The sequence below is a fragment of the Leuciscus leuciscus genome (assembly GCF_965113295.1).
Source record: "Leuciscus leuciscus genome assembly, chromosome: 15".
Lineage (NCBI taxonomy): Eukaryota > Metazoa > Chordata > Actinopteri > Cypriniformes > Leuciscidae > Leuciscus > Leuciscus leuciscus.
Window position 1 is genome coordinate 12,890,944 of NC_138739.1, and position 72,089 is coordinate 12,963,032.

The 72,089-nt window shown below is 37.7% G+C and overlaps 2 protein-coding genes and 3 long non-coding RNA genes across 5 annotated transcripts in view; 2 read left to right on the top strand and 3 right to left on the bottom strand.

Annotated features, from left to right (window-relative positions):
- The first annotated feature begins 206 nt into the window (after nt 1-206).
- Nucleotides 207-4,973, top strand: LOC309476418. Its single transcript, XR_014198125.1, has 3 exons — nt 207-1,100; nt 2,006-2,073; nt 3,399-4,973. It is a non-coding gene; the product is annotated as an uncharacterized lncRNA (long non-coding RNA).
- Nucleotides 4,974-17,392: 12,419 nt separating this feature from the next.
- Nucleotides 17,393-31,772, bottom strand: LOC309476156 (uncharacterized protein). Its single transcript, XM_082139382.1, has 5 exons — nt 31,654-31,772; nt 28,309-28,638; nt 27,463-27,804; nt 18,852-18,991; nt 17,393-17,567 (listed from the first exon to the last, which is right to left on the bottom strand). Exons 1-5 carry the CDS (start codon nt 31,703-31,705, stop codon nt 17,529-17,531), a joined length of 903 nt encoding a protein of 300 aa, XP_081995508.1. The 5' UTR covers nt 31,706-31,772; the 3' UTR covers nt 17,393-17,528.
- A 13,006-nt stretch (nt 31,773-44,778) lies between these two features.
- On the bottom strand, nt 44,779-48,571 carry LOC309476426. The gene is made up of 3 exons (XR_014198133.1): nt 47,820-48,571; nt 46,555-47,083; nt 44,779-46,308 (listed from the first exon to the last, which is right to left on the bottom strand). It is a non-coding gene; the product is annotated as an uncharacterized lncRNA (long non-coding RNA).
- Nucleotides 48,572-57,849: 9,278 nt separating this feature from the next.
- The window catches only part of LOC309476094 (cell adhesion molecule CEACAM1-like), a 161,225-nt gene continuing 146,985 nt past the window's right edge, over nt 57,850-72,089 (bottom strand). Inside the window, exons 4-5 of the mRNA XM_082139273.1 lie at nt 65,213-65,349; nt 57,850-64,312 (exon numbers count right to left, since the gene is read on the bottom strand). Of these exons, the coding sequence (XP_081995399.1) occupies nt 64,301-64,312; nt 65,213-65,349 (149 nt within the window). The 3' untranslated portion in view covers nt 57,850-64,300. The remainder of the gene's footprint in view (nt 64,313-65,212; nt 65,350-72,089) is intronic.
- Nucleotides 71,615-72,089, top strand: part of LOC309476447 — an 8,373-nt gene continuing 7,898 nt past the window's right edge. Inside the window, exon 1 of the long non-coding RNA XR_014198159.1 lies at nt 71,615-71,759. This is a non-coding gene — a long non-coding RNA (uncharacterized lncRNA). The remainder of the gene's footprint in view (nt 71,760-72,089) is intronic.

Consider the following 72,089-nt stretch of genomic DNA (forward strand, 5'->3'; position numbering starts at 1 on the left):
CCACTGTCTTTTTTCCAGTTAATGATCATTTTGATTAAGGCAACCTGTGTTCCATAATACAGACATATACAGTGATATTTAACACGTCAAGCTTCTGGTGTCAGTCATGGTCTGTTCGAATGCTTTTGCACTTTTTAAATTTGCTTTTAATGTTCAGTGTTTGAAGGGTGAGAACCATAACATCTAATTGTATCCAGTTTTTGAAAATGCTTATTGCTTTCATAGAGTGAAGCTTTCGCTGATTTATGGCAGTTACTACAATAATTCATGCAAAGCCTCATGGGGCATTGAAAAAAGGTGGATATTCTTATTCAAATTGGGTGTCCAATCCTGTTTACTGTCCTGCAAAGCATAGCTCCAAAACCCTTGGAAGTTTCTCATAAGTCTGAAGGCCTTTGTTAGCTGGTTCAGGAGTGTTTAATAGGGTTGCAGCCGAACTCTGCAGGACAGTGGACCTCCAGGAACAGGTTTAGGCATCCCGTAATCGTTTTATTGTTTGAGATCACAGACACTTTCACTTTCATCACAATGTTCAGTGGTCTCTGATCAAACTGAATTCTGAGATTTCCATTTATTTTTCAGCTCGTCTGCCTGTTCCTGTCATCAGCAGAGACTGTTCATCATCATCATCATCATGTTCATTGGTGTGTTCATCAGTGTTGAATGTGAGTGATGTGACTCTCTCCTGGTACAAAGGAATCAGTGTATTGTCCAGCATCAGTGTGTGTGATCTCAGCATCAGTATCTCTCTACCTCTGGAGGTGGAATATCAGGATAAAAACACCTACAGCTGTGTGCTGAACAATCCCATCAGCAACCAGACCACACATCTGGACATCAACACACTCTGTCACACATGTGCAGGTACCACAGCACTGATGATATATGTGTGTATTTACTGACCTGATCTCTGTCTTCTGTTGTAGATCAGACTGATGCGTTCACTTCTTACTTTATTATTCTAGAACGGGACGGTCAGTCTACTTCACAGACAGTCTCAGTGTCTCTGATAGTGTTGATCTCTGCTGGATCTCTGATGATTGTTGCTGTAGTCGTGATCTTCTGCATCTGCAGGAGACACAGAAAAACAGACCCAAAAGGCAAGTGTTTCCAACTGCTTTTAAACAAGTATTAAATCTACCCTCCGGCCTGTTTCACAGACAGGGTTTAGATTACGCAAGGATTAGGCCTTAGTTTCATCTTGAGACGAAACAATGGCACTGACATATTTTAAGATATGACAGTGCAAGTTGCTTTCAGTTAAAACATCTCAAACATGCATTTTAGTCTGAAAATAGACGTAAGCCTTGTCTGTGAAACTATCAACTGATAACCCTAATGATCATAAGGTGAACACCCTCTAGTTCCTTTTCATTGAAAGGAACCAAAATAATATGTTATTGAGTTATGATTATAATGACACTGTACAGCACACGTTACTCGTCTCACTCGCACCAAAAGTGCATCACAACACACTGGAAGTACAAACAGAAATGCCATCTCAATTACTCCAAATAACACTTTATTAGAAGTCGTCTGCTTCAGAGATAAAATGTGCTATTAATTATGTATGTTGATGTGTTGAATTCAAATATGACAGTGACAACAAGAGATTGGCTACTGTTTCCAAGATATTTAAGTTTTTACGTTTTACGTCTATGTATATCGTGTAGATACCTGTCGCCTGTCCTGTTTATGTAACACTTTAAAAATCAGCTAAAGGGTTACATAAAAAAAAAAAATAATACATAAACATATATATATATATATATATATATATATATATATATATATTGTTCAGCAAAGTTTTGATTGCATCATCCATGACTTTTAGAAATAACATGCATTTCATTCATATTATGTATGATGCAATACCAGCTTCAGATTGCATTATTCATTGCTTTGCCTAAAAAGCAACAGTCCAAACCAACTCATAGATCCAGTTAAAGAATTAAGAATGTCTTTCCAAATGTAATGAATGATATAATTGTTGTTGTTCAAACAGTTCAGACTTGTGAAGATGAGATCATTTACACAGAGCCAACGTTCCACGAACGAAAAGCACAGAAATCGGTAAGATCATACTAGTTTATGTTCGGGGTCTCCATCACTTCAGCAGATTTAAACACTGACTCAAATCACATATTACAATACACAGGATATTATGAAATATTTCCACTGATGTCATTTTCCTGTGAACATACTTCATGTAACTGTCACGGTGTTTGAGAAGAAGATAAAGTAAGAATGTTTAATGGAATCAGGGTTCCATTCATAACTTCCATTCATAACAAAACTGAAATAATAGTGTATGGTTTATCTGTCAATCACTGGCCGACAGCTGATCTGTTTCACTGACATCCTGAGCACAAGCTCCATTCTTTAGCGCTGTTAGCAGCTAAACACAAAAACAACAGAAACTCTTCTAATTCTCGAACGTAGCTGAACATTAAACACTCAAATATTTTCATTTACTAACAAACACATGAAATACAAGTTCATTTGAACATTTACTCTCCAGCTCGAGCATCTAATCACTGATGCTGTGAACATTGACCACATTACTTGCACTTCTGTGAAATCATTTGTGTGAAAGCAGGAAGTCACACGCGTCAAGGCCAAATAAATGTGTCACAGATCTGTTGTGAGAGGGTTGCAGACAGCAGGGCAAAACTAATAATAAAAAAAAAACTAACCAATTGTGCAAAATATTGGACTATAAATAGACTCATCAACCTCTAAAAGGTAAGGATGTTTTCCATACCTTTGTTGTTGATGTCAAAAGGCAGTGGCCAATCTAACTCTGGCAGAGTGTCACAAACAGCCGCAGTCTGGGCTAAATCAAGCACAGATATTGCCTCTTCTAAATTGTTTCTCATAAATTTTTATGAAAACTACATAAAATTACAGCAAGGTTAGACCCATGTTTAGATTTCACTGTATTCGGTGAATTATTTCTATTGATTTCAGTCAGTCAGTCAGTCAGCTGTATCCGTCTAAATGTGCTAATGGATGTTCATTCAAAGAGAGGAGTGGATCTGCCGCATTAGAATGAAATTCAATCATGTATCTTCCAAATACCCTGAATTCTCTAGAACACCTTTGTTTTTCTTTTCATTAATTCATGAAACACTTCACTTGGCTAGAGGTAATATAATGCTGGGTCCCAGGTTGCTTTAAATAGCACTTGTGTTGTTATATTTAGCTTGCATTATTAGTAATGTAACATGCATCATAATATAAACGTGCAGTTCATGCTAATATTACTATGTCAACAATTGATTTGAATAAAACTCCCTTACCCAGAAAGATACACAATTTTGCTATGTGACGTCATTATTTGATGTCCAGTGTAAAAACCACCGATATTGATGATGTTTTTTTTGTTTTTTTTACAGAATGTTAAAGAAGAGGATCACACAGAGTACGCACCTGTCGCCATGAGAAGATAAGATCCAGCTTTTTAACCTTATCTGAGTCTATGGGGACTGAGAATCACCACATGTAGCACACATTAAAATCTATTGATGACATTATATTCAAACTTCAGATTTTTATTCTCAGCAGGCATTTAACAATTTTGGACTGGTTTAACTTTGAGTATTATATGGAAATCCCAGCAGACACACAGCAGGATCATTCTGAGGGGTTTGAAGAGAGATATTCAGAGATGGATTCATGAAGGGCTAAAGAATTATTCTCCTAACTTTACCAATCATCAAAATTGTAGGAATCAATTAAGCATTTTCAAGTTCGACTCGCAAAGCCTCAAAATTCAACTGTGTATTTATATCTCCATTTTCTCTTTCTCTTTCTCTTTCTCTTTCTCTTTCTCTCTCTTTACACCACAGAAATGTGGTTTGATCTGATGGGTGGACAAATATCACTTGGCAGCATTACTGTAAGTTAGTAGCCTATTGTTTCAAACAGGAAGCTTCAAAGCACGTATTGATTTCTCTAAACACCACACTTTCTTTGCAGTCACGTGACTGCTTCACTTTGCATGTAAGGATGTGTGACGACGGGTTATGGACGTTCAAGATTAATTTAAAACGCACGCACGCACGATGGCGCTGTTTTAGACACTCCTGATGCTTCCCGATACTTTCATCGCTTTAAAAGGCTTTGTTTCTCCATTCCTAATCGGAAGTGTGTGGTTGTTGTCAGTTTGTGCCTGTCAATAAAATGTGGTTGAAGGGCATTTTTTTTCCCCATTACTGTTTAGATGAAACTAGTTTGACTTCTGCTTTACAAAAAAAAAAAAACAGTTTTACTACATAACGTAGGCCTACTGAATAGCCTACATCAATGCTGTTTGTTTGACTGAATGACTAAACATAACATTCATTCCAAGGCAAAAAACTAAACAGTAATTACAGATTTTGTAACAGCACATTTTGTCAAAATTGTGTTGTTGCTATAACTGTTCTCAGACAGGTGGGTTTAGCGATGTTATTATTGTTACAGAGTTTTGTCTTTGTGTGTAAGGTTCTGCCATCATGTGACTGATATTAAATTGACTCAATATTAAAAGGTTATCTCACCTAAAAATGAAAATGGTCAAAGTCACTCACCCTCATGTCGTTCTAATCCACACCTGTAAGACGTATTATTAGAGAGCAACAGATAATCAACTCTATCAATATCCTTGACTGAAATTTACACCTTTCTTTTTTTCAGTTCATTTTATGATATTGATTTAATTGATCTGGTGGGTATTTTAAGGAAATGCATCAGAGCACTGTGAACTCAACAGGAAGCAATGTTCACAGGAAAACGGACTAATGTGTTAATAACATTCTTGTGAACAGCACCTTTTGTGATATTCAGTGGTTCGGAACAAATAATCAAACTGCCAAAGTCACGTGATTTCAGTGAACGAGGCTTCGTTACGTCAGAGCTTTGAATGGTTCGCCGCTAGGGGGCGATGATCTCTGTGAACCCATGAGTGTCTCGATATAATTTTTATATATTTGTTGGCATTTGATTACACAATTTTATAATAAAAATTAAGAGTTGTAGTTCATGATCTCTTGTTTTTATTAACCAAGCTATCCATAAAACAAGCAAAACAAGCCCTTCAATTTATTTATTTTTTATTTTTTTATGGTCTGGATGTCTGGATTCATAATGTAACATGAAAACAAACAGCAGAAGAACATCATGGATCTCACTTTCACTCATCAGACAAACAGTTTCTCCACTCACACATTTTGCACCATAGACTCAAATAATAGCATTTCATGTTTTATTCAAAATATTGCTTTGGCTTTCAAAAATACAGTTTTATATAATAATGTGGTATTTACTTAGTCAAGAATAACATTATTGACAAAAATGATGCATTGCTAAACCATATACTGCAACTGACATGCAATCATATTTCCCCTTATATTTAGCCTACAACTGAAATGGTTCCTACTATATAAGAGTCATTTCTGAGTGGTGTGATATAATAGTTTTACTGTATTAAGAATCACTAATAACAGCTGGTGAAAGTTTAGTGCATCAGTGATGAAATCATTTATAACTCAATGATTCAATAGTTTAGTCCATGATTATTTCTGATAACACACACACAACATATTTTAGAGAGACACAGATTCCATCCGCTATAAGTCAATCATGTATTAATATTATGTATTAATATTATTTACCACATACAGTAAAGATAGAAAGACCCACATAAACTACTTAAAAGGCACTTTTCCCCCTAGGCTAAGGTAAAGATAAGGAAAACAAAGGAAAATGTCTAATATTCAGCCCAGAATGCAAACAATATCAAACAATAAGTGTTAGGAAAACTACAATATTTGCCTTTACTTCTATCTGATTTGTGGTAAAATTACTTCTTTAAACATTTACCTGACACAAATAAAAATATCACGAGACATGGTGACATGAGGTTATTTACATATTAATTGACACCAGATGAAAGACAAAACCAAAAATAGGAACAAGGGAACAAGATATCTGCCATAAGAAAGAACCAATGAATACTATAAGTTGACAAGCTGAAGTTACTTATAAAGTAGGCTACATAGCTTAATTAAGTAAAGTGATATTTTTCTACAAGACAAACACAAAATACTTTTTTTTTTTTTTAAACTGAAAAGAGACACAAGATGGAAAAACAGACAAATAACATGACGTCTCCTCACACAACAACAAATAAAATGAAAAAATAAAATTAGCATCTCATAAAATGCTACAGATGTTTTGTTCTACATTGTAACACTCCTGCTGACAAACATCACATCTATAGTCAATAGTAAAAACTTGTAATGCAGTATCATATATGGGTCCAGTTACAGACATTGAATAGAATAAATGCTCCCAGTAAAGTGTTTCACCATAAGTCGATGAATTTCTAAGCTTATTAATGCAGGTTTTGGTTCCAGAGCCGCTGCTGGACATGCTCTGCTAATGCTATTCAGAGATGGTCAACCATTGTTTTCTGATCAAAAGTGCATAACCAAGGGTTAGAGTTAGTGGTTAAAATAGAAACATTAATAATATAAGGGTTGAAGACATTTCCAGTTACAACAACAATTCCAGTAAAAACACTTACAGTATCAAAAATGCAGATTGTTAAGAGCACTTGTGGTGATACAATCAATGTATTTTCTTACTTTGAATTTTTGTCTTGTTTTCCACAACTAACATCTAAAAGATTTGTAAGGGTCCTGTTCTGTGTCGAGCATGTTTCATTTGTTCTAGTTTTTCCGCTTGTTTGATTACAGTGTTTGTTGCCTTGGTTACTGGTTTGAGTCACACCTGTTTCTCTGATTATCTCCCTGTGTCCTTATATGGAGTGTTTATTTACACTAAGTGGAAACAGCCCGCCTTACTGGCGGAGAGTATTTACACTAACTCTGCCCACCACTGTCTGGTTGGGCCAGAGAAAAGCCCAAAAACGGCTGTAACCTGTCAGAAGCAGTGGCGTAGTAAGGCACGTTGTAAATACTTTTTGATCCGATCGACCCAAGTTTGAATCTGCCTTTAGCCGAACTTGTTCTACTTCCATTTCCAATCACATATCAGATCGGAAAGGTGTTTGTTTTCAATGGGGCTGTTTACACTTGGCCACTTCATGCGTTTTCTCAGATCGGATGGCAAAACGATTCCATTTACACCTGGTCACATAAATGTGTTTTTGCGAAACGGATTTAAATCCGATCTTCAATTCCCGCGCTATATGCAGATTTAATGGAGTGCACGTCACCGAAAGCAACAGATATGAGCTGCATTTTATTGATCATCAGCTAAAATTTGAAAATCAAAGACCGCAATAAGAGAGAGCGGCAACATCTCTGGTAAGATCATTTCATTTCTCTACTTTTAATGATGATGACTGTGTGTTAAGCGTCTGCGACTTACTTTCACTTTGATTTGCGATAGTTTGCACATTGGCTTAATGAATTGATGCTCAGCTTCTCATCTGCGGTGATGCGTGTTCCAGTAGCGTCATCATATCTGGCTATAACATGACATATAGCCTATAACACGCTCTCACACGTTTATTTATTTATTTTTTGTATTTTTGGGAGGAGTAAAATTTACATATGTGGTTTCAACAACCAGATGCATTTACACTTGTCCAGTTTCGTCTGGAATGTGACCCAGACCACCTCCTGAAGTGGTTTGAGCGATCGGATTCAAATCCGTCTCGAATGCGTTTCGGAGGGCATTTACACCTGGCCTTTTCACGATCGGATAGCTATCCGATCTGAGAAAACGCATGAAGTGGCCAGGTGAAAATATGTGTAAAAAAGTTTAATTCCTACTGGTTATTTTATAATAAAGTGTTTATCTGGTAGGTATACGGAGGGCTTTATTGTCCCAATAAGGCGGCATTTATTTAATAAATAGGCTATAATCATTTACACTCAGTATGTTATTATTGCATACTGTTTTATAATGCATTACAATACAGAGGAGCAAACAGTATCTAACTCCTAAAAAATCTAAATTAAGTGTGTTAATAATCAGGGTATCTTCCGTCCATTTCATGTCCTATTTGAAATGAAATAAGCAGAAACGAGAAACGGCGCCTTTATTCGTTTTTTCCAAAAAACGAAAAAACGAGATTTCGGCTTGATTTTTCGTTTTTTTAGTTCACGGGCAAAAAACGAATAAATGACTTCAAAATTCGTTTTGCACATGTGGACGGTCATGAGGCGCCCCTGTCAGCCGATTGGTCAAGAAAATCTGAGCATGTGACGTCATCGGTAGTTCCCCAGGTTTATTCAACAAAATAATAGTCCTATATCTGCGTACCGCATATTAAACTGTTCAGGGCAGGTCCTGGGCTTACTTATGTGCAACTTAACGCGTTTCAGAGAAATATTTATATATCAGAAATATTAAATATTAATCTGCACCCAGACGGTTTTATTAGCTGAGCGGAGTTAAATCTGTGTGGTGAAGCACATACGCAGCAGTCATAACTCTTCTTTTAGACAATACGCTCAGTTTTGGACAAGGGGTGGTTATTGCAAATACTGTAATGCAAAACTGCTGATGGTGGTGGGTACCGCGATGATGGTAAATAAAATTGTACTGTAACTGTAGCTAATCATAGCCTGTTCTTTGGCAGTTGGGTCTGTTCGAGGTCGGATCACGTTCTCACCACAAACGAACCGCTCCAGAGTTCGTTTGAAAGCGTACCGCTTTTGGTGCGCACCCGAGTGCGATTGCTGCATTCACACCTGCCCAAGCGAACCGCACCAAGGGGGAAAACGAACTCTAGTGCGATTCAACAGAACTAAATGAGGCAGGTGTGAAAGAAGTAAGAACCCTTAGACTTTCTAGTTCTTTCTTTCTTTATTTATAAAGCACTATTCCAACAACAATAAGTTGTACCAAAGTGCTGAACAGCAATTCTAAAATAGAAATACTAAACACTAAAATCACACATCACACTAAAATCCACAAAGTAAAACATAGATGCACAAGAGCTCATCCCTCTACACCTAAAGAGGACATATGAAATAAGTGAATTTTCAAAAGGCTTTTAAAAGAGCCTATAGTCGGAGCAGACCATATAAAGTGGTAGCATATTCCATAGCTTAGGGGCGACTACAGCAAAGGCCCTATCACCCCGTTGCTTGTATTTTGTGCGTGGTACAGACAGCAAAATTCCTTTCTCAGCAGATCTTAAAGATCTAGAGGGCTTATGGACCTCAAGAAGTTCTGAAAGATATGATGGAGCTAGTCCATTTAAGCTCTTATAGGCATAGACTAGCATTTTAAAATCAACTCTATCTCGAATGGTCAACCAGCCCAGGGAGGCCAAAACAGGAGAGATATGATCATATTTACGGGTCCCTGTCAAAAGTCTGGCTGCAGCATTTTGTACTGCTTGCAGCCGACGTAAAGATGCTTGGGAGACACCAGTGTATAATGAATTACAATAATCCAGTCTTGAAAACACAAAAGCATGGATCAACACCTCTAAATCTTTTTTAGTTAAGAACGGCTTCACCTTTGCCACGAGTCTTAAATGAAAGAAAGCAGATTTCACCACTGAGTTTATCTGTTTTTCAAACTTTAAGGAGGAATCCAACATTACCCCAAGATCTTTTACCACTGGTGTACAATAGGGGTACAGTTCTCCTAAAATAGGAAGTTCACTCAAGGCAGGACCTCCAAACCAGACAAGCTCAGTTTTGCTTTCATTTAAGTGTAAAAAGTTATTTGACAACCAAGTTTTTACCTCCTGTAAGCATACTTTAAGGGAATCCAATGATGATTTAAGGTTTTTACTCATAGGCAAATAAATTTGCGTATCATCTGCAAAAAAGTGAAAGGAAATACCATACTTGCGAAAAATAGACCCTAGTGGTAGCATATATAGGGCAAATAACATTGGCATAGTTGTTGGAAATACTGTTAACCCTATGGTTTTTTTCTTGATATTTTGTGACTTTCTCATTGATCATGACGAACATGCAAAGTTTCAACATGCTGATGTGTTTTGACATAGCCTATACAAACAAAATTACTATAGTAGCCTAGGCTACGTTCCTGATGTTCACGGGCCAATTTGACCCAAACATTTTAACACTCTAATGCAACTGTAGGCTACTGAGCCCAAGAGGGCCCACGTCACTCCTCTGTTCATCTCTCTGCACTGGCTACCTCTCGCTGCTCGCATCAAGTTCAAGGCTCTGACGCTTGCTTACAGATCCATCACAGGCTCAGCTCCCTCCTACTTTCACTCACTCCTACGAGTCTACATCCCTACCAGACACCTACGATCGGTCAACGAGCGACGTCTCGTGGTTCCATCACAGAAAGCCACAAAATCACTTTCCAGAACATTCTCATTCACAGTTCCATGCTGGTGGAACGCTCTCCCCACCCTCATCTGGAATGCAGAATCCCTGACAACATTCAAAAGACAGCTGAAAACCAATCTCTTCCGTGAGCACTTAACCTTATATATATATAAAAAAAAAATTAAAAAAAAAATGCTACTCTGAATAATACCTGAACTTTGTATTTTGAGCACTTCTTGCGTTGTTGTTGTTTTTGCCTCTTTATGATGACTCGCTGAATTTTGTCCTAATTTGTAAGTCGCTTTGGATAAAGGCGTCTGCTAAATGACTAAATGTAAATGTAAATGTAAATGTACTGACCCAAAATAATAAAATTGCTTGGTTATATTTTGTTATTTTGTTTGTTTTTTTACAACCTTATGAAGCTAAAATTAGCTTTTCCACACTTATTTTAATACAGAAAAATATTTTGTCAGCCACAGATGGTAAAAATGAGCCATCATTTATTTTTTCAATCTACCTGAAATAATATTAAACCTTTGTTTGTTGGTATTTTGTGACTTTTTTTCATTTATCATCATGATCATGCATGCAAAGTTTCTACATGCTGATGTGTGTTGACATACAAACAAAATTACTATTACATTTGTGATGTTCCCGCCCGGGTCAATTTGTCCCTCAGCTATTAAAATGCAACTGTACGGACACATGTGTTTGTATGACAGGGCACTTCAACTCCAGTTCTAAAGTGCAAGTGTCTAAAAGTGATCTAACCCTATCCAAACACACTTGAAAAAGCTAAATCACGTTGTTCAGAATTAATTGCAAATTACAGATGAAAATCTTTGTCAGACAAATAAGCTCTCATTTCTATATTCAAGATATCTGAAATACCTAGCTTTTAACCTTTTATGATTTTCAAAGGCAGCTTTACAGAGCCAATAAATGAATAAAAAACATTTATTTGATGTATGTTTTTGTTATGTTTTGTTTCTCACTCCCATGTGAGTGAATAATGAGCTTTCCCACAATTTTGCTTAGTGTGGCACAAGACTTTGACATAGACAGCAGGAAAAATGAGCTCCCAAAAATTGACATTTAAATAAGTAATTTCACAGGTTTTTGATGATACTGATACAGATGAAGATGTTTCCGAGTTAGAGGATGCTTCAGAGATTGAGGAAAATGTTGTTGAAGATACAGAAAATGAATGAAACTAGGGAAACTAGGGAACTATGTCTATAGGAAACTAAAGGGAAAGTTAACTTAGGAAAAGTCAACATTATTTTCATACAGCTATATTGAATTGTTCAGTTATGATGTTATAAGCATAAAATGTATAAGAAAAAATGAAAACGAAAAAAAAAAAATGATGCAAAAAAAGTCAGTAGGCCTACACTGTTTATAAAAAGAAAACGGTTTTAAAAAATGGTTAAAAAAACAATTTGACCAAATTTGTCAATTGGACCCGCTCCGTAAGTAGCCTACACGGAAATCGAACAGTGCACGAGGGTAGGCTACGTTCAGCATATAGCGCTTATTTTAGATTTTTTTTATGTTTGACAACATCTTCCTCCACTCTTTGAACAATTTTAATTAACATTAGCCTATTCGTTATTAACAAAGAGAATAAGACGGATGAGATAACACAAGTAAATGAAAGACCTATGGATTAACCTTTCAAACGAATGCGGTTCATTGTTATTTTTTAATGAAAACACAACAACAATAAAATATTGGCTACAATAAAAAAAATCTAAAAAACTCCTGCATAGTATTAAACTTGAATGAACAAAACGATTAAGACAGAATAACAACAGCATAGGCTAACAAATAAATAAAATATATTTGGAAATGTCCCTTTAAAATGAACACTGTTATTAAAACTTTTTGTTGTTGTTGTTGTTTTCAAAGACAAACTCACTTCTTTACTAACAAAATCTTGCGCTTTTTCCTCCGCTATCGTCCTGTCAATCATCTCGCTCTCGCAGCTATGATTAGCTACAGTTACAGTACAATTTTATTTACCATCATCGCGGTACCCACCACCATCAGCAGTTTTGCATTACAGTATTTGCAATAACCACCCCTTGTCCAAAACTGAGCGTATTGTCTAAAAGAAGAGTTATGACTGCTGCGTATGTGCTTCACCACACAGATTTAACTCCGCACAGCTAATAAAACCGTCTGGGTGCAGATTAATATTTAATATTTCTGATATATAAATATTTCTCTGAAACGCGTTAAGTTGCACATAAGTAAGCCCAGGACCTGCCCTGAACAGTTTAATATGCGGTACGCAGATATAGGACTATTATTTTGTTGAATAAACCTGGGGAACTACCGATGACGTCACATGCTCAGATTTTCTTGACCAATCGGCTGACAGGGGCGCCTCATGACCGTCCACATGTGCAAAACGAATTTTGAAGTCATTTATTCGTTTTTTGCCCGTGAACTAAAAAAACGAAAAATCAAGCCGAAATCTCGTTTTTTCGTTTTTTGGAAAAAACGAAAAAACGAATAAAGGCGCCGTTTCTCGTTTCTGCTTATTTCATTTCAAATAGGAAATTAAATGGACGGAAGATACCCTGATTGTTAATCCTTTAAATAAGGGGAAATATCTGTCAAATCTGTTAGAAAAAATAAGCTTGTTTTCTTCTTGAATTAAAGGGATAGTTCACCCAAAAATGAAAATGCTGTCATCATTTACTCACCCTCATGTTGTTCCAAACCTGTATGATTTCCTTTCTTCTGCTGAACACAAAAGAAGATATTTTAAAGAAGGTTAAACAGTAGTTATTAAACAGTTGCTGGTCCCCATTGACTTCCATAGTTTTTTTTTTTTTTTTTTTCTACTATGTAAGTCAATGGGGTCCATCAGTCGTTTGGTTACCGACTTTCTTCAAAATATCTTATTTTGTGTTCAGCAGAAGAAAGAAAGTCATACAGGTTTGGAACAACATGAGGGTGAGTAAATGATGACAGCATTTTCATTTTTGGGTGAACTATCCCTTTAAGTTTATTTTTCTGACCCTACTGGGAGACTCACTTAATTTGTATGATTTTTTTCTTTTCTTTCACAAAACAAGACCTTAATCTAAAGTAATTTTGCTTCTTGACTAAATGTATCTTGATTTAGTGGAAAACAAGACAAACATAATATATATGTATTTTTTTTTTTGTGAGTTATTTGTGGACATGCAGTTAGTTCTATCTGTGCGGATTTAAACAGACATGAAATAATAATCCGCATGCCAAATCACTCACTGTTTCAGTCTGGATCACTGTAGCTGCTTTAAACCTCTATAGGCTATATTCAAAAACATCAAGCTCTTGCTGATCTTTTAACACGTTATTCTATCGCTCATATGCTACATAATGCTAAGGGGCAGATTTACTAAACAGGGCAAATTAGCGCAAGAGTGCAATTCCAAAGATGTGCCAACGGGAGTGGAAAGTTATGCGTGTGATCTACTGTCGACACACAAATTAAACAACATAGACGCAGTCAGATCATTTCCATAAAGACCAACACAATCTACCAGCTAGCGTCTGGTTTAAGACGTGCTTTTTTGGGCGGTTAATAATGGCGCACATACCAGTACACTGACGAGTGCAAACCTTAGTAAATCACCTTGAGTGATTCATTTAAATATTGGCCCTAAATGTGTTAATTTATCATTTAAATCATTCAATTTTTGACTGGTGTTGGTACCGAGTAGTGAAATCTAGGACAGGGTTCTTGCGGTTTTCAGTAAGTAAAATTTAAGATCTTTTTAAGACATTTTAAGACCATAAAGATTGAAATTTAAGACCTACACAACGCATTGCCAAATAAATATTCAAATTGAAAAAGCATTAATTTAATTTACAGATAAAGCAATCACATTAGAAACCTTCCACACCCAACAACGTGTGTCAGAGAAAAGAACAGAATCAGAATTTTTTTTTTTTATATAGAAAATTGTACTTAGCATATTATACTGTAAAAAACATAATTAGTTGATTTTAGTTGCTCATAGTTGCTCATAACTAGAGATGAAATGGCATGAACATTTCAATTCATGATTATAGTGATAAATATTATCACGGTTATCACAGAATCCTGTTCAAAAAGTTTTATGTCGAAAACCAGCAAATAACAAAAAAAATGTACCATTAAGATATAAAAATAAAATAATAAAATAATACCATTAAGAATGATAGCCAGATTTTAAGTGTCTTGCAACATGTTATATACTACATGTACAAGTTCAAATAAAGTTTTGACAAAAAAGGTTTTTATAAAAAGATAAACCTCACATATTTCAGACTTAAAAAAAATTTATAAAAAGAATGAGTCAAAAAAGATAAATTACTGACATTTACAATTAACTTTAGCTTATCTTTTATTATTAATAGTAAAATTCGGTCCAATTTTCCTGTGGCGTCTGTCGTTGCTATGCAACCATGCACTGCGCTCTCCACAAAGACAAAGTGGCTAATGGATTTCCACCACCGAAAAACGCTTGCTGTAGCTCTGCTACAAGATTTATTTACGGAGAAGAGAAAAACACCCGTAGTGTTTGGGTGGACCCCCATCCTTCCTGTTGACTGATGCTTTCAATGTTGTTACAGAAAGGGCGAAGCAGTTTGGTTGGTTCTTGTCACATGACTGCGGTGCGTTTGCGGCATTCTGAAGAGTTGAGATTTTTTTATCTCGCTGAAAAAAAAAAAAAAAAAAAAAGCGTCACTTCAATTATGAGTTCAATTATTATCGCTTCAATTATTACGTCGCTACATTTGAACGAACTTGAGCGCACAAAAGACGCGATATGTGAACGGCCCCTCGGCGAGCTACCTCCAATCAGGCCACGAGCTACTGGAGCTCGCGAGCGACGTGTTGGAGACCCCTGCTCTAGAGCTCCACTTTGTAGGCTACGGTTTCACACTGCACGCGTAGCAGAGCGTAAGCAGCACAGGAGCAGTGTGTATGGTGAGCGGGAGCAGGACACACGTGTTTTGCTTTCACACTAGCAGCGTTTGTCACGCGCGGCTGAACCGCGGCGTGTGTACAGACAGAGTAGGCTAACGGTGCGTGTCCACTGGCACGGTGCGAGCAGAGCGGAGCGAGCGTTTTCAATTTATTCCTATGGAAGTCGAGCTTCATGCTCGCGCAGTGCATTTTGGGATTGACAGCGGACCGGAGAAAGCGTTGAGAGCGACCGAGAGCATCAAAAGGGTGGGCAGTTCTCGACTTTATGCAAATATCAAGCGAAAAACGCGGTCGGCAGCCAATTGCTTTGAGCTTCGGGAGTGACGTATGTTTTGAGAGTTTAAAAATATGCTAATTGTGCCGGAGTTTATGCTGGATTTAGTGCGTAAATCATTTAGTTTACAAATTTCATTGTGATCATATTGGCTGGGTTTATAAAAGTTTAAAATTGAAAGGATATCTTTGCTTGGTGCATTTGGAAACAAAGCTTGTCTATTTCTAAATGTAATCGCGTGCATCGCTGATGATTATACTGTCCGTGTGTTGAGAAAAAACTTTGATTAAACACACTCGCAACAGACACACCCCAAAGCGGAGACGTTACAGCGTTGCCAGCGGCACTGAGCGGAGTTTTGCAGCTGTAGTGGACACGCACTGTTATGGGTAAGTTGGCATTGCTTTATTTCATTTTCAAATACATTTAAGAGAAAAGACTTGTCAAGAAGCTTATTTTATTAATAATTTAATTTATATAACTTTTGGTTCATCTTTGTTTTTATTGTTCGGGCAACAAGTTTGTTTTTGGCCATTTGTTTTCCTTTTTAAATTGCTGTTAGTCATTTGACTGTTTAAAACACAATAGATATCATCAATGCGCTTTTTGGGTAAAACTGCGGTGTATTTTGGCCATGATCAATGCATTGTCACTTTAATTCAGCGTAAGCGGCGCAGCAAAAATAGACTGGGCGCCGAAATTATCGCGGCACGGCTGCTCCTGCTCTGCGTGCGGTGTGAATGCTGTTAACATGGGCGCCGAAAAAAATATGCGCTGCTTACGCTCTGCTAATGCATGCAGTGTGAAACTGGCGTAATGTAGCCTTCACGTGCTATGGAAAATATGATATTTTCCACTTGTGAACTGGTATTTACCAGTGTGTTGTGTTCAAGTGCTTTTGTTGTTGTGATGTAGGAAAAAGATGGACTCACAGATCCAGACCTGTTTTTTGGCTAAAACAATTTTAGATTGCTTAAGTCTTAAGTCATCTGCTACAGCAAGAAGATGATTTATCAAAACTCAAACGGTAAATAATATGCTGTATATTTTCTAGATCATGAATAGGGTAGGTAACACCAAACCATAACGGTATTTTTAAAACTGACACTGAGTGTTAACGCATTATATTACAATTGTTAATGACACAACATTGTATAGGCTACAAAAACTATCCGCTAACAGTAGCAAAAAAACGTTTAGTTGTGTACAATGCTTACCATTCACGACTCTTGCGTTGCGTTGCTCTCCGCCATTTTGAAAAGGTCAAAGGTTATCTCATCTCAGCAACTCGTGCATCAAAATATTCTACGAGCTGCCCAGTGGAAAATACCACACGAGGGGGTGTTCATGTGCATTTTCCACGTCGGCTTTTGGTATTTACCATAATTACCATAGCACGTGAAGCGACTCTATAGAGTCATAAGACTCTATACTTTTTTGCTACTTTGAAATAACTTTCTGCGGCCAGCGTTTCTGGAAATGAACGAGGGTAAAACCTTTTTAAGACCTGACTAAATGAAATTTAAGCCCACGGATGAAAATCTGGCCGTTTTTAAGACGTTTTAAGGCCTTAAATTTAAAGGTCAGAATTTTAGACTTTTTAAGACCCCGCGGGAACCCTGCAAGGAATCGTGACACTCTGTGTGCAATGAGAGTTTCACCTGATCCTCTCTCCATCATTTCCTAATTTCCTGTCATTCGGATCATACGTGGCATTCATTCATGTCATTCAGATGTCATCAACCTGTAAGCAAATACAGATTCACAGAAGGTTTAAATGATGAGAAGGATTGATATTTCACTTACACAAACACAAAAACACTACATTTCCTAAATATTACAGTTTAGGATTACAGTTCCTAAATATTTATCACCGTCTTAAACTGTATTACATCTTTTTTACAACAATAATAGAAACGTGAAGTATAGTGAGTTCAATATCACATCTAAATTGCTTAAACTGTTGTATTAGTGTTTTCTAATAAGACGCTTGCTATCTCGCTTTGACTGCCTCACCGGTGAATATCTGCTTCTGTAGTGTTAAATAGAAAGGATAACAACTAATTAAATATCATATATATTGCCAAATCTACGGTGGCCGAGAGAGCTCAACGCGCTGCAACTGAAGAAAACACATGCAAATACAAAAAACACCCGCAAATTAAGAAAACATCTTCATCAGTTTCACAACACATGTGTGCTCCAAATACTCACAACACAACCAAATACAGAAACGCGCTGCAAAAGTTCACAACACAACCAAATACAGAAACGCGCTGCAAAAGTTCACAACACAAACAAATACAGAAACGCGCTGCAAATAGGACTGAACACAACGGAAATGTTTCCGGGGAACCCAATAAGTGACGGACGGACGGACGACTGGGACGTGGTTATTGCTCGTGAGCTTTACCTATGCCCTACTCTCTTAAAAGGGCAGACGGCAGAGCCCTTGAATTGGGCACTTTGGAGGGAGCGGGGCACTTGTGTGCCATTATGTTGATGAAGGGAGCAACGAAAGACAACGTAATTTCCTCATTATTTTCACCTGGGATGTTCCCATGACAACGCAGCGCGTGTCCATCAGCTGAATAGCCGTTCTTACCAGAAATATAATATTATTGCTGTTAACATAACTGTTGCAAATAAATATACATTTTATACAACAAAGTTTTTAAAATATGCGTTATATCTGTGTGTGAGTGTCTCAACTTTAAAACGTGCCGTCTCATATTTGGACCCTAGCTGCATTCTAACATTTCTTATGAAACTTATTTTAACATAACATGACAAAATGTGTACAATGTAACTGATGTATAGATTAATGTCTTTCCCTCATGTTCTTTTTCTCTATCTTTATTTATTTATTTATTTATTTTAGTCTTCAGCTCATTGTTCTTTTTAGTATTCTTATGACATTGAACATATTGTAAATACATTTTGTATATTGTATACAAAGTTGTATGCCATAAACGTGTCATCTCTGTATGTTTTGCAAAAAAATTAAATAATAATAAAAGTAGACAGCTGTAAGCGCGTCCTAGCCGGGTCCGTCACTTATTGGGTTCCCCGGAAACATTTCCGTTGTGTTCTGTTCTATTTGCAGCGCGTTTCTGTATTTGTTTGTGTTGTGAACTTTTGCAGCGCGTTTCTGTATTTGGTTGTGTTGTGAGTATTTGGAGCAAACATGTGTTGTGAAACTGATGAAGATGTTTTCTTAATTTGCAGGTGTTTTTCTATTTGCATGTGTTTTCTTCAGTTGCAGCGCGTTGAGCTCTCTCGGCCACCGTACAAATCAGCTGTATGTAATACTTACTCTCTGTGCTGCTGGTGTATAGGTCCTGCGGTGACGATAGTAAATCACAGCAGCAGCAGCAGTTACACCTGCAAACACCAGCAGAACACCAACAACTATTCCTGCGACAGCTCCTGAAGACAAACCTGAACCTGGAACATCTACAGAGAAACAGACATTATTATGAGAGAGTGAATGATAATCCATTACCAATATCTTAGACGGATATTTACACCTTTCTACTTTGGTCATCAGTTAATTCAATTAAATGGCTTCATCAGATGTCTTTAGCAACAACAGCATGTTAATAACATTACTTACAAGTGCCATTGAGTCTTTTTTTAAACAGTCCAGTGCCCATTTATTGGGTTGATTTAAAATATTGAACCGTGTAAGAGCCCCTCCTTGAACTGCCACCTTAACGTGGTGGAGGGGTTTGAGTACCCAAATGACCCTAGGAGCTATGTTGTCCGGGGCTATATGCCCCTGGTAGGGTCTCCCAAAGCAAACAGGTCCTAGGCGACGGGTCAGACTAAGAGTGGTTCAAAAAACCCTTTATGAGAAAAAGTAAATCGAGGACCATTATGTCGCCTGGTATGGTGCAGCCAGGGCCCCACCCTGGAGCCAGGCCCGGGGTTGAGGCTCGTATGCGAGCGCCTGGTGGCCGGGCCTCCCCGCACAGGGTCCGGCCGGGCTCAGCCCGAAGGAACGACGTGGGGCCGCCTTCCCGTGGGCTCACCACCTACATGAGGGACCGTAAGGGGCCGGTGCTGAGAGGATCGGGCGGGGGCCTCGACAACCTGATCCCTGGACATGGAAACTAGCTCTAGGGACGTGGAACGTCACCTCGCTGGCGGGGAAGCAGCCTGAGATTGTGCGTGAGGTTGAGAGGTTCCAACTACTCTCCTTGAGAGAGGATGGACTCTTCGCCACTCTGGAGTTGCCCATGGCGAGAGGCGGCGGGCTCGTGTGGGTTTGCTTATATCCCCCCAGCTCAGCCGCCATGTGTTGGAGTTTACCCCGGTGAACGAGAGGGTCGTTTCCCTGCGCCTACGGGTCGGGGATAGGTCTCTCATTGTCGTGTGTGCCTACGGGCCAAACGGCAGTGCAGAGCACCCGGCCTTCTTGGAGTCTCTGGGAGGGGTGCTGGAAAGTGCTCCGACTGGGGACTCCGTCGCTCTACTGGGGGACTTCAACGCCCACGTGGGCAACGACAGTGTCACCTGGAGGGGCATGATTGGGAGGAACGGCCACCCTGATCTGAACCCGAACGGTGTTCAGTTATTGGACTTCTGTGCTAGTTGCAGTTTGTCCATAACGAACATGTTCAAGCATAAGGATGTCCATCAGTACACGTGGCACCAGGACACCCTAGGCCGTAGGTCGATGATCGACTTTGTGGTCGTTTCATCTGTCCTGCGGCTGTATGTCTTGGACATTCGGGTAAAGAGGGGGCGGAGCTGTCAACTGATCACCACCTGGTGGTGAGTTGGATCCGATGGCGGGGGAGGAAGCTGGACAGACTCGGCAGACCCAAGCGTACTGTAAGGGTCTGCTGGGAACGTCTGGCCGAGTCTCCTGTCAGAGAGATCTTCAACTCCCACCTCCGGCGGAGCTTCGACCGGATCCCGAGGGAGGCTGGAGATATTGAGTCCGAGTGGACCATGTTCTCCCCCTCGATTGTCGAAGCGGCCGCTCGGCGCTGTGGCCGTAAGGTCTCCGGTGCCTGTCGAGGCGGCAATCCCCGAACCCGGTGGTGGAGACCGCAAGTAAAGGATGCCGTCAAGCTGAAGAAGGAGTCCTATTGGGCCTGGTTGGCTTGTGGGACTCCTGAGGCAGCTGACGGGTACCGGCCATGGAGAAGGACTATCGGCTGGCCTCGAAGAGATTCTGGCAAACCGTCCGCCACCTCAGGAGAGGGAAGCAGTGCCCTACCAACACTGTCTACAGTGGAGGTGGGCAGCTGTTGACCTCAACTGGGGATGTCGTCGGACGGTGGAAGGAATACTTCGAGGATCTCCTCAATCCCGCCGTCACGTCTTCCATTGAGGAAGCAGAGGCTGAGGGCTCAGAGGTGGACTCGTCCATCACCCAAGCTGAAGTCACCGAGGTAGTCAAGAAACTCCTCGGTGGCAAGGCGCCAGGGGTGGATGAGATCCGCCCTGAGTACCTCAAGTCTCTGGATGTTGTGGGGCTGTCTTGGCTGACACGCCTCTGCAGCATCGCGTGGCAGTCGGGGACAGTGCCTCTGGGATGGCAGACCGGGGTGGTGGTCCCTCTTTTTAAGAAGGGGGACCGGAGGGTGTGTTTCAACTACAGGGGGATCACACTTCTCAGCCTCCCTGGGAAAGTCAATGCCAGGGTACTGGAGAGGAGAATACAGCCGATAGTAGAACCTCGGATTCAGGAGGAACAGTGCGGTTTTCGTCCAGGCCGTGGAACACTGGACCAGCTCTATACCCTCTACAGGGTGCTGTAGGGTTCATGGGAGTTTGCCCAACCAGACTTGTTCCCGGTGCATGTTGGACTCCGGTAGGGCTGCCCTTTGTCGCCGGTCCTGTTCATAATTTTTATGGACAGAATTTCTAAGGAGGGTGTCAGGTTTGGGGACAACACGATTTCGTCTATGCTCTTTGCGGATTATGTTGTCGTGTTGGCCCCTTCAGACCAGGACCTTCAGCATGCACTGGGACGGTTTGCAGCTGAGTGTGAAGCGGCTGGGATGAGAATCAGCACCTCCAAATCTGAGGCCATGGTCCTCAGTCGGAAAAAGGTGGCTTGCCTACTTCAGGTTGGTGGAGAGTTCCATCCTCAAGTGGAGGAGTTTAAGTATCTTGGGGTTTTGTTCACGAGTGAGGGAAGGATGGAGCGGGAGATTGACAGACGGATCGGTGCAGCTTCTGCAGTAATGCGGTCGATGTACCGGTCTGTCGTGGTGAAGAAAGAGCTGAGCCGCAAGGCAAAGCTCTCGATTTACCGGTCAATCTACGTTCCTACTCTCACCTATGGTCATGAGCTTTGGGTCATGACCGAAAGGACAAGGTCCCGGATACAGGCGGCCGAAATTAGCTTTCTCTGCAGGGTGGCTGGGCGATCCCTTAGAGATAGGGTGAGAAGCTCTGTCACTCGGGAGGAGCTCAGAGTAGAGCCGCTGCTCCTCCACAGCGAGAGGGGTCAGCTGAGGTGGCTTGGGCATCTGTTCCGGATGCCTCCTGGACGCCTTCCCGGGAAGGTGTTCCGGGCACGTCCCACTGGGAGGAGACCCCGGGGAAGACCAAGGACACGCTGGAGAGACTATAGCCGCTTTCCGACCGGAGGAACCTTTTCACAGTTCCTAGAACTATTGCGGGAAGTTCCCGGATGTCGGCGTGTTCGCACCGCAGGAACTAGGAACGATTTTAGTTCTAGGAACTCCATTTGGAGGAACTAATTTAGCTCCTACTTCAGAGTAGGGTCTAAACCAGCACTATAGGAACTACTCATGACGTTAGTGTACGCTGATGACCGAACGCACGCAAAACACCAGCACCTGCCATTTTTAAAACAGCTATATGTAAACACACAGATTATAGCCTATATATTTACACCAGAAACTAGATACAAACATGGAAAACAGTGATAGATGGGCCTAGGGGTGTGCGATATGACGATTTTTGATCGTGGACGATTAAAATGTCTCCACGATCTGCATTTGAAGAAATATCGTAGAATCGTGCATTCTCAGTTGCTGTTCTGGCGCCTCTGTCCCAACATACTGAACAACGCGACGTATATTCATATAAAATGTTAACACAGCGGAACGGGACACTGCAGTTCACAAAAGTTCATAATTTGCATGTGCTTTAATGCCTTGTCGGTTAAACATTTAATTCGCGTGCTGATGCGCTGTTCTAACGTGTGCGTTTCTCAGCGCGTACATGTGAAGCTCACATGCACTAAAAGCCTGTCTACCAGCGCCTGGATACTGGACTAAGTTATCTTTCGAGTCTTATTGTGCTAATACTGTCAAATACACACAAGGTTTACATAAACAAAGTCGGTTATGTCTAAAGTGAAAGCAAACTTGAGAAAATTTAGAGAAAATCTGCTTGTCAAATGCGTGTATATTAGACGCGTTGCGCGCAGCTCTTAAAGAGACAGTAGTAATAGTAAACACGCTGCCGCTTGTCCTTAAAGGGATAGTTCACCCAAAAATAAAAATTCTCTCATTATTTACGCACTCTAATGTTGTTCCAAACCTGTATTCATTTCCTTCTAATATTTTCTAATATTTTTCTAATATTAATATTTTGAAGAATCTGGCTATCCAAACAGTATAGCTGGTCCCCATTGACTTCCATAGGAGAAAAATATACTATGGTAGTCACTGGGGTACATCAACTGTTTGGTTACCCACATTCTTCCAAATAACTTTTATTTTCAACAGAAGAAAGAAACTTATTCGAGTTTAAAACAACTTGAGAGAGTAAATTATGACAATTTGAATTTTTAGGAGAACTATCCCTTTAATGTTAATAAAACAACAAAATGCAAAGAGAAAATCACTCACTGCTCTTGACTGATAACTTTTAATAGTAGCTTTAATAAGTATCAATGTATAATTTATACAGTGAAGTCTATGTTTTGTTTTATTTTCATATTTGTTCATTGAATTACTTTCTTCAATGCTACTGTTAAATACACCTACTGTAGCTTAAAACATAAAGTACTGTTTATTTAATTTGTATATTAAGTTGTGTATGTGTAATATGTATCTTTGATCTTAATATTTAATAACAAAGAAAATAATGAAAAAAAAATTATCTTCGCCCCTGTCTGCCATTCTTTTTTATTTTATATTTTGTTAAAAATGTTGTAATTTTTGTAAAAAGCCTAAGGCTTTGTTTTTAAAATATGGACATTAGTTTGGCTGTAATGCTCAGTCACAAAATAGTAAAACCAACATAAAAAAGAATCGTGATAAAAATCGTGAATCATGATTTTCCTGAAAAAAATCGTGATATGATATTTTTGCCATATCGCCCAGCCCTAGATGGGCCTCTAAACCTTTATGCTGAAGAGAAAATCCAACGCAACTTTGAGGGGACCAAGTCAAACATGATTATGTATTTCTGCTCAGCTAGCAACACTGGACATCAACCACACGGCATAGGCTAATAACTTTTTTTTTCATATACTGTGTACTTTCTATAACAATTCTATCTAATAACATGTTTAACAGTACTGTTAGACAGATCGCTAACTAATGAACACAGAGAATGCGAGCATTGTTTACTCTGGCGTTCTCAGCGCCGCCAAAATAAAGGTCCTTCGCTCCGTCAAAATAAAAGTCGCCGTGCTTGCGTCACTCCCTTACCCCTCCTACCAGTTCCTATGGCCACTTGGCCAGTGCGAACGCAAACAGCAAAACCGAGTTTGGGGGAGAGTAGTTCATAGAACTGTTTAGAAGTGGACAGTTCCTATAACTAAGTTCCTGTAACTACTTGGTCGGAAAGCGGCTTATGTCTCCCGGCTGGCCTGGGAACGCCTCGGTGTCCCCCCGGAAGAGCTGGAGGAATTGTCTAGGGAGAGGGAAGTCTGGGCATCTCTGCTTAGACTGCTGCCCCCGCGACCCGGCCCCGTTTAAGCGGAAGAAGATGGTATGGTATGGTATGGTATGGTATGGTAATGACACATAAAAGTCTTGTTCCGTATTGAACTGATACGGAACGCACTTTGTTCCGTATTTTTGAGAATCAATTCAGTGCAAATCCATGACACATAGCTTCTAATATATGTCAGACTATGAACGAAGACATTTGTAGGCTATGATAAGAACAAAAAAAACGACGGTGCGGTAGATACTAATTTCTCCCCCTGTTTGTCTATGATCAGCGTAGCGTTTTTAACATCTTGGAACATCATCAGAGAATGCCCTTTTAATTGGTCGTTTCAGTCATTGTGAGTCACGTATCATAGCAACGATGACGACAAGTGACAACAGCGGGAAATGTAAAAATGACTACCTCGCTCCGAGCAGCCGGCGAAAAAGAAAAGAGCACAAACATATAGAATTGAATGGGAAAATGACTACCCGTGGCTGGAATGCGTGAGGGACAATGAATACAAGGCCAATTGTCCGGGCACAGGAGGGAGCGATGTCAAGGTTCCTTGTCCGTCAGACGTCTCCAGAGGCTGGTATGGTAGGCTATGTAATCATGTGGATTTTTAAAACTTAAAGCCACACCGTGGACTTTGTGACCTAAAGAGTTGACGCATACGAGTTATTTTAAATGATTCCTCAGGCCAATATACAGCGTTTGACACTATTAATGCTCCGATCGGGGCTGCCCTCTTGAAACACCGCCTATGTAAGTTTGGAGAAGACGGACCGTCGTTGGCCAGGTCATGTGACCTGGAGAACGTATCGCTTTACGGCCGTCACGTGACCATAGGCTCTGATATACTCATGGAGCTAAGGCATTTGCTACTATTATCCCGCCTGCTCGGCTCGCGGACATGGCTGAGGCAATACATTTTTTAAAACTGCTTCTGAGGAGGCAAAAAAGAGAAAACCAGAGAAGGATCGTGCTCGAGGGAAAACAAGAGTCGATCTTGGAAAGGAGTTTGCTCGTTGTCTGAGTAGATGGTCTGATGCTTCTTCTTCCTCGTCCACGGCCACCAGAGCTCACACTTCCCCTCCCCCTCCCCCCGGCTCTCCCTCGTCGTCCTCCGCGTCCTCCTCGTCCTCTCCCTGTTTCGGGAGAGGACTCTGAAGATTCTTCAAGCGGTGAAGAAAATGACTGACAATAAAACGAACATCGGCATAAATGTGGATATATAATGTAATATTTACTGCGAAGTCTGGAAATCGTGTAACAAAACTGATATAAGTCACAACATAGCCTACTGCCGTTATTTGTAGGCTTCAGTTTCTTTGTCCTTTTACACATTCATATATGTGTGTATTATTATTAGTGGCTTATATGATTTTAGATACAAACGTGTATGTATTATTAGAGGCTTATATGATTTTAGATTCAAATTCATAGGTTACTACAGGAAAAACACAAATAAAACGATGTAAGTCCGATCTAAAGATAAAATGACTCCAAAACAAGCACAATAACAACTTAGTTTTAGGTACAAAACATCTATAACCTGCTCCCGCCGATCGACTGTCCTGACCTGCACAGTTTATCTCCAACCCTAATCAAACACACCTGAAGCAACCAATTAACGTATTCAGGATCGCTTGAAAATTAAAGACATGTGTGTTTGATTGGAGATGAACTGTGCAGGACAGACGATCGGCAGGAGCAGGGTTGTGCACCCCTGGTCTATGCGACTTACCTGATCAGACATTATTTTCTGTTCACTTTTTGTGCAATTAATTTATTAAGTGGATGTCTTCTAGGCTTTTGCGACAGTGCTGCGGCGCTTGTGGCCTCTAGGGGCGCTAGACGTGAAAGTTACAGGTCTAGCGCCCCTAGCGCCCGCAAAAGTTCCGCGGTGTGGCTTTAAATATAGTTGATAAGAAAGTGATTATATTAAAAGATATAGTACAGGTTTAGCCTAACATTGTAAAGAAATCAAAAAAGTACACATGGAAAAAATAGCTGCACAATGTGCTTAGTCTGGAGGTTTATTTATTTCTGTGAGATTTTCCATGTGCATACAGGTGTTGTATTGCTTGAATGCAGTATTTGAGTGCAATATTTTAGATTTTCTTTATTAGCTGTTTTTTTATGTATTATTGTTTTGCACTGGAAAGAAAGTTAACTATAATGGAAGTATAATTATATAAATATATTTGCACTACACTTCCTTAAAATGTTGTCTAATTAAATTTAAAATATATTTTTTTGCACTGGAAAGAACATTCTAGAAGTCTAATTCTATTGAATAAGTTCGCACAAGGCTACAGAAAACTGTTGTGTTTATTTTTCTTCAAATGCAGTCTAAGCCGATAAGTTTTGAATGTTATATGTTGTATTTGTTTAAGTAAAAAATAAAACGTATTATAAACTAAACAAATCCATGGTTCATTGTTGGCAAAATGATCATGATAGCCTTTATAGCCTAAATTTTCTTCCATGGGGGCATGCCCCCTCCCCCCCCCCCCCCCCCCTTCTTATTTCTATTTCAGAAAGTTGGCAACCCTAGGTATGGTAACTGTGTAAGAAATTGTAGTCAGCCTCGACCCAGATTCCACTCCAAACTATATTTTAGAATGAGCTTATCCCCAAAATGGCTTAATTAACATAGAGATAAAAGAAAGTCAAGTTATATTGTTTCTTCACCATTTGGCTTGATCACATCCTGAGCAAATGGTCATTATCAATTGTAGAATGGAAATAGGTGTAGGAAACAGAGAACCTTCTCAGACAATGGGGTGTCACAACTTCATTAACATACAGATCACAGCTGTTGCAACAAGAGCAACTTCATTTACATTAAGAAGAGGATAAAAGGTTTAAGATTTGGATGTTCTGGGTTCATTCTGACGCCGGTGAACCTGTGTACCTTGCCACTGATAAGCTGTAATAAACTTCATTTTTGAGATCTTCGACATCTACATAATTTTTTTCTTACAACTGTTCATTAAATTCCTCAAAGGAAAATGCTTTGAATGGATAAATTATACACTCACCAATGACAGAGACACTGAATCTCTTCACTGTAGTAATGCTGAATCTGCTGTTGTTGATGTTGATCTGTAGTTTATAGAGTCCAGAGTCTGTGTTTCTGGTGTTTGTGATGATCAGAGATCCAGTCTGATGATCCAGCTTTAGTCTGTCTCTGAATCTCTCTTTACACTGAACATCTGTACAGATCTTACTCTGATCTCCAGTGATTTCGGCGATGAGAATGTCTTTAAAATACCACATCATCACATCATGTGGGTTTTTTATTACTCCAGGATCAAAAGTAAAAGATTCTCCCTCATTCACTGTCTTACTCTTCACTCCATCTTGTTCAGCAGCAGAAACACCTGAAACACAAACCAACAGATGCTGGAGGATCTTTTGCTGAACACAAACAAAAACTACACAACATGAGAGAACTGTGAACATGACCTCTCTGACTTTAGATCTGAAAAGATACATTAATGCATGGTCTGTGCTCATAAACACATCTGATATACTTATTTTACTTTAAATCCTCATTTAAACAGATAATAAGCTGAAGAAGAAGCTGATCAGAGATGGTGTGATTAAACGCTGTAGACTCCATCTGAGCTCAACTGCAGATTCCTACGAAAAAATTAACCATTAAAGCAGCTTGCCAATATAAATGATTTAGTTTTAAATCAAAAGGAACTGTTTAATGATGTAAAGTGAGATTATTATATAAATGTCACAGTAAAGAGATGACCTATATACTGTAAGTGAATTTATATACAGGTAAAAAAAAAACTAAAAATCATTGTAAAAACACATTAACAATGTGCTTTAAACACATATTAACTGCATTTAAACATTCCCTAATGACTCACCATAAACAGTAACATTGAAGATATTTCCACTGTCGCTGCTGCTGATGATCTTCAGTTCATAAAGTCCAGAGTCTGTGTTTGTGATGTTCATGATGATCAGAGATCCAGTCTGATGATCCAGCTTCAGTCTGTCTCTGAATCTCTCAGTATCTTTATTACACTGAACATCTGTACAGTTATAACTGAGATCTCCACTGATTTGAGCGACGAGAAGGCCACTGAAATACCATTTAATATCTTCTTGTTTTTTTGTTTCAACACCAGTGTTTAGAGTGACTGAATCTCCCTCCATCACTGACACTGACACTTCATCATCAACACCAGATGAACCTGGAGAAGAAACATAAACCAAACAAAACGTAGTGGTCGACCGATATATCGCCAAGGCCGATAAGTTTTTCTGATTGGCCTATGTGTTGGAAGCGGGACTTTTATTTTGACGGCGCTCCAGACTTTTATTTTGACGGGCGGCGCTGAGAACACCAGCCAGAAGAGAACGGCATTGGGCAACTGCAGCTCCTCAGATCACACAGAGCTCACTCACATTCTCCGTCTTCATTAATTTACGATCTCTGTCAGTCATATCTAATACTTTGTTAGACAGAACTGGTAAACAAAGAAAGTAATGGTATGCGACAGGGGCGTAGCCACGGGTGTGCCAGGGTGGCAGCTGGCACACCTAAAAATGGATGCAGAATTATTTTTTATAGTCTCAATAAAAAATGTTTTACTAAACTTGGGCTATTGTTGTTTACTTAGAAAATATATATTTTTAAAATCAACCCTTTCACGCAGTGCCGGCCCGAGCCTTTTGGGGGCCCTAAGCAGAATTTGATTTGGGGCTCCCTCCCACCACGCAGAGTCACCTGTGCTTGACGATTATTGACACAATGTCACGCTATAATGTTACATTATAAATTAATACAATGAGGTTATGTATTAATACAAAATAAATACTTAATAAAAAATAGATACTTAAAGTTTTAACTTTTTTTTTTACTCTTTTACTAACTCTTGGAAACTTCTGAAAACAAACTGTCACAAAACATATTAAAAAATGATTTGCAAAATATCCTCCAACGTTTTGCAACACTTTGCAGTTTGAATGATGTCTTGTATGAACATGACGGAGTATGTTTTTATGTTTCCACTGTTCGATCGCGCCCGCGACTCACACACACACACACACACACACACACACACACACACACACAACATATTCCAGCTTTGTAATCTTCCACTGTGATGTTTCCAAGCACATTTTTGTCCAAGCACAAAACATACATGTTACAGGACAGAAAACCTCTAAACAAATTTTATTACAATTATACTTGTGTATAGTTTCTGAATTATATTTTTTGTTCTATTATTTGTTGTTGAAATGTCTTGGTATATAGTAAGGTGTCATTTGTTTACAGTAGTTAATTAATTAACTAACATGAATTAACGATGAACAATATATTTTATAAGCCTTTGTTAACGTATACAAATTTTGATCTTAAAAATGTATTAGTAAATCCTGAGATTAAGTAAGATTAATAAATGCTGTAGAAGTATTGCTTACCGTTAAAGTTAAAGGGTTAGTTCACTCAAAATTTTTAATTCTGTCATCATTTACTCTCTCTCAAGTTGTTTCAAACTATGAGATTCTTTCTTCTGCTGAACACAAAAGATGATATTTTGAAGGATGTCGGTAACCAATCAGTTGATGGACTCCATTGACTTCCATAGTATGAAAAAAGCCAATGGGGACCAGAAATGGTTTGGTAACCATCATTCTTTAAAATATATTTTGTGTGTTTGTGTGTGTTCAACAGAAAAAAGAAACATACAGGTTTAGTCAGACTCAGAACAACTTGAGGGCGAGTAAATGATGACAAAATTTTCAATTTTGGGTGAACTATCCCTTTAAAAAATGTAGTTAACTGATGTTAACAAAATAAACCTTATTGTAAATGCAAAGTGTTACCAGTGTCTTTTTAAGTGAGAAGTAGGTAACATGTTGCACTTGTTATTTAATATTTAATATACTTTTTATTTAATATTCATTATGAATAATTTCACAAAATGTATATGACATCAAATATCAATGCTCTGTGTCTTTAAGTAATTATTACAAAATGAACATGACATGAATGTTATCTCATAATAGCCCACAGTCAAAAAACACCATAATGTTACATTAGTTAACTAACGTTACATTGTGAATATGAATGAATAATCAGATCATGTATTTTTTGTAATTTCAGGAATTATTAAATATTGTGCAAATCCTATAAAATCCATGATATTTAATCGCTTGTAATATAAATCAAACAAAAGAAAATTACACACACACACACAAAACTGTAGTTAAGACCCGCTCTATATGGTTCGCCTTCACTTCCTGCCTGAGACGTCTGTGGGCGCTACGGGACAGCTGGATATTGGGTGCTTCTCATTTATTATTAGTGCATCCTCGTTTCCCTGGAAGGCGGCAAGGAAAGAAAATAAGGACGGGGGACTCGAAGGAAAGCTTATTTGTGTATTGCAGTGGTTCCCAAACCTGTCCTGAAGGCCCCCCAACACTGCACGTTTTCTTTGTCTCCCTACTCAAACACACCTGATTCAACTCATCAGCTCATTATCACATGGGTTAATTGAGCTGATGAGTTGAATCAGGTGTGTTTGATTAAGGAGACAAAGAAAACGTGCAGTGTTGGGGGGCCTTCAGGACAGGTTTGGGAACCACTGGTGTATTGTAATATTCTCGATCACTCGAGCGTCACTTCAGAACGTCATAAGCAGCGCTCAAAGGATCCTTATGTTGTATACGTTTGGTTATTTAAGAAATAATAAAGATAAAGCAAGATGCGCTGCTGATATGTGTGCGATATATGATTTATTTAAACTGCAAAGGTAAAGCCTAATTACAATGATTGTGACCGATGTGATTGTGAAAGGGGAGAATGTATAACGTTACGTGCGACCGGATTCTCGACTAGAAAGACTTCTGCATAAGAGACACCTGTGTATCCTCGCTCATGACTCCTCTGGAAAGCTTCCTCACTCCTCACTGTGTAGTTAGAGAATGGAGATGTCCTTCAAGTTGTCTGTGCTCGATCGGTTTCCGGGTCACAGACTGGAGGACAGAGAAGCGAGGAAACGAGAAAGCATACATTTAAACTCTTAAAATTAAGAGTATTGAGATTGAGAAGCACCCTTTATCTCGTTTCGTCGATCATCGAACGGGACCGTGGTAGGCTCTGTTCTCACACTAATGCACTTTCCGATGCGCAGATTGCGCACACAGAAGTAGGTACAACAACAACAACACGGAAGAAAGATTGTAATGCAAGTTCTTACCATTCTCGGGTACAAACAAGATTAACGACAGCAAATTAACGACAAGCTTCATTTTGAATGCATATACAATAAAAATAAAAATGTATGCAGTTTCTGATACATAAGTTCTGTCCTTCTGCTTTAATCAATAATATACGTCTGCAGAGGCACAGTTTTACCCGCGCATGCGCAGTTTCAATACAAAATTGTCGCTATGCCCGTGTTGTTTTCTCCGAGGCAAGAGTAATTCTGCTGCTTCTTCGAGATAGGTCTGACTGCAGAACCGCAGAACCATACGTCATAGATAGCAGTGTGAGGACTGACAGTCTGATGCCGAAAGTGGGCGCAGCAAGGCATTTAAACGATTTAATTGAAAATGTAATATCTCAAATATGATAAAATATAAGAATTATGTTTTGTCCTATTACAAAATACAATATACTACTATTAACAAATGTTAATAGTTTTTTAAAAGTTAAAATTATACTTTATCCATTTTTTTTTTGTTGAGTCAAATGATTAACAATATAAATTGAACAAAGCTTAAAAAATAAATAAATAATGATATGAAAACAGAGGTTGAGCGTTTGAACATTTGATTTAATTGCTCCAAATAAATAATAGTAATTAAATAAAAATACAAAATCGAACTAAATAATAAATAAGTTATACAAAATAAAATCAAACCAAAGAAAATAAATCTTATAAAAGTTATGCAGGCAGTTAATCCTGAGGCGCCTTTCATCTCCTTTAACTCCAACCCTACTCAAACTTATCCTATGTGTTTGCATGTTTAATGGGATGCATTCATAGATATGAAATATTATTATAACAAAATATAAATACAGAAATATATAATTGTTTGTGTTTTGTTAGCTTAAGTTTCAGTGTGGATTGTTTATGTAACCTTTAGACGTTAATGAAGATATTTTAATATTTTGTCTAAATCATGCAGAAAACCATATAATTCCAAAGGGACTACTATTAAATATGTGTACCTTGAAATGCAATGCAAGTCGCTAAATGTAAAATAATATCTATTGCCACTGTATATTAAAAAATAACTCCAGATGTTCATACCTCCATGAACAACAGCCTTTTTTAAAGTGGATTTTAATGTGATTATTCAATTTGTCCCATTTTGTCTGTTTAAAAATACTGCTATCACAAAAAGGGCAGTGAACATTTCTCCAGCATGTTGTGCATTGCTCCAAAGGTGGTAGCGCTGAACCTCTCTGAATTATGTGGTTCTGTAGGTGAAATAAAATACAATTAATGCAATTCTCATGGTCAGAAAATTTAACAAATGCTATAAAATACAACGCTTAACAACAAATTAAATCACAAACCATAAATATGTAACCTAACAAAGTGATACAATCCAACTGTAAAATAACAATACATGATCAAGTGCCATCGTCACAATTCTCACTTAGTCACATTTATTAAGTCAAGTCACCTTTATTTGTATAGCACTTTTTACAATACAGATTGTTTCAAAGCAGCTTTACGGATCATAGGAAAATAATAATCATCTTAATCCATCTTATTTAGGTTCAGTGTTGATTCATTTCTGCTGTAAAAAAGTTATTCATTCAGTTAATGAATCTATATAACGTTACGTTAGCCATTCTGGAGAAAACTGTGATGTTATCATCCAGCTCAGTTCAGTTCTCATATAATGGTGTCAATGACAGATCAATAGTATTGTTGAATATTAACTTACAAAATACTTAGAGCCGTTTTGTAAGCGTAACGTTAAGTATATTGTATTTAACAAAGATATAACTTATTTTTAGCTTCTTCTCTTCTTCTTTTCCTTGTTCTACCATGTTAAACATGAACTCCGTCCACTTCCGGCATCAGACTTTGACCCCGCCCACTTCCGGCATCAGACTTTGACCCCGCCCACTTCCAGCATCAGACTGTCAGGCTGGAGCTGTCGTCCTCACACTGTTATGACGTATGGTTCTGCGGTTCTGCAGTTGGTTATTATTGGCTTCTTCAAAAAACAACGATAAAACAGTCAACAGTAGCCTATAAGAAACCTCTGAGCAGCAATAATCACAATTAAGTGTCCAATAGCGACACCATATGACAGCTTCAAAAGAGCTTCGTGCAGAGTCCGTTTACCGTTACATTTACCCAAACAATTTGTATTATGCATTTCCTGAACATGTACTTGCTAATCATACACTTTATATGAACAAACTACTAATCTATAAAACACAATTGGTTTTCCGACCTTTTACTATTGTGTCAATTGATGTTGATATGCGCGAGGGAGAGAAAGCAATACAGCGCTCGTGTTGTTTGAAGACGGTGAGAGTGCGCGCGCGCGGCCGGGGCACTCTCTCTCTCTCTCTCTGCTTGTTCTTTTATGCGCCCTGTCCACTGATCTAAATAATTAGTTGTTACGACGACTTATTTGTTCCCTCATTTAAAAAAATCGTGGACACGTTGACCTCCATTGTCCAGCAGCGCGGACGAGACATCTAGCCTTTATTATATGATATCTATGGGTGAAACCATAGACAGTATATAAACTGGACACAGCGACCCCATAGGTTTCAACGGAGAAAAGTGAAGTCAATTAGAAGCACTCACTTCCTGATGGCTGACCGTACTGCACAGACTCAAACTGAGCTTGACGACGTAGATGTGACGTGAGCATCCCGTCTGTCTTCTAGTAGTTGTGCCAAGAGAAATCTGAATCATTCCCTTCCGAAACTTGCAGAGACGGAGAGTGTGAGTAGGAGGTGTCCATGAGCTAGGAGCAGGAGAAACTTTTGCTAAGTATTCTGATTAATTACTTTGTCATTTTCCCTCCACGTCCCCCCGATTGCGTGCAAGCTTCTACTTCTGTCCATACGGTAATCTCTGTGCGACAGAGAGTCGCGTGGATATGACGCAATCGTTAGCCAATTTTTACAAAAACTGCTTCTACGGGGCCATAACGTAAGATACAAGGTAATGGAGCCTTTTATACATTTTCGTTTTTCTTTATGAATAAATAATGGACAAATGGAGTCTTTAAACGCCTCAGATGTAAAGTTAATCGCTGTTAAAGTAACGCCAAAATGAATGGGAGTCAATGGAATGCTAACAGCAGGTGGGGGTCCGCTAATCAATGGCGGCGCCCGGGGAAGCTTCAATATTTTATGAAACCCTGCCCCCCTGGGTGAAACTGTGGCTCTGCTGCTCTGCAGTCAAACCCTTCTCGCTTTAATGGCGACACACTTCTTTCAGTAGCCTTCTTCTTTTCCTTCTTCTTTGGGGTTTTACGGCAGCCCGTAACATACTTTCATTGCTGCCATCTATTGAACTAGCACTTTAGTGCACTATCCTGGTATACAATCCAGTGTCTATTAAAAAATTAAATACAAATTCTTATAAATTCTACAAGAAATCAAAACATGGTGCACTGTCTCAGGTTCCAGATATGAACACAGGCCACTCTGGTGTTTTCCTAAAATAAATAAAGTGCTGTTCAGAAACGTGTGACCAATCCTCATTCTAGAAATAATAATCTATTTCCTTACATTTAATCCCCCCTCTTTTATAAAATACTAACTGAGTCATTGTAATAACCAATTATTAAACGTGGGAGCTGACTGGAGTCAAGCTACTCTACATTTCTTTAACTAGACTACTTGCTAGCAAGCTAAAAACACTTGTGTCCCCGCACGAAAATGATCTGCGAGAGGAGCAGCAGTAATATAACCCAGCAGGAGGCAGTGTCGTGTTTTTGGGAATAGATTCAAGCGACACGTTGTAGAGCAACTGAACAGCATTTATTTTGCAGCCATTCACATCACAGTACACACACAGTAGTCCCCGTACTTCCTGTTAGGCCCTTCACAATAAAACCGATTACACCACAGGCGGCACTGTCTTCATCCTCCATTCTAAATCTTGACTATAAAATAAGAACTGCACAGGCAAAACCCCATCTTACACATCTCTTTCGATGACGGTGATAACCACATTTTTACATAACAAAGCAGTAAATGAACCAAGAACACCCGAACTACCTTAAACATAAACACACATAACTTTACTAACACAAAAACACAACCATCTTGCGTTAATAACTGGTCATTACAATATAATGAGAATAGGTTTCAGTAGCCTAGTTGAAGTGTCTTCCTAAATGCAATGCGAATACTAAGTAATAGTAGCCTATATAGTTTAGTGTATAGTCAATAAAATAAACAAGCAGTATACAGCAAACTGGATAGAGGACGCTGAATCCAGCTTTTTACTTTTGATTTACAGCTGTGAACTTCCGCGTTTGTTGAGAATCTGCTCTTTTTTACGCTTTTATAAATGATTGTGTTGCTTTTATGTCTATTTTAATAATAAAAGAATAGTAAACTATTTTGAAATGCAAATTACACTGCTATAGGCCTACCAGCGCAAATGGACTGTAAAAATATAAAGACCCATAAAATATAATTACAGTATTGTTTTTAATTATTCAACGTCATCAGCTAAATTTAGGGACCATGTGGTTTTTCTCTTATTCACACTTTTTAGAGACTCTGTTGTTTCTATTTTCAGAAAAGGTTAATTAACTATTTTGAAAGGTAAATAACAGAAATGTCAGACATCAGAAAATAACTGTAAAAATATAAAAACTATAATTACATTATTCTGTAATTATTGCATGTCATCCTTTGAATGCATTATTAAATCAATTGAATATTTTCTTTATTATTATTACAAATTTCAACATCACAAGGTAATTAGAGAGTATGTCAGCTCCAGCTTGGATCCAGCCTCGTATGAAGACTTCAGATGAGCCCACACCTTTGGATAGATGAAACCTACCCCTGCAAGGACTCCAGGACATCAAACATGCATGATTATAATGCATGATTATAAAATGATTATAAAATAATCATTTTATCATTGCTTTAAAATACACACTAATTTAGCTTAAATGCATATATGATATTTCTATATACTACAATTTGTGCTGTCTTACAATGATATCTCATAAAATGCTATTATGGTTTTGTAACATAGAAACATGCATTTTCTGTAAAGCTGCTTAGAAATTATGTGTATTTGAGAAAAGCGTTATACATATGTATGGTCGCATTATCGCATACTAATATATTCAAATTGTTACTGTAACATTTTGAAGTTATGGACCCAATCTGACAATACAGTAAGAAGAGCTATCACATTGTTGGCCCATTTGGGGGCGTTTCATTGGTGCTTTACACCCAGTGTGCTTGACTATCATCATACACAATTTCAAATATTTTTACTGTAGCATTTTGAGGTTAATGTCCATGAAGTTGACAAACATGACAGTACTGTTAGAATAGCCATTGCATTGTTGGCCCAGTTGGAGGCGCTATATGTCAGCTGACTTTGAGGAAGCGTTAAAAGATGCACTGGGGCCTCATGCCCAGTGTGCTTGACTGTCACTATGCTCCATTTCAGACATTTTTACAGTAGCATTTTTAATATATTTTTTGTATTTTGTTGCTGTGTATTAGTTTAATTTAGTGGTTCACAAATAGCATAGCATCCATAAACTCAACTAAACATTCTATCTTTATCTTAACACACATGAAAATATAAGGCAGGCTTTTTTTGTTGCATATTGGCACTTGGTGCTAATTTCCTTAATTATCTGGCAAACCCTATTTAACAGGCAGCAAACTTTCCAATTTTAACTGACTTGGTAATTTCCAATTTTAACTGACTTGATGGCAAGCACCTCTAAGGTGAATGAACCCTGCGACACCAGGTTGTCCTGAAGGCCAAAGGGAGACCATTTCAGCTATTGCAACAGAAATTGGTTGTTCTAAATCAGTGATTTCTAGAATATTGAAGCTTTACAAAAGACACTCATTCATTCAAGTCCCCCAAAAAGGCTGGTCATCCACGTAAGACAAATGCACGAGAGGACAGGACAATGCAGAACAACTTTCAATGGGGAATCGGTTCAACACTGCAGCTGGAATTGCTCGCCAGTTCAGAGCTGAACACTGTAAGGATCTGTCTCGGTTTACAGTAGCGTTTACATGGACACCTTTTGGTTCAATCGGAATGAAATCAATACGATTGATGAATCCGAACACGGTGTTTACATGAACGATAAATAAAGTAATCGGGTTGATGTGCGCGTTTACATTTAGTCACAAGTATCAAATCGGAATAGATTTTTTGACATGCGCACACTGCACAAATATAAAGAGTTTCCCGCTGTTCGCGCATAATATTCTCCTCTATTGGTTCTTTATTTGTTTTAAACAGCAGACGTAATATTAATTTGTCTCTAGTCATGATTTGGAGATAATGAGCATTAACCATTTTTCCGTGCTGCTTATCACGCAGTAAAAATGCCCAAAACCAGTCGTCTGTGGATGAGGACAAGGACTGAAACAAGGACTGGTGAGACGTTGTCCTGCATCACTTCACAGACGCTGAGTGAAATGAGAACTTTAGAATGACTGAACACTTATTCATATGACACTTTATGCAACAGGAAGAACAGCTCGTTCCGCGCATCATACGTCATTACGCTATTTGACGTCATTGCTCATGCGCAGTCCTTTCAGTTTCGGTTTTCAATCCGATCAAGTGTTTACATGTTCTCTCGATCGGATTACAAAAGGAATAAACCACCCCTTTCAATCCGATCGAAATTTCATTTGGATCGAGCTCAATCGGATCGATTAAGGTGTTTACATGAAGGTTTTTTTTAGTCCGATTGAGCCGTCAATCCGATTTTGAGTGTCCATGTAAACGCAGCTAGTGTCTCGTCGTTTAAGAGAATTCGGACTGAAAGCTCACTCTGCAGTGACTAAGCTTCTCATCAGCAGATGCCCCCTGTCACACTGCAAAACGGGTAAAGCAGTTCTTTGAAGCTGATAACATTGACATAATTAAATGGCCAGCCCAGAGTCCTGATCTAAACCCAATTGAAAATCCTTGGCGACAAAGTTATGGCTACGAAACCCACTACAGTTACCGAACTGTGGAAGAGCCTGGACCAAGAGTGGACCAAGATCACACCAGAGCAGTGTGAGAATCTAGTGATGTCCTGTGGCCGCAGATTTGCTAAGGTCATTAAAAGCAAGGGCCTCTACACCTCCTACTACATTTTGACTCAAATTTTAGTTGTAATGTTTTCTTTTGTGCTGCGATAGTTATTGTTCTCTAATTTTGATTGCTGTTTTCTACAAAATAAAGGTTTTCGTTGAAGTACTTTGGTTATTTTGTAAAACATGCTAGAACAATGGTATACCCACAGCTAATATTCCTTCAAATTTCAAACAATGAAGATAAACAATATTTCTGAAAATAATTAATTGTTTCTTATTTTTATTTTTTAATTTTGATCTCTACTGTAGAAAACAGAATATGGAATGAATAGAGCTTTACAATTTCACACACATCATCGCTCTATACTGTCTAAAGCAGTGTTCCCCAACCCTGCTCCTGAAGGACCCCCAACACTGCCTAATCAAACACACCTGATTCAATTCATCAGCTCATTATCACATGACCCCCATCCCCCCCCCCCCCCACACCCCTCCCCCCAATCAGGACAGGAAGAAACTCTTCACCTTCAAACTAAACACACAAGCACTAAATTCCCAGTGTCACCTAAATGTCTGTCCACCAGCAGATCAAACCTCATTTCTGTAAAAACCAACCACAGCCTCTTTCAGTTTGACTAAGAGATGATGAACTTCAGTCAAACTGTGAGATGCCAGATGGTTTTATCTTTTACTCTAGTTTTTCAATTCACTAAAATTTAGAGTAGCCTAAATATACAAATCTAGAGTTGAGCTGCATTTTACCATGAAACGTAGGTTATCCACAATTCCCACAATATTTTACTTTTATCCATATAAAGCAGTCGGGTAACTGCGCTCTCAGAATGAAAGTGTTCACTGGGGCGGTGCTCTTTTAAAGGAGCTAATATGTGCCGTTTAGACACTAAATAAAAAAAACACAACAAATTAATTGTGTGTTTGCGCACACTTGGTGAATGAAGTTCATTCTGATTCTGATTCTAATATGAACCTTTATGGGGTAAAAAGATACAGATTTTTATTGACTTGATTAAAATATAAAATATGAATACATTAAGAACAATAGAAGTCTAAACAAGGGCCAGATGACCTATAACATTATGCAAATGCAGCGAGTGATGAGTGTTAAACGGTGGGAGGATTCACACACCAGTTCTGCTGTCACATCACATGCTGAACAACTGAAGAAAATGTCTCGCATGTTTGTTTTCTGTTTGTGCAGCTGGAGTCTGACTGGTAAGTTATAAAGAAAATGTGTATGTTTTTTTTTTTTTTCGTTTTTTTTTTTTTTTTAGGAAAAGCATGTCTGCTACTGTTCAACTTAGGTTATTTTCATATAAGTTGAACTAATACACAACCTTATAGTGCAGACTAGATAGTGATCTAAATCTTGTTTTAAAAATAGCGATTTTTGATGCTATCATAGAAATGCCCCAATCACTCCCATTCAAAAAGCAATCTGACCGAAAATGAAAATACGGTCAGTCTTAAAAGTGGCGTTTCCATTCGCTTTTAAACGAATGTTCGCCTCGGGTAGATTAACAAAAAGACCCTAGGTTGCATTTTGGCGAGAGTTAACCTTTAAAATTGACAATTTGTGTTTTCTCTGCTTTATTCTGACAGTTTCTCTGTACGGTAGCGGTTTATAGACATTTTACATTGTGTTTCTGCTGATGCTCTGGATGTTCTCAACTTCAGCTGACTTTGTAAAACCATCATGAGCCTTAATCTCTAAATTCTGTTTGTTCTCCAGGTGTGTTTGGTGATTCAGTGACAGTGATGGAGGGAGATTCTGTCACTCTAAACACTGATCTTACTGAAATACATGAAAGGGACGACATACTGTGGAAATTTGGAGCTAACAACTCTCTCATAGCTAAAATCAAAAAGAAGAAGCAAATCTTCTCCACATATGATGATGTTCCTGATGGGAGATTCAGAGACAGACTGAAGCTGGACGATCAAACTGGATCTCTGACCATCACAAACACCACAACTGAACATACCGGAGATTATCAACTAGTGATAAGTGCAGGGGAACTGACATCAAAAACATTCAGTGTTTCTGTCTATGGTGAGTCGAGACGTCATTTGCCCAAATGTTCATATTCTTGTTGTTACTGCAACTATTTACATTATAAAATTATTTCAGTGTGTGGGATGACAAACGCACTCATTAACTTTATTAGATTTATCCATATTCCTTATTATTCTCTCATGTTTTCCAGCTCGTCTGCCTGTGCCTGTCATCAGTAACTCTTCACAATGTTCTTCATCATCATCATCATCATGTTCATTGGTGTGTTCATCAGTGTTGAATGTGAGTGATGTGACTCTCTCCTGGTACAAAGGAATCAGTGTATTGTCCAGCATCAGTGTGTGTGATCTCAGCATCAGTCTCTCTCTACCTCTGGAGGTGGAATATCAGGATAAAAACACCTACAGCTGTGTGCTGAACAATCCCATCAGCAACCAGACCACACATCTGGACATCAACACACTCTGTCACACATGTGCAGGTACCACAGCACTGATGATATATGTGTTAAGTGTTTATTTACTGTCCAGGATCGCTGTCGTGAAACACTTAAATGTTTCCCTTACCTAAGAGAACCGTTTAAGAGATTAAATGCAACACCCTTAAGTTATTCTCTTAGGTAAGGGGAAATCGCCCCTTAAGTATCATACTTAAGGGAAAAACTTAAGGTGCTTTATGCAACCAGGCACTGATCTCTGTCTTCTGTTGGAGATCAGACTCACACTCACACTAATGACTGTTCACCTCCTCCTCCAGTCTCAGTGTCTCTGATAGTGTTGATCTCTACTGGATCTCTGATGATTGTTGCTGGATTTTGGATATTCTGGATCTGCAGGAAATGTAGAAAAATTGACAAAGAAGGCAAGTATTACATACAGCTTTTAAACAAACAAATAATAATTTGAAAATATGCTCTAACATTTTTAAATTTTAGCCAAATAATAGTCCTATTTTATCATTTAATTAAAATTATTCTCATAATGTTGTAGTTAACATCCTTTGAAACCAAACTAGCGTGTAGTTATTGTGTTTGACAATTTCTGTTGATTACACTTGTATCAGAATTCATGTCTATTTCTATATAATGACAGAATGTCGCTCTTTACTCGTCTAACTTGCACAAAAAAACAGACTCTGTATTTCTCAAACAGCAACACTGGAAATGCAAAAACAGAAATGTTTATTTTTAATTAAAAGAAGCTGTCTCCATTTTATGAACGTAGCCTTACATGTGCAAAAATGCAGCTGGTGCTCAAATTAAAATATATATATGAATGATGACTTTTGTTGTGCTTGTTGAGCCAAAAAGCTGATTAAATACAAAGAATGTAAAAGACTTTACTTTTGTCAAAAAGTGTAAATGTATGTGATTTATGTGTCTCTCTAAATTTAATGATAAACACTCTTTTGGGAACTTTTTGTGTGTGGAAAAAGTTATAGGTCTAAAGCAAATGAAATTTGTTAATGCCATTTTTAAAAACTGCTGTTAACTTAGAAAGCCCTAATACTGACATATATGTTGTGAAGAATCAGATCTAGTTTTAATCTTGCTGTTTTAATGCATTTATTATTGTTCATACAGTTGAGACTTGTTCAGATGAGATCACTTACGCTGAGACGACATTCTACAAAAGAAACGCACAGAAAACGGTGAGACACTTTATTGTTAATTTGTTGAGTATTTTTATAATTTCAGATCCTGATCAGTGTGCGCTTGTGTTTTTGTTTGTATAATATGGAATCCCATTTCCACCACATAAAGAAAAATTATGAGATTTAAAAGTCAAAATTATCACTTAAAAAGTACAAAAATATCTCAAAGATGAAATTATGAGATTTCAATGTCGAAATTCTGACTTAAAATGGAATGGAATGACATAATTTAGAATTTTTTATCTCATAATTTGACTTTTATCAGAGCATGATTTTTTTTTCTTATGTGGAGGAAATGGGCTTTCATAGTATAATGATCTTTCACATAAACCTCACACTGTTGCAACGCTGCAGATATCTTGTCTTTGGTCTGGGCTTCTGTCATGTACGGTCGTTTTATCCATTACAAGTCTTTAATGGATAATCCACAACATGAAACTCAATGAAAGCAGCAGGCAAGGTAACAACTGTTTACTGACGAGATCGGAAACAACTCAAATGAAACACGAGGACTTAAATACAAGGAACAAACAAAGGGAACTACTTTGGACACAGTTGGACAGAATGACTGATCAAATGAGAAAACATGGTAACAAATGACGAACTCAGACAAGTGATGGAGCAAGATGGAGCGACTGAGTCTGAATATGAGTCTGACCAGGTGTGTGATCACCAGTAAGAGTGGAGTCCGGGGGGATTGGAGCCTCGCTGACATTCCCTTCACAGAGGGTGAGTCAGGGACCTCTGAGAAATGGATTTAGGAAGAGAATTATTCCATGCCCGCGCTGATCCCGCCCAACTCTGAATGCCCCCCATCAGCCTCTCTGCGACGTAGATCCACCTCGGGCCTTCTACCCCTAGATCCCCTGGCTCCGCCTCCAGCCACTGATCCCGTTGCTCCGCCTCGGCTCATTGCCCTGACTTCTCTGCCTTTGCTCCTCCCTCACTCCCTCTGCCCCTCTGCTCCACCAGGTACAAGTCTGTGCGGGACTGTTTTTCCCGTCCCGCTCCCTGATAGGTTCTCTTCCGCTGTTCACCCGCTATTCACTTAGAATAAATTTCCCCTAAAGAAAGAGAGAGTGATTTGGTATAACAAATATATAATGTTGTCTTATCATGATACTGTCAACAACAATCATGTCACCAAGAAAAATCTGTCACTCAAAATTCTAAGCCAAAAAATACGAAAAAACGAAAAGTGACGCAGCGCTTCTCGTCCGGTGTGCGACTGCCTTCAGTCGTCGACATGGTCCTCCCTCCATCGCCGCCGCTGTGGGTTTTCATCCCGGCGAGACTCTCGGGCTCCTCCTCCGGGCTTCTCCCTGGCTCCTCCCACCATCTGCACCTCACTAGTTCCTGTCCTCCACCTCAGCCTCATCCCTCATTGGAACTGTTAGCTCGAGGTCACTCCTTTCCGGGAAGGGGCGTACAGTCACAGTTATGTTCAGTTGGAAGCAAGATTTTTGAAAGGGGGGCGTTCAGGTGTTAATGGGGGGCATTCACGAGTTTAAATATTTAAACGCAAATTTTTGTTAATTTACTTTTATTCATTTTAAGCATTTAGTAATTTATTTGTAATTAACACTTTAAATGGGCTATTTAAAGTGTTAGGACTATGTATATGTTAAATTATGTTGTAAAACATATGCGCAGAGTGTGATGTCATATGACGCGTGTGTGCGTGAAAGAATACATGGATACGCCAACAGCGCTCAAAAAAAAAAAAAAAAGACAAAAAAAGTCCACTGTCAGTGTTGTAGGTAGGCACTAGGCAGGTTTTTTTGTGTTCATTTCTATTGCATTACAATTGAAAGCAGTATCAATAATGTCAAAAATATGATGTGCAGTCAAGTTCGGGTGTGTGTATATGCTGTTGAAATGAGTGTTCTCACCGATACGCTTGTTGTGATTCTTCTTCCAGTTTAATGCGACATGTAGCCTAAGCTATGTATCGTTACTGCAACGACTCTATTATTTTTCCAGTCATAGACCAGCACTTAAGCACTGACTAGAATCAGCATTCACGTGCTCAAAAATGTGTTTCGCGCTGACAATGACCGTCCTTTATTTTTCAGTTCATTTGTTTTACAATATATGGCTATTACTGTCATGGGATTAATATTATAACTATTATAATGTAGTAGTGTAATGTAGACAGACACAACTAAAAGAGGTTTGAATTTTTCTTTGTTTAATTTACACACTGAATGAGTTGGAGCTTTTAATTTTGAACTCTCAAAGTGCACCAGATTGATTGATTTTAACTTTAAAATGCACCCCTTTATGAAAGCCTTATTAGTTCGAAAAACTATATCACTTCACATTTATTATTATTATTATTATCATTATTATTATATCTTGTGTTGTGCATTTTTTTACAGAAAGTTGAAGAGGAGGATCGTGTGGTTTATGCACCAATCGCTATGAGAAGATGATCACAAGATGAGTACAAGACCCAGACTGTGATCATTTCACTAAGAACATCCTGCAACGACTGTCAATGGTTGAGTTTGGGTTTTGAGAATCACCACATGTTTCATTAGGAAATCACAGCAGACATACAGCAGGATCATCCTGAAGGGGTTTAAAGTGTGATATTAACAATGGACTAATTAAATGCTCTCCTAAAATCTTTAAAAGTATTAATCTTAATTATAATACAGGGACTTTAAACTAATCATGTAAATCCTATGACCCATGGGAGCATTTGTATGTGTTACTCTTCAGGTCAAATGTGTAAAACGTAGATACAAACTTCTCGTCAAAAGGAGTCAAAGTGAACCCTGGATGTGGTCTCATTTATTCATTTATACACATCTGCACAGATATGTGGTTTGATCTGTTGGGTAGACAAACAGCTTCTGCATGGGCATGTGTCTCCTGCTGGAGGTCTGTGTTTGATGGCAGTTTGTGAGAGCATCTCTGAGGTGTGAATAGCGTGTTTGTGTGAATACATGTCTGAGGTGTCAGTCTGAGTGAATAGCGTTTCTGTGAAAAGCATGTCGTTGCAGGTGTTTTTTCCATTCCTGCTCACATGAAGTCATTGACTTTTGCTCAACAGAGAAACTATGAACTATCAATGATGATGTCTGACAAACAATGATACTACTGTGAGAAATGAAAATATCACATACTTTGAGTCGGAAATAACTACTGAAACTACTCTCTCAGAAAAAAAGGTACAAAAGCTGTTAATTGGGGGGGTGCTTTCAAAAGGTACCTTATTTACTCCTTAAAGGAATAGTTCACTTTAAAAAGGAAAATTCTGTCATCATTTACTCACCCTCAAGTTGTTTCAGACCTGTATGAATTTCTTTCTTCTGCTGAACACAAAAGAAGATATTTTGAAGAATGTTGGTAATCAAACAGTTGATGAACCCCATTGACTTCCGTAGTATGTTTTACCCTACTATGGAAGTCAATGGAGCTCATTAACTTTTTTACGTGAACTGTTCCTTTATGGGTACATATTAGTATTTAAATGTTTGAAAAGGTACCACCACATTGACCACTTGTACCTTTATTTCTGAGAGTGCAGTTTCAGAAGTTATTTCTAGATCTAGCACCAGTTCTCTCTAAGCAGAACTATTCTTGATAACCTTTTTTCCTTATTGGTCACATCCTGTTTTGTTTTTTTTCTGCCAGTGTCTGGGTCATTTTAAGAATAAATGCAATGTATGACTTACAATGTATGATTTTGTTAATTATTTATTGTGTTTTCATCAATTTTGATGAGAAACTAACTTAATGCTTCTAACAATCTTGATTTTTTTCATTATAGCATAACAGAATGAGATCAAAATCATAATCAGATAGAAAGTCTCACCTTAAGTTTCCTTGATAGTGGTAAAGTCCAGATGCAGTGATGAGGACAGCTCAAGATATCCACTCCTGCTCCAGTTCCAGTTTTGTAACCGCCACCTGCAGATGATGAATCAGGGAACAAAACACTAGTGTGGGTTAAGGAGTGTTAATCCTTTAATCCTATTAACATTTTTTTTTTTTGTATCTATTAGATATATATATATATATATATATATATATATATATATATATGTATGTATGTATGTATGTATGTTTTGTTTAACATATTTCATTATGCATTATGCTAATATGTAGTGACAGTGTTCTGGTGGATGTGAGTTGGCTACCTGTTTAGTGGCCTACCTAGGGTGCTCTGAGTGGTTGTTTACTAGTCAAAGTGCCCACATCTCTGTGCTTTTCTCAGTCTCTGTGATCTTCTGGTTTGATGTCTCGGTTCCCTCCTGCAATGTGTGTCTGAGACTGAGGGACTTTTCACCTGATTCATCATCTTCATTCAGGTGAAAATCTTAAGTCTGGTCACTTAAAATAATTGCACATCTCAACAACAACACACATTATTTTAGGAATCATTCATGTCCGGAGCACAGGACTGAAATTGTTTCACACACTGATGAAGTAAGAAAATGGATCCCGCTCAAAGACGCTAATATTAACTACGATGTCACTAAGATAACGTCACGTGACCATCGCAGCACATGGAGATGTAGCATACACAAAAACATTCATTTTGATCAAATAAAAGAGCATAAAACGGTCTAAGTTCTTACTGGATTGTTGACATTGACAATGAATAACTTATTAGCTGCCATGTTCTTCCAAATGTAAATAATATCCTGCATCAAACGTGTGATCCCATCTATTGCTACATCCTCTCTGCATTTCTATCTACGGAAGCGTATTGCATTCACTTGAGAAAAAAAAATCTACTCTGTTTTTCTGAATTAACGAGTTAATTATCTCAGAATTACTAGATAATTTTTCATTAAAAAAAAATGTATTCTGTTTTTCTGAATTAACGAGTTAATTATCTCAGAATTACGAGATAATTTTTCATGAATAAAAGTTTTTGCTCTGTTTTTCTGAATTAATGACTTAATTATCTCAGAATTCTGAGATAATTAAGTCATTAATTCAGAAAAACAGAGCAATTTTTTTAAATGAAAAATGATCTCATAATTCTGAGATAATTAAGTCATTAATTCAGAAAAACAGCAAATATGTTTATTTAAAGAAAAGATTATCTCATAATTTTGAGATAATTAAGTCATTAATTCAGAAAAACAGAGCAAAAACTTTTTATTCATGAAAAATTATCTCGTAATTCTGAGATAATTAACTCGTTAATTCAGAAAAACAGAGCAAAAACTGTTTTTCATGAAAAATTATCTCGTAATTCTGAGATAATTAACTCGTTAATTCAGAAAAACAGAGCAAAAACTTTTTTTTCAAGAAAAATTATCTCATCATTTTGAGATAATTAAGTCATTAATTCAGAAAAACAGAGCAAAAACTTTTTTTTCATGAAAAATTATCTCGTAATTCTGAGATAATTAACTCATTAATTCAGAAAAACAGAGTAGATTTTTTTCCTCAAGTGAATGCACTACGCTTCCGTATCTATCCCAAAGATCCTCAGAAATACAAATATAGCAACACTTGACCACTAGAGGGATTGATCACATTCCCACCCAGAATAAATGTGGTATTTGCTTTGTCAAGCATCATACTAGCCTACTGTTTCTATAAACTGTATTAATAATGTTCACTTCTTGAAAGATCTTCAAAGAGTGTAAAATAAATTCTAAATTAATTTTGTCATTTATTTTTTAAGTAATGTCACTATAATAACTGTTGCTGTTTCCCATGTTATTTATTATTACTATTTGTAAGAACCACATCTCACACTTATCACCTTATTTTTAAGATAAGAGCGGGCACGGGCATTTGTAATTTTAATGTGTCTGACTTCCAAGTTATTTTTAGCTGTATAAAACAGCTTGTTATGCTGCTCGATATTGAAAACTGATGTTTCTAAACATATGTTAATCTATTGTCTTAATTATAAATAAGCTGGTTTACTTTGATATTCTTCAGGGTAGCTGCTAATAAATCGAGGCTAATAAAGTCTTGCACATTCACAGAAAACACCTTACTTCCATGTTGAACAATGAGATGGATACATTGTCTGATATTTTATTAATACATAAAGTGTGTGTATACTACAGGCAGTGTGCATACTGCATTAGACCACCATCTAGTGTCCAAACTAGGAATTCACCATTAAAAGGATGTTCATAAGATGTTTTTAATGCCATTTATCACATGAACATACACATATCTTTCAAGCTGTGGAGGAGTTTGGCAAATGACAGTGAAACATGAAATATTAACACACACACAAAAAAAAGTGTGTTCATCAAGGAACAAAGGGAGGACAAAAAATATCAGCACAAAATGTCCTGTAACTTTATGGGATCTTTACAGCATGTGTGAACACACGTGCAGATTCAGGAAAAACACTGGCAGTGTGAATGAACCAAAATCAAACGATCCAGAACACATAATCAGTGTATTTTCCAGGATCTCTGTGTCAAAGAGGCTTGTGTAAAATATTAACGACACGAGACAATGAAAAAAGAATACAGTAAATACAGAGAGAGAGTAATCAACATAAAACAGAACAGGCAAACAGATACAGTAGGCAAGCAGTGAAACCAAAACAAGTGTTAATAAAACAACAAAACAGAACTTTTTATATTTAAAAAAAGGATTGTAATTATTTAATAATACAAGAATGTATTCCTATAACTGTTATTTTAAAGGATTTTAACATAAATCAAACAAATCATTAATCAGATAAACAAGATATATGAGATCTTGTAAAATAAGCTGTATGTAATACTTGAATGTTTTGCTTTACTATATCCATTGCATTTTCTCCTGTGTTACTGCTATCAGCTGGAGATAAACCTGAATCTGGAACAGATGAAGACAAACAGTCATCATTACAAGAAAGCGACTAATAATCCATCCTGTACGTAATATCTTTGACGGTTTCACTTTATTTCGATAGTCCACTTTAGACATTTATCCACTTTAGACATACATTGACACTTTTGCTGATTTCAGGCTTTGTAAAACCATCAGGAGCCTTAATTTCTAAAATCTGTTTGTTCATCAGGTGTGTTTGGTGATTCAGTGTCAGTGATGGAGGGAGATTCTGTCACTCTAAACACTGATCTTACTGAAATGCATAAATATCATGATATGTGGACATTTGAAGCTGAAACGTCTCTCATAGCTAAAATCAAAAAGAAGCAAATCTTCTCCACATATGATGATGTTCCTGATGGGAGATTCAGAGACAGACTGAAGCTGGATGATCAAACTGGATCTCTGACCATCACACACACCACACTGTTAAATGTCCTGTAGATTTAGCAGGACAGTACTGTAAAAACCTTAATGCTCATTAAAAGAAGAGTGGATCTTTCACATCACATCACAATGAAATGAAATTCAGTTCTGGTTCATGTGTCGTCCAAATACTTGAAATCTCTAGAACACCTTTGTTTTTCATTTCATTCATTCATGAAATTACTTGGCTCAAGGTGATATAATGCTGGGCCCCAGGTTGCTTTAAATAACACTTGTGTTGTTATATATTATTTATCTTGCATTATGTTAGTAATATGACGTGTAATAATAATATACATTTTTGCAGGTCATGCTAATATTACTTCATGTCAATATTTGATTTGAATGAAATTCCCTTACCTATGGAAGGTAAACAATTTTATAAAGTAAAGTGATGTCATTATTTTAGTAAAATGTGGGTCCAGAAGCAAAACCACTGAGAACCACTGACAGAGGTTACGTTTTTTGTTGTTGTTGTTGTTTTTTAAGATATATCGTGTGTTACGGCATCCAATCTCCGTGATTCTCCCTGTACTCAATCTCGAGCGCCCTCTCCAGAATACTAGGAGCATTGCATACTTCTCCTAGTATGGATCGTTTATGTTCTGATTACGCTGCACCTGTTCTGAATGATCACTGATTACCCATACTATATCTTACTCTCTCACTCAGCGTCCTGTGCGAAGTATTGTTTCACCCTGTGTTGCATGTCTGAGCGTTTTCCTGAATTATCCTTGCCTTACTTACTTGTTTCCTCGATTGTCTGCAGCCTGACTTCTGACCCAAGCCTGTTCCCCGGACTCTGATTCTCGCTGCCTGCTCTGAACTTCTGCCTGTCTCTTCATTCCGTCGTCTGCTGCCTGCCCTGACCCCTGCCCGTTCCTGGACTACGAGCTCACGCCGTTATTCTGGCCATTCGGCTTATTCGTTTTGCCTGGCTTAACTGGTCAATAAACGTTGTTGCATATGGATCTGTCTCTGCCTCCTGAATCTCAACATCGTTTTATTTATTTATTTTTTAAATTATAAAATTTTTACAGAATGGTAAAGAAGAGGATCACACAGAGCTGTTTTTCCAGCTGTGTGACGCTTTCACTAGGAACCTCTTATGATAACCTTAGCTGAGTCTGTGGAGACTGCTGAGAATCACCACTTGTAGCACACATTAAAAACTATTGACATTATATACAAACTTCAGATTTTTATTCTCAGCAGGCATTTAACAATTTTGGACTGGTTTAACTTTGAGTATGATTTGGAAATCACAGCACACACACAGCAGGATCATTCTGAGGGGTTTGAAGAGAGATATTCATCAGAGTCCACACTTTGGTGACGTCATGTAGTGCAGACCTATAGGGCCCTTGGCGCGAGTCCACGAGGGCGCATTGAGAGGTATTTTTGGGACAGACTCGATCGGCATGCTGGAAATAACGGTCTGGTTGTTGTTGGACAGGAGAAATCACATTTTTGCGCTCCAACGTCTTATCTGCATGTCCACTACACAGCCTAATTTTACAGTTCTATCTTTTGATATTGTGCATATCACCTGGGCATTAGACAATAGATACATCATGCTTAATTAAATGATGTACAGTTGTACATAATAATACATAATGTTCCATTTGAACTAAGATTACAATTTTAAAACATAATTTAAACATAATTTTTTTCAATTTACAGGTTTCAATATTCATACTATGTTTACATATGACTCAGTAAAGCCCTGCCATTCAGTTCTATTTATTTAATGAATCATTATGCGATCGTATTATTAAACGCGCTATTATTATGTTTGAGACATCAACCACTGCTCGATGACCATAATGTTTGTATAAACTGTAGGTAACAACTGGTAAAATGTACATTTAGGTCATAAAAACCGTAATATTTTCTTCTCAGCCATGTCAACAATTATCCGTGAGTGAAATCTCCTCCCATCTGTTGTCTGATTGGCCTTTCGCAAGGATTCCTGGGTAGTTAAAGTGCGTGGAGCCTGCATCTATGCGGGCTTCGTGGAAGACCACTTCAAGGGTACAAAGGGGGCGCTGCTGAGCACACTTCAGAGCGGTAAAATGCTGAATGGGACGGCCTACGGACTCGTAGACTCAGCGAGCACGCGCAATTCAAGTCCACGAGACCGTAAGTCCGCATGAAGTGCGCCATTTGGGATAGGGCCTATGTGCCTAACCCGAACCCTGACCCTAAACCTACTCTTAACCTCATTATAACCTTATCCCTAAAACCAAGTCTTGACCCTCAAACAGGCCTTTAAAGGGCTCTCAGAAAGTGAGGACCGGCCAAAATGTCCTCACTTTACTCTCTTTGTCCTCACTCCAATGGTCTAAAACTCAAACTGGTCCGCAGGGCCGGCGCTCCGCACACGCACATCACGCACTGCGCGTAGGGCACCAAGTGCTTGGGGGGGCACCAAAAAATCTGGGTCGTGAAAAATCATCACAATAGGGTACTAGTATAAATAACAAATAAAATATGTCTAAAGCATGTTAATATTGGGTTTAAGTGGTCGTTCAATGAGGCCTATTATATGTTGATTCGACGAAAATTATGTGTGTATTTAAGTGGTCCAGTGGTAGAATTTTTGCCAAGCGTGTCAGAGGTTCTGAGTTCTAATCCGCACTCATATAGTTTTTTTTGTTTTGTTTTGTTTTTTCATCAAAACCGATTACCGTATTTTTCGGACTATAAGTCGCTCCGGAGTATAAGTCGCATCAGTCAAAAAATGCCTCATGAAGTGAAAAAAAACATATATAAGTCGCACTGGACTATAAGTCGCATTTATTTAGAAATTTATTTCACAAAATCCAAGACCAAGAACAGACATTTAATCAGGAAAGGCAAGTTATTCAACTACACAGTAGCACACAGAACAACAGGCTGAATAGGTGTCCAGTATGTTAACGTAACACATTAACGCCCGTTTCACACATACTCCGTTTGTAGTGCGTATATTTTTCCGTACCCTTGTTAACAGGTCAGAGCTTTCACAATGCACGCGGTTGCAGTCCGTCGATCCGTTCCAGGTGCGGTGCGTATACAGCAGTGCAGCGATCGTTTCCGCACCGAGTCTATTTTTGCTGTGCTGCACGCGCTGAATTAAAGTGACAGCACACGGTTTGTGGTCAAAATGAATACAGATTGACCAGATTGACATGAAAATGTAGTAATTTCATCATAAATGCATTTAATTAAATACTAGCCTACTATTTTTCACAGTCATCTTTTTACTTCAAGCGTTGGTAAATCAAGGAAAACTACAATTTACTTCAACAAGGCGACATAATGAACAACACTCGTCTCATTCGTGGAGGTGGAAAAACAAGTTATTTGTGACATGCAAGATTTATTGTATAAAGATTTAAATTATGCAAAAGAAAGGGTATGAGTCTGCTGTTTTTGTCAATTTTAAGTTTTAATTTAAAATGTATGCGATTTTAATAAGTGCATGGTTAAATATTTTACCACTTGGTTGAGCAACTTAATATATAATTATATAGAAGTAATGCATTGAATAATAGTTTGTTTAAATTGTGTTTAAACGTGAATACGTCTATTAAAGAGTATACGTATAAAGAGAATCGCAATGCTGACAAAAAACTTTTTCTTTTTTTAAAATAAAATTTGCTGATAACTTCTGGATTTGAAATACAATGTGTTTGGGGTTACAGCCGCGGGTCAGTTACGCACTGCAAACGCAGCTTATGTGAAAGCACTTTAGCGCGTGCTGCTCCTGCATGCACCGCAACACGCACCGCACACGCACTGCACACGTTATTCAGCTACACAATAGCATAAAGAACAAATATCTGGGAGGCTGAATAAGCTAAATTAACATAAGCCAGCGAGTCCAACAAGCAAGTTACCAGTAAGTTCACCAAGCTCCCGCGATCTCATTCCTCATCATTTTCTTCATCATCCGTGTCGCTTCTGAACAACTCCGCCAACTAGAGCGCCCCCTCGCGGCTGTAGACGGTAATGTTTTCTCTTGGTTCATCCAGAGAATTCTGTCTAATATGGCGAGAAGTTTCACTCTCACTACACTCTGATTCCATATGAGGGCGCTCACAGGACGAGTGCAGAATGAATGGAGGTCAATGGCGGTATACCCCTCAAAATCCACTTTTCTCAGGATATAATTTTTTGTCTAGTAATTTGAATGTTGTATTCGAAAGGAGATGCAAAGAAATTACACATTGCTGGGTGTTAGATTTTTTAGAGTCACTTATTTGATTTAAAAAAGTCTTTCAAAATGTCAATGACGTCAGAATGCTGACGTCATTAGCAGAATGCTAGCGTGTTATGGGCAACAACAACTCAACCTGTAAGAAATCAAAACGACATAAGTACTCGTTCATTCAACTTTCGACCTAAAACCCATGTTGATCTTGCAAAATCTACAATCACATCTGAGATTTCTCAACGGCAATCGGGTGAAAGAGACAAATTTAGCCGTCTAGCCCCATTGACTCCCATTCATTTTGCACTCATGGCGAGCGCCCCCAGTGGAACTCTGGTGGTACTACAACCAAAATTCGGTACAATAGGGCTTAATAGGGAGTGGACAGGCTCTCCGTAGACGGGCTCTGGTTCATCTCAGTCTGAATTAATTTTGATATATAGGGACATTCTACCAGAAACGTACATTTCCACTTTAAAAAATCTTGGGGGAAAAAATATATTTTTCTTAAATCTGAACGTTGAGACATATGGAGGACATGTTAAACTATGAGAAACACATATCATCCCATCTCAGCATGTTTTTATGATTAAATAAAATACATTTTTATACGCATTTCACCCCTAAAATGTCAGGCCCTGTCACAGACAAATTTGTATATGTTAGAATGGTTTCCTAATGAATTTCTTTGATACAGATAGCATTTTCTTATTGATCACATGTCCCTGATTGTATCTAACATGGTTTTATAATTCCTTTAAGAAATATAAGTAACTTTTCGGTCAACTGTAGTACACAAAATCACAGAATACCCGCAGGCACTCATATAGTTGTAAAATAACTACCTTTACATAGGAGATTTTTATAAAAACATAGTAGTGGATATATACCCCCACCTTCATCTACACAGTTAAAGAGATTAATTAATTAATATTTCCTCAAATAGTACACTTTTATCATAATTTCCTGTGTGACAGGACTGACCATGGCGTGACAGGACTGACGGTACTGTGACAGGACTGACTTTATGGATTTTGATGATGCAGAAAAAGTTATGTTTTGTGTTCTTTATTTAAGTTTTGATTGGCATTTCTTTTTTTTAATTATTATTATAATTTTAATGTTAAAGTAATATTAGACTATGGTAAAATTCAGCCAAGGACATACATAATATTGCCAAAAGTATTGGGACAGCCCTCCAAATAATTGAATTTAGGTGTTTAAATCACTTCCATGGCCACAGTTGTATAAAAATCAAGCACCTTGGCCTTCATTTTACTATTGCATGCGTTAAATACATAACATATGCAATAAATGTAATAAAAAAGAACAATAACATTAATTTGTAAGGCCGTGTCACACAGGACGGTTGGCCATTGTAAACTGCCATTACTCAGCCTGCTAGCATGCTAGCATAAAAACTGTTAACATGCAAGCAAGGAATTTCAATAACCTTTTTAGACATGTTTTGGATTTAAAACATTTTCATTATTTTCTGGAATGTTTAACCGTGACAGGGCCTGACCCTTTAGTGAAAGTGAAAGTGAAAGTGACACGTGACGGCCAAGTATGGTAACCCATACTTGGAATTTGACCTCTGCATTTAACCCATCCAAGTTAATGCACACACATTAGGAGCAGAGTAGTGAGTAGTTAACACACACACACTGCAAACGTGGATACACACACCCAGAGCAGCGGGCAGCCTTTGTGTGGCGCCCGGGGAGCGATTAGGGGTTAGGTGCCTTGCTCAAGGGCACCTCAGTCATTTCCCACCGGTTCTGGAATCGAACCAGCAACCTTTGGGTCACCAGATCAACTCCCTAACCACTAGGCCCCTTTAGCTCGTCTTCCTAAAAAAAACATACAAAAACAAGCTTAAAATCATACAATTCAATGAAACAATTCAGCCTTAATCAATGTAAGCTTCACCTGGGTCAAATGATGTCACTTCCTCTGAGTGATACCCTTAAAGGTGTATTTCACACATTTTATGTAGAGTTTTATGTAAACGTGACAGGACTGACCAAAACATGGGGACAGTTGTAAAATAGAATTTATTTGTAGAATTTATATATAATTTTATGTTTTTGATCAGTTGATGTGAATGATAACAGCTTAAACTTGTTATTGATGAGTTTTTTTTTTTTTAAATAACAGTTTGTAGCATAACAAAACTATGAAAGCTGTAGCTCCAATTTGGCTGAGGACAAGGGCATGGACAGGATTTGTAATTTTCAAAAGTGTTTTTAATAAAGAAAAAAATATCTGAGAACCTAATGAATGACATATTCCTTTACAGAACAACTCACAGAAATCAACTATGAGCCAGTTTTAGAAATTTTTGGATGAAATACTTTTTTATTCACTGTAACAATTCAAGGACAGATAATGTACGTTTCTGGTAGAATGTCCATAAGTCGCACCGGACTATAAGTCGCAGGACCAGCCAAACTATGAAAAAAAGTGCGACTTATAGTCCGGAAAATACTTTTAGTGGTTGTATATCAGGCAGGGACACTTTTTGTGCTTTTTGTTTTCTAATTGTACCGGAGCGAATAGAGAGTCTCTCCACAACGGATTGAAACGCGCGTCTGAGTGAAGGCTGTGCGCGAGCCAGAAACAAACATAGTATCCGCGCCACTGATCGCTCGGCAACGAGCACTTTGATCAGTTGATTTAAAAAAACAACACATTTCAGCGCTAGATCGACTCTTATTTAAAAAACGAATGAAATGAATGCTCTGCTGGTTAACTGGAGATGTTTTGTTTGTTTGTATTGGTACATTCGTGCCGCGAGATGTTTCAAAAGTGGTGGGGACATGTCCTACCCGCAAATTACGCCTATGCGTATGCATGTCCAGGGGCGTCGCTATAGTAGTGCAAAAGATCCGGGGCTTTAGCCCTGCATGGCTAAAATCTTTTTTTTTTTTTTTTTTTTAAACTTTGAAACTGCAATTAGAAGAAAAAAAACCCCCACAATCTCAGTGTTTGTATATTTTCATATTCACAGAGTTGTCAAATTATGTACAGAATTATTATATTGTGCCTGACCTTTGCACTTTTAACTTTCTGTGTTTACATTGTTCAGTTCCAAATCTGTGTTTTTAGTAATTGTGGTGGTATTTGGTATTTATAATTTTAACCTTTATATTATTTATTTCTTTTCATGTTTGGTGCCATTGTTAAGGCACCCAAATGGCTAGCGCCGGCCCTGCTGGTCCTCACAAAGATATTGTACAAGTATACACTCACACACACACACACACACACACACACACACACACACACACACACACACACACACACACACACACACACACACACACACACACACACACACACACACACACACACACACACACACACACACACGCTATATTATGGCTGCTTTATATTTGATCTGCCACGTGATGGCGCTGTTTTACACACTCCTGATGCTTTGAAACTTTTCCAAAAACTTTAAGCGCTTTCAAAGGCTTTGTTTCTCCATTCCTAATCGGAAGTGTGTGGTTGTTATCAGTTTGTGTCTGTCAATAAAATGTGGTTGAAGGGCATTTTTTTCCCCCATTACTGTATAGATGGAACCAATTTGACCTGCTTTACAAAAAACAGTTTTAGTCTACTACATAAAGTAGGCCTGAAAATCAATGCTGTTTGACTGAATGACTGAACATAAATTCATTCCAAGGCAAAAAACTAAACAGTAATTACAGATTTTGTAACTGCACATTTTGTCAAAATGTTGTTGTTGCTATAAGACTGTTCTCAGACAGTTGGGTTTAGCGATGTTATTATTGTTACAGTTTTGTCTTTGTGTGTAAGGTTCTGCCATCATGTGACTGATTAAATTGACTCAATATTAAAAGGTTAATTCACCTAAAAAAGAAAATTATGTCATAATTTACCCTCATGTAATTCCAAACCAGTAAGACTTCATTAGAGAGCAAGAATATCCTTTGACTGATATTTACACCTTTTTTTTAATTTTTTTTTTTTTTTAGGCTGTAGGCGGCCTATCATTTATATTGATTCAATATCTCCGTCTGGTGGGTTTTCTTGGGAAATGCATCAGAGCACTGTCAACTCAACAGAAAACAATGTTCACAGGAAAACAGACTAATGTCTTAATAACATTAGACTTTTCAAAAGTACCATTTATTATGAAATTCAGTGGTTCGGAATGACTATCAAACTGCCAACGTCACGTGTTTTCAGTAAAGGAGGCTTCGTTACGTCAGAACTGTTTCGAAATTTCAATGGTTCGCCGCTAGGGGGCGATGATCTCTGTGTAATGAGTGTCTCGATATAATTTGTATGTTTGTTGATATTTGATGACACATTTTTATAATAAAAAAAAGAAGAGTTGTAGTCAATGGTCTCTTATTCTGCAAGCTCTCAATACAACAAACAAAACAAGCCCTTCAATTGAATACAATTTTACATATATTAGGCCTACAGACATTTAAAATGTTTAATGGTATTAGATGATTAGTTAATTGCCTTTAATACATTACACCTTCAATAAAACGTTTATAATGGGTTTGTAGAAGGTGTTTTTATGCATGTTTGGTCTGAGTTTTCGCTGCATTTACAGTTCTGACCAGCAGGGGTCGCCAGCGTGCGGAGATTCGAATCAGTGAACCATTTTTCGAATCAATTGATTCTGTTTCAAAAAGCTTCGTTTCTCCCAGCACTATAATGAACTAAATAAGACATCTAACTGATCATTGCGCTGCCTCATGATGCCTGTTTATAATAATAATAACTAACTCAATTAAAGACAGACTTCTTTGGTTTATTAGAACATACATATTTTAATACAGAGTGTTACTGCAGTGATAGTAATTCACACCAGCAGAACACACCAAGAAAGTACGATGCAAATGTTTGTTCTACAGATCATAAAGATTGTAGGTAGAAAAATATGTCTGATTCATAATGTAACATGAAAACAAATAGCAGAAGAACATAATTGATTTACAGATTCACTCATCAGACAAACAGCTACACACGTCTCGTGGGTAATTTTGAACAATAGTGTACATCATTCCACCCTCATCCAGATTCATTTATCATAAATTAATTATGCATTGCTAAACCATACAGAAACTGACCATGTAATCATATTTCCCCTCATATTTAGCCTACAACTGATATGGTTCCTATAAAATCACGATTTAATGAGATCTTCTTTAAAGAGTTTAAGAGTCTTTTTTGAGTGGTGTCTCGTATAGTTACAATTGCTGGTGAAAGTTTAGTGCATCAATTCTGAAAACACACACAAAAATATTTTAGAGACGCAGAATCCATCCGCTATGAGAATCTGTATACTGTATTATCATGTACAGTAAACACACAAAGACTCATTCATAAAAAAATAATGCTATTGTTCCATTAAAGAAAAGTTTTATGTCTTTGTTTCAACTTCGATCTGATTTATGGTAAAAAGTTACGTTTCTTAAAATGTAAATTTTTATATTGTCTTACCTGACAATATAAAAACATCCCGAGACACCTCTACTGATATGCTATTTACAGATTTACAATGAGCAGATGAAATACAAATACAAAAAAAAAAAGTAACAAGTGTGCTGCCAAAAGAAAGAACTAAGGAAAACCATAAGATGACAAGCTGAAGTTACTAATAAAGTCAATAAAGTAATAAAGTAAGGTCAATCATCTCCATCAAACAGTGATAATATTCTACAAGACAAACACAAAATACAATATTTTAACAAACAATCTCAGCTGAACTGAAAAAGACACAAGATGGAAAAAACAGACAAATAATACAACAGGTCACAGATAAAACCACAGGTCTTCATCTCCCCACATGCAAACAAATAAAATGAAAAAAATGAAAAACAAAACAAATCAGCAGATAAAGATCATTCTTAAAGACAATAAAACAATACATTTTCTTAGCGCATTGTGCTGTAACATTCCTGCTGACAAACATCACATGTAGTATTTATCAGGTTTAATGTCATAGTAAAAATATGAATGCAGCCTGTATCATATATGGGTCCAGTTACAGGCATAGAATACAATAAATGCTCCCAGTAAAGTGTTTCAACATAAGATAAGTCAATGACTTTCTAAGCTTATTAATGCAGGTTTTGGTTCCAGAGCCGCTGCTGGACATGCTCTATTAATGCTATTCAGAGTTGGTCAACCATTGTTTTCTGATCAAAGTGGATAACCAAGGGTTAGTGTTAGTGGTTAAATTAGAAACATTAACAATATAAGGGCGCAAGACATTTCCAGTTACAGCAACAATTCCAGTAAAAACACTTACAGTATAAAAAATGCAGATTGTTAAGAGCACTTGTGGTTATACAATTTATTTTCTTACTTTGAATTTTTGTCTTGTTTCCCACAACTAATATCTAAAAGTTGTGTAAGGGTCATGTTCTGGAGTTAGTGGTTAAAACTATTCGAGCATGTTTCATTTGTTCTAGTTTTCCCGCTTGTTTGATTACAGTGTTTGTTGCCTTGGTTACTGATTTGAGTCACACCTGTTTCTCTGATTATCTCCCTGTGTCCTTATATGGAGTGTTTATTTACACTAAGTGCAAACAGCCCGCCTTACTGGCGGAGAGTATTTACACTAACTCCGCCCACCACTGTCTGGTTGGGCCAGAGAAAAGCCCAAAAACAGCTGTAACCTGTCAGAAGCAGTGGCGTAGTAATGCACGTTGTAAATATTTTTTGATCCGATCGACCCGAGTTCGAATCCGCCTTTAGCTGCCTTTTTGCCTCTACTTTTCCGATCACATATCAGATCGGAAAGGTGTTTGTTTTCAATAAATATTAAGAAAATATGTGTAAAAAAGTTTTTTTTATAATAAAGTGTTTATCGGGTAGGTGTACAGAGGGCTTCATTGTCCCCATAAGGCGGCATTTATTTAATAAATATAATAATTTACACTCAATGTGTTATTATTGCATACTGTTTTATACTGTACTAAAATACAGAGGAGCAAACAGTATCTAACTCCTAAAAAATCTAAATTAAGTGTGTTAATCCTTAAAATAAGGGGAAATATCTGTCAAATCTGTTCTTCTTGAATTAAGTTTCAGACCCTACTGGGAGACTCACTTTAATTTAACATTTTTTTTTTTCAGAAAACATAGCATCAAAAATCACTATTTTTCAAACCCTAAGGCGGCTCGACACAACATGAAACTGTGCTGGAAGTATCACCAGAGGTTCTTCACATGAACTCGAGCATTGAGAACATTGTTTGTGTACACAGAGTTTACTAAAAAGAAAGGTTTTGAACAACTCACTGAAGCTGTGTCTGCCGGCATTTCAAAAATAGTCGATCTCCGAATGCGAATTAACTGACTCTGAATTTTAGTATTGTTTCTTATATGAGGATCCTTTTTAAAATATAAGGTCAATATTGATTTTCACTAACGACAAAACAACAAATTATCCATGAATTTATATGGAACTAAGCTTTACTCTCCTCCCTGTTACATTGCATTCGGAGATCGACTATTTTTGACTATCAAAATGTTAAAGTTACCCTTTAACAAAATGTATCTGGATTTAATGGAAAACAAGAAAAACATAATAATCAAGCTCTCGCTGATCTTTTGATAGTAACACAGTAGTTATTCTATTGCTCATATATGCTAACAGGCAGATTTACTAAACGGCGAATTAGCGCGAGAGTGCAATTCCAAAATAGCGCCGATGGCAGTGAAAAGGTCTGCGCGTGATCTACTGACAACACACAAATGAAAGAACACAGACCCAGTCAGATTATTTCCATAATGACCAACACAATCTACCAGCTAGCGTCTGGTTTAAGACGTGCTATTTTTGGGAGGTTAATAATGGCGCAAACACCAGTACATTGACGGGCGCAAACCTTAGTAAATCACCTTGAGTGATTCATTTAAATAGTCTCCTCCCGTAAATTTTGCTGAAAGGGAAACTCCTACAAATACATATGTGATCATTTCAGCCGCAAAAATAACTGTCCACACCTTTACAGCACAAAATTTTCACTGCGTGTTAAAATGAGTAAATCCTGATAGAAGTTTTTTAACGCCAAAAGAGGGTTTGTGCTGACACAAACTGTTAGTAAATCTGGCCCTAAATGTGTTAGTTTATCATTTAAATCATTAAAATTTTCACTGGTATTGGTAACAACTAGTGAAATCTAGGAATCGTAACAATTATTCTGTGAGTGATGAGAGTTCAGGGCTCGCAAAATTTCAAAATCGCTGGTAGCCCTTCGGGCAGGCACTCTTCAGATTTTGGTAGCCCGAAATGAATTTTACTAGGCCAGATAAAAAGACAATTTTTCAATGTAGAAAATTGGTTAGGAGTCAAAACAATGAATGAAAAACTTTTTTCAAAACACAAAATATCAACAAATATGCATCTGGTTCTAACTGAACTGAAATGTGTGTGACAAGTATGGAACATGAATCAGTCATGTCTGTGGCTCAGCCCCCAATGAGGGTATGAAAAAAAAAAAAGGTAACACTTTAGTTTAGGGTCTAATACTCACTCATACTCAGTCAGGGGGGTTCGAGAAAATTTTGATTTCTCTGATCTACATTATGTGCATTTTAAGATGTTTTGAAGGCCCCAAAAAATGGATAACAATAGCTTTAAAACCATGTAAGTGGCCAGCTGATTATTTTTCTCTCCTCATCAGCATCACACTACTATTCTCTTTGTCTTCCCCTCCTAAAGCTGAGCTTTGACTGATATAGGCTTTTCATTTTTGTCTGTCAGTGAAGTAAACATAGGGTCATCTGATAGGTTGATTTATTAATCATTTTCTCAGACGCATTAATTTACTGAAAGCTATAGGAAAGCTAGGTAGCCTAAGTTTATTAAATTCATTCACAGTATGTACACATTCATTATTGATCTTATTCCTAATACAGGGCCGTAGACAGGGCTTTATAATCAAAGAGGTCCTGCATTTAAGGTTATTAGGGGGTTCAACTTTTTTATTTCTCTGATATGTCCATTTCAAGACATTTTAAGGCCAAAAAAGGATAAGAAATAGCTTAAAACAACGTCAGTGGGCAGTAGATTATTTGTCAATACCTGCTCTCACTTCTTATCCATCACTCTTTCTTTTTCTCTCAGTCTCCTCATCTTGCCCTGTCTCTTCCCCTCCTAAAGCTGAACTTTTTTAATTCACTGAAGGCTACAAATGGTATATTAATTCTCAACATGTACACATTCATTATTATTCTTGTGCCCAACATGAAAACGGCTTTGTTAATGCTCTGTTAATGTCCCCTCACAATGACAGCAAACTAATTATTAGTCACTTTACATAGGCCTATTTTCAGTTCAAAATGGCGAAATTCGACAAAAGTATATTCGTTTGTCTGATAATTTTTGTCATTCGTTTCACATTTATGACCTAAAAAAACTGTCAAATATGAAATGTTTAGTTTAGCTACTTACATCTTATCTCGCACTTGACCGTAAACTGAAGCGAGTCGCTCTGCTCAAATTCGCGCTCAGAAGCTTCTGTGTATATAAAGCCCGCCTACTTTGATTTGATTGGTCATCTCAAATATTCTGACATTGACAGACCAATGAGATGAACACACACACACACACACACACACACACACACACACCCTGTCCTCTGTTTCTGACGTGCGCTCTTGCTTGGAGCCACTGCGGATTGAAGATGAAGAACGCGCTGAATCTGATTATAACAAGACTTAAGCGAACAGTATTTCAGATAGCCCGTCGGGCAGGCCGGTTATACATTTTGGTAGCCCGAATGGAAAACAATATAGCCCCGGGACGTCGGGCAGGCGATTTTGCGAGCCCTGGAGTTTCACCTGATCCTCTTCTCTCCATCATTTCCTGATTCTCTTCAGTGTGCCTTTCAATGAAAGGATCAAATTGAGTCTGACTCTGATTTACGGACGTGTCCTCCTCCTCAAAGGACTTAGCCTGGTTAAAACCAGACCCTTCTCAGTTGAAACTGAGTGTAGGGTCTGGCGAAGATATGTAGACAAATCATTTCCAAAGGGGCGTCACCAACCGACGTAGCTCAAATTCCTCTGGGCGCAATTGGATAGTCATAAAACCAATCAGATCGATGAAGGAGATGACGTATGCTTCGAGTGTTGTTCTTTGCTCCGGTTTTAACGAAAACGGTAAGTTTAAATCACTCAAAACAGACGCGATAACTGATTCGTTTATATACTGTCTATGATTCGAACGAGTGATGTTCCACGGCGGCATCCATCTTTGTAATGAAATCTCCTTCAGCGCCGCTGCGCTGTCGTCATCATGTAAATCCCTCCCCAAACGTTTCTGATTGGTGCCGCGATTTCGGCGGCACAGAAATGAGTTTGAATGGGCTCTTCTCCAGACTATCCTGGAGAGAGAATTAAAATTCGGCGGAAGTAGTCTGGGTTTTCCCAGGCTACAAAGGACTGTCATTCGGATCACATGGTGAGTTATCACATATCATCCTGTAAGAAAAAACAGATTCACAGAAGGTTAAAGGGTTAGTTCACCCAAAAATGAAAATTCTGTCAGTAATTACTCACCCTCATGTTGTTCCAACCCCGTAAGACATTCGTTCATCTTCGGAACACAAATTAAGATATTTTTGATGAAATCTGAGAGCTGGATCACTCCTCCATAGGCTTCTAAGGGACTGAAACTTGCTGGCCCAGAAAAGTTATTAAAGAGATCGTTAATATAGTCCAAGTGACTACAGTGGCTCAATCTTAAGTTTATAAAGCGACGAGAATACTTTTTGTGCGAAAAAAAATAAAAAAATAACGACTTTATTCCACTATTCATTTCCTTCTTTCTGGCCCTCGAGTTGGTTCACGTAGTGTTTTTGCGCAGCCCAGAAAATAACTTTTCTGGGCCAGCAAGTTTCAGTCCCTTAGAAGCCTATGGAGGAGTGAGCCAGCTCTCAGATTTCATCAAAAATATCTTAATTTGTGTTCCGAAGATGAAAGAATGTCTTACGGGGTTGGAACAACATGAGGGTGAGTAATTACTGACAGAATTTTCATTTTGGGGTGAACTACCCCTTTAAAGTGATGAGAAGGATTGATGTTTCACTTAAATAAACAATGCAGACTGTGTTTTTTTTTTCTGTTGTTCATACAGAGGATTTCAGTTCCAAAATATTTATCACCGTCTTAAACTGCATTACATCTTTTGTACCACAGTAATAGAAACTTGAAGTAAAGTGAGTTCAATATCACATCTAAATTGCTTAAACTGTTGTATTGGTGTTTTCTAATAAGACGCTTGCTATCTCGCTTTGACTGTCTCACCGGTGAATATCTGCTTCTGTAGTGTTAAATAGAAAGGATAATAACTAATTAAATCAGCTGATATGTAGTACTTACTCTCTGTGGTACTGGTTCATGGGTCCTGTGGTGTCGATAGTAAATCACACCAGCAGTTACACCAGCAGCAAACACCAGCAGAACACCAACAACTATTCCTGCTACAGCTCCTGAAGACAGACCTGAACCTGGAACATCTACAGAGAAACAGACATTATTACGAGAGAGTGAGAGTGAATCTAGTATGATTATGATATTGATGGATATTTACACCTTTCTACTTGGGTCATCAGTTATTTAACTGATTAATGGCAAACAGCATCAGCACTGAGAGATCAACGGGAAACACTGTTCGCAGGAAAACTGCATTTTTCATGTTAATAACATTAGTTAAAGTGTCATTGAGTCAAGGCTCACTTTTTTAAACAGTCCAGCGCTTATTTATTGGGTTGATTTAAAATATTGAACTGTTCATTAAATTGCTCAAAGGAAAATGCTTTGAATAGCTAAATTATACACTCACCAACGACAGAAACACTGAATCTCTTCACTCTAGTGATGCTGAAGCTGCTGTTGTTGATGATGATCTGTAGTTTATAGAGTCCAGAGTCTGTGTTTCTGGTGTTTGTGATGATCAGAGATCCAGTCTGATGATCCAGCTTCAGTCTGTCTCTGAATCTCTCTTTACACTGAACATCTGTACAGATCTTACTCTGATCTCCAGTGATTTCAGCGATGAGAGTGTCATTAAAATACCACATCATCACATCACTTGTTTTTTTTATTACACCAGAATCAAAAGTAAAATATTCTCCCTCCTTCACTGTCTTTCTCTTCACTTCATCTCGTTCAGCAGCAGAAACACCTGAAACACAAACCAACAGATGCTGGAGGATCTTTTGCTGAAAACAAACAAAAACTACACAACATGAGAGAACTGTGAACATGACCTCTCTGACTTTCGATCTAAAAAAATATATATTTATGCATGATTTGTACGTATAAACACATTTGACATACTTATTTTACTTTAAATCCTCATTAAAACAGATAATAACAGTAGTTGACCAGAAATGGTGTGATTAAACGCCGCCGATTAATTAACTGTTGAAGCAACTTTCCAATATAGATGATTTAGTTTTAAATCGAAAGGAACTGGTTAATGATGACAAGTGAGATAATTATATAAACTGCACAGTAAAGAGATGATCTATATACTGTACGTTACACAGTATATAGAAAACACACTTTGCTTTAAACATATATAAACTGCATTTAAACATTCACTAATGACTCACCTTTGACAGTAACATTAAAGATTTTTCCACTGTCGCTGCTGCTGATGATGATGATATTCAGTTCATAAAGTCCAGAGTGTGTGTTTCTGGTGTTTGTGATGGTCAGAGATCCAGTCTGATGATCCAGCTTCAGTCTGTCTCTGAATCTCTCAGTACCTTCATTACACTGAACATCTGTACAGATATCACTGAGATCTCCACTGATTTGAGCTATACGAGTGTCATTAAAATACCATTTAATATCTTCTTGTTGGTTTGTTTGAACACCAGTGTATAGAGTGACTGAATCTCCCTCCATCGCTGACACTGACACTTCTTTAGCAACACCAGACACACCTGGAGTAGAAACATAATCCAAACAAAAATGACTTGAAAAAGTTTTTTTCTACATATCATGAAGATTTAGAGTAGAGAAATATGTCTGGATATGAAATGCACAGAAACAAACAGCAGAACACCATTGATTTACACATTCACTCATCAGAACGGCTTGAGGGTGAGAAAATTACGACATTTTCAATTTTGGGTGAACTATCCCTTTAAATAATGTAGTTAACTAATGTTAACAAACGAAACATTATTGTAAAGTGTTACCAGTGTCTTTTTAAGTGAAAAGTTTTTTATTTTATTTTTTTTTTTTTTGAATAGTCAAATAAAATGTATATTTGACATAAAATATCCAAATTCTGTCTTTAAGTATTTGTTACAAAATGAACATGAAGTGAACGTTATCTCATAATAGGCTATAGTGTTTTATGACTGTAGGCCAATGTTACATTAGTTAACTACATAGTTTAAAATGAATATCAATAAATAATCAGATCCTGTATTTTTAACAATTAAGGTATAATTAAATATTGTAAATCCTATCAAAATCCATGATATATTCATCAAATAGCTCGTATTCTACATCAAACAAAAGAAAATAAGGTAAAAAAAAAACTGTAGGTGGCGCGCCGCGCGACTTTAATAAGGCCTGATGTAACACATATTGTATCGTCTTCACCTCCTACCTAAGACTTCTGGTCTGACTCTGAAACTTGTGTGTGTGAGCGCTGTGCCGCTGGATATTATTTCGTTTTAGATCAACGAATGCGACTCTGGTATACTCTGCACCCTTCCGCTGCAGCTGCAGTTACGGATGCGGATGGGGTTGCGGTCACACGGAGGATACTTACCATTGTCGGGTAAAAACAAGACCACCGACAACACATTAATGAAAAGCTTCATTTTCAACACCTTTCCCCCAAGAAAATTAATGCAGATTCTGATTTATAAGTTATGTTCTTCTGCTTTTATGACGACGCAGTTCTTTCAGTTGTTGAAGTGAAACTTCCTCCCAAAATGCAATGCGATGATGGCGTATTTAAAGGGATAGTTCCTCCAAAAATTGGAGACAATTCTATTATATTTTTTAAATGTTTTTAAACTGTTGCAATAGCAAGGTTCCTGATTGACTGCATTTTCCCCCAGCGGTGACCGCACTAGAGCGGTAATGTGGATGCACTATCTCTCTCTCTCTCTCTCTCTCTCTCTCTCTCTCTCTCTCTCTCTCTCTCTCTCTCTCTCACACACACACACACACACACACACACACACACACACGCGCGCGCGCACTAATACATCTACACGAAGGACACGCATTAATTTAAGAATTTGAGCAGGTCAGTTTTAGTTTGTTTGGTTGGTTTTGTCTGACTGTTTTTCCCTCTTAGTTTCTGTTTGTTTATTTTGTTTTAAGACATTTTTATTGTAAGGTTTGTAAAGTTTGTAAAGTTGACTTTTTTTCTTGGGTTCAGATAAAGACCAATTTTTCAGTAAAAAGTTTGTGTTCCTTGTTCCTGGCTTCTCAGTCCCTCACATCCTACATAAATCAAAGGAGGAGGCTGTGTATGAAAATGTCCCCAAAAAACGATGATCAAATACCGTATCTATGGAGTAGGCCAAGAGCTCATACCTCTCAGTTCACATTTATTCTCTGCCAGGATGTCTTACTTCTGTCTGTTTTGTTTTCACCCATGTATCACATTGTTTTAATGTTTTTTCTTTTTTTTTCTTTTGCACATGCACTCTTATAAGTTATCAAGCCTATTGTTATGTCTGAAATGTTGTTGCTGTGTATTAGTTTAATCTTATTATTATAACACACATGGAAAATGTAGTCTACTAACTATTAAATATTGATCCCACACTTCACTTCACTCTATCACATAATCTACTCCTGTTTAAATAAATAGAAAATGGAATATGGAATGCATAGTGCTTTACAGTATCACACACATCATCGCTCTCTAGTGTCTAAAGCAGAAAATCACATCTCTCTAATAATAGTGCTACTTTTACCCGATAGGGTGCGCTATAGTTACTGTTGTTCTCAAAGAAGAACCAATATAATAAACTAAATAAGACACAGACCAGCCTGATCACTGCACTGCCTCCTGATGCCTGTTATATTAATAACAAACTCAATTAAACACAGATTACTTTGGTTTATTATAAAATGTCTTTCTGCTGTCATTGCTTTTTGAGTGGCGCCATCTGGTGTGTTTCCAATAACTTCAGCATTTAAATCACTAAATGCCTTGATTCCACGGCCCCTCACTTAAAAAAAAAAAAGGGCATTCTAAACGTTTTAAAATATAAATATGATAATTTTGTTATTGTTTTTCTCCCTCATGCAGTGTCAAACAGTTTCTCATCTTGTTTTTTTCCCCTGGCATATAGAGTCTGAAAAGCTATCAGGACAGGAAGAAACTCTTCACCTTCAAACTAAACACACAAGCACTAAATGCCCAGTGTCACACAAATGTCTGTCCAGCAGCAGATCAAACATCATTTCTGTAGAAACCTGAGAAAGTCTCTTTCAGTTTGACTCAGATGAAGAACTTCAAACTGTGAGATGCCAGACGGTTTTATCTTTGAACTCTGGTTTTTCAATTCACTAAAATTGAGAATAAATATACATAACACATTTAACATAACTAGAGCTAAGCTCCATTTTACCATGAAATGTAGTTCATCTGCAATATTCTTTTACTTTTATACATTTAAAGCAGTCGGGTAACTGCGCTCTCAGGAGGAAAGTGTTCACTGGGGCGGTGCCCTTTTGAAAGGAGATAATATGTGCCGTTTAGACACTAAATGAAAAACCACAACAAATTCATTGTGTGTTTGCGCACACTTGGCGAATGAAGCTCATTCTGATTCTAATATGAACCATTAAGGGGTAAAGGAGGTAAAGAGGTGTAAAGATACTGATTTTTATTGACTTTTGATAAAAAATATAAAATATGAATACATTAAGAATAATTAAAGTCTGAACAAATGCCAGATGACCTATAACATTATGCAAATGCAGCGAGTGAGGAGTGTTAAACGGTGGGAGGATTCACACACCAGTTCTGCTGTCACATCACATGTTGAACAACTGAAGAAAATGTCTCTCATGTTTGTTTTCTGGTTGTGCAGCTGGAGTCTGACTGGTAAGTTATAAAGTACATAAAAAATAAATAAAATAAAAATATTTTTTGGAAAAAAGTGCCAGCTATTGTTCAAATTAGGTTATTTTCATCTAAATTGATCTAATACACAACCTTATAATGCAGACTATCTAGTGATGTAAATCTTGTTTATTTAAATATATTAAAAATCCAATTAAAACGGTACTTTCAATCATGTATTTATTTTCAATAAGTTATGTAAATTTAAACTCTGATAACTTAAAAAAAATAAAATAATAAGATTAAGGATGTGATTCACCATGAAGATTAAGCTTCAATCTAAATTAAATCACGTTTTATCTATAATAATGCTGTTACACCCAACTTAATTTTGAAATAACCAAACATACATTTGAACCATCATTTTGATCCTGATTTTACTTTACATTTCAGATAGATACTTTAAATTAAACTCATTAAGAAGCTGTATGGCTGTTTTTGGAAATTTGCTCAGAGTTCATATCTTGGGGTTTACGCATTTATGTTTTTAATGTATTAAATAGCCTGGAATATTTAGTATGAAAATCCAAAGTGTTACCGTGTGTTGGGTTGTGTTGTTTAAAATTGACATTTGTGTTTTCTCTGAGTGATTCTGACAGTTTCTCTGTACGGTAGCGATTTAAAGACAGTTGACATTTGACATTTTGTGTTTCTGCTGATTCCCTGGATGTTCTCAACTTTGGCTGACTTTGTAAAACCATCATGAGCCTTAATCTCTAAAATCTGTTTGTTCTCCAGGTGTGTTTGGTGATTCAGTGTCAGTGATGGAGGGAGATTCTGTTACTCTAAACACTGATCTTACTGAAATACGTAAATATCATGATATACTGTGGACATTTGAAGCTAACAACACTCTGATAGCTAAAATCAAAAAGAAGAACCAAATCTTCTCCACATATGATGATGTTCCTGATGGGAGATTCAGAGACAGACTGAAGCTGGACAATCAAACTGGATCTCTGACCATCACAAACACCACAACTGAACATGCTGGAGATTATGAAGTAAAGATAACTGGAGCGAAAAAAATTTCAAAAACATTCAGTGTTTCTGTCTATGGTGAGTAGAGACGTCATTTGTCCAAACGTTCATATATTCTATTTACATATTCAAATATTTAATCCTTTTATAGTTTGAGATGACAGACACATTCAGTGACCATGAACACACTAAACACTCACTCAACACAAAATGTATTACACCTAAAATAGGACAATTGTTGTGTTCATATTTCTGTTTATTCTCTCATGTTTTCCAGCTCGTCTGCCTGTTCCTGTCATCATCAATAACTCTTCACACTGTTCTTCATCATCATCAAATTGTTCATTGGTGTGTTCATCAGTGTTGAATGTGTGTGATGTGACTCTCTCCTGGTACGCAGGAATCAGTGTATTGTCCAGCATCAGTGTGTGTGATCTCAGCATCAGTCTCTCTCTACCTCTGGAGGTGGAATATCAGGATAAAAACACCTACAGCTGTGTGCTGAACAATCCCATCAGCAACCAGACCACACATCTGGACATCAACACACTCTGTCACACATGTGCAGGTACCACAGCACTGATGATATATGTGTGTATTTACTGACCTGATCTCTGTCTTCTGTTGGAGATCAGACTGACGCATTCACTTACATTAATCTCTCTTTAGACATTACAACACAGTCTCCTTCTCCTCCTCCTCCTCCTCCTCCTCCTCCTCCAGTCTCAGTGTCTCTGATAGTGTTGATCTCTGCTGGATCTCTGATGATTGTTGCTGGATTTTGGATCTTCTGGATCTGCAGGAAATGTAGAAAAATTGACAAAGAAGGCAAGTATTACATACAGCTTTTAAACAATCAAATAATAATTTGAAAATATGCTCTAAATACTTTAGCCAAATAATAGCCCCATTTTATCTTTTAATTAAAATTATTCTCATAATTTTGTAGTTAATTGTCCTTTGAAACCAAACTAACATGTTGTGTTTGACAATTTCTGTTGATTACACTCATATCAGAATTCATGTTTATTTCTTTAAATGACAGAATGTCGCTCTTTACTCGTCTAACTTGCACAAAAAACAGACTCTGTATTTCTCAAACAGCAACACTGGAAATGCAAAAACAGAAATGTTTATTTTTAATTATATAAAAAAAGC

Coding starts and splice junctions, on each gene's coding strand:
- LOC309476156 (XM_082139382.1), bottom strand. CDS start 31,705: ATGAAGCTTGTCGTTAATTTGCTGTCGTTAATCTTGTTTGTACCCGAG. Junction 28,639..31,653: donor CTTGTTTGTACCCGAGAATG/GTAAGAACTTGC, acceptor TTTCTTCTCCAG/GTTCATCTGGTGTTGATGAT. Junction 27,805..28,308: donor CTTCAATGTTACTGTTTATG/GTGAGTCATTAG, acceptor TTTGTGTTTCAG/GTGTTTCTGCTGCTGAACAA.